Source organism: Prorops nasuta, unplaced genomic scaffold (assembly GCF_024137725.1).
Source record: "Prorops nasuta isolate Cenicafe-Biocafe unplaced genomic scaffold, Cenicafe_Pnas_1.2 PNAS00107, whole genome shotgun sequence".
NCBI lineage: Eukaryota > Metazoa > Arthropoda > Insecta > Hymenoptera > Bethylidae > Prorops > Prorops nasuta.
In genome coordinates this window covers 75,661-142,760 of record NW_027116904.1, presented here as the reverse complement: position 1 = coordinate 142,760, position 67,100 = coordinate 75,661, and the positions used below count along the sequence as shown (strand labels likewise).

Genomic DNA, 67,100 nt, shown 5'->3' with positions numbered 1-67,100 from the left:
CAGAAGAAGATGGCAATGTTGACGATGTATGAGGCTGATAATGAACGGATGAAAAAGATGTTTGAGATGATTGAGGGGGAAGAAAATGTGTCGTTTAATGCATTGCTTGCGATGGTAATATGAGCAATTGCTCCTGTCTCATTCGAAACATCAAGCAATCGATCTCGTGCATAGCAAGCTCGCGCTTATTTTGGTCTAATGCTCTCAGTTTTCGGCATAGTAGTTCTGAGAATAATGAGCATTCGTCTTCCTCTGGCTTTTCTTGGATACTTTTTAATACTGCGTAAGCTTCGTCCATCCGTTTCTCTCTTTCTGCGCTTTTTGAAAGCTTACGCTTCTTAGACGAAGGATTATTCCGATTTTGCTGTTGAGAATTGGAAATGCTTGGACTATTCTCATGCATTATAGGATTAGGTTCGTCTATGAACTCACTATCATCCTCTTCAAGCTGACCTTCATTATCCTGTAATAATGACATAACGTCAGTTTCATAAATTAATCTCAAACCTATACACAACAATTTAATGACACTGAAGTTAGCCACAAGTTGGTCAAAAATCGAAGATGCAGCAAATTGAGTAAACCAATTTGTTTTGTTAATTATAAACTAATGCAAACAACTGTCACTACTATAGTAAACATTTATTTAACCGAATAATCACAAAAAAAACAAATTAAAACCAGGAAGTCAAATACCAACTCTTATACAAAATTTTTAACATACCAGTGAATTTTTCTAATTTTTTTTTACTACGCAGCTTTAAAAGCAATTAAATTCTGAAGAGAATAATGCAAATTTCATGAGGGAGCAAGATCCGCTTAATGATTTCTATAAAGAACATTGGCAGAAATGCATCTGCGAACCCACGTTTTTCACCGACATCGTTAAGATTTAATAAACATTTAGGGGATCTTGCTCCCTCATGAAATTAATACTATTCTAGTCAGAATTTTATTGCTTTTGAAGCTTTGTGGTTGAAAGAAATTAGAAAAATTCACTAGTATGTTAAAAATTTGTTATAAGAGTAGGTATTTAACTTCCTTCTTTAATTTTTTTTGTGTGATTATTTGGATTAATAAATATTTATTATAGTAACGGCAGGTGTTTACACTGGTTGATAATTAATAAAACATTTTTTTTACTCAATTTGCTTAATTTTCGATTTTTTTCCCAACTTGTGGCTGCAACTTTTGGCTAACTTGAGGGGCATTGTGCACGATTTGGTCGAAGATAATGGAAATTCCCGTATGTAACATTTATTTTGTTTCAGTTACCTACACGAGCAAACGAGTGGATGAATACGGCAAATGATTTCCAAAACAAATGGAACTACCCACATTGTCTTGGTGCCATAGATGGGAAGCATATAGTAATTAAAAGTCCAGACCATAGCGGATCAGAATTCTACAATTATAAAGGAACTTTTAGTATCGTACTATTAGCTGTAGTAGATGCTAATTATTCTTTTATTTATGTAGATGTAGGATGTCAAGGACGAATAAGTGACGGAGGTGTATTTAGGAATTCGTCGTTTTTTAAAAAATTGTTTAAAATGAGTTGCATCTTCCGTCAGATAATACGTTACCAAACAAGGATGAGCCTATTCCTTATGTTTTTGTTGGAGATGACGCGTTTCCCTTATCAAATAATCTTATGAAACCTTATTCTGGGATTCATAATAAGGGAAGTAAGGAGAGAATTTTTAACTACCGGCTATCTCGTGCTCGTCGGATTGTGGAAAATGCTTTCGGCATTCTATCAAGCGTTTTCAGAGTTTTAAGAAAACCTATTCTCTTATCGCCACACAAGACCACAAATATTGTTATGTGCTGCACATTGCTACACAATTTTTTAAAAAGAAGTGAAACTTCAAGATATTTTTATGCACCAAATGGAACATTCGACTCTGAGGAAAATGGTGAATTACAATCTGGATCGTGGCGTAATAATGATAACGAATCCACCTCAATGCTACCATTTAGAAGAGTAGCTAGAAGACCAGGTGTCGAGGCCTCCAATATTAGAGATAGGTTTGCAAACTACTTTAAAACAATTGACGTGTTACCCTGGCAGAACGAATGCTAATTTCTTATCATTATTTATTTATTTTGTTAGTTCATGTATTTCATTAAATGACGAGGCCTCTACAGGGTTAGCCAGATAAAACGGCTGAGACCATGGACATAAAATGCTGTTTAACTTTGTAACTATAAGAGATAGCAATTTTTGCTATAAAACCTTTTTGAAGCGTCTTTTGATTAGCGTTCAAAAAGGTCTGATAAGAAAAATTGCAATCTCTTATAGTTACGAAGTTAAACAGCATTTCATATCCATGATCTCTGAGCCGTTTTATCTGGCTAACCCTGTATACAGTCGATAAATAACTTATTCTTGTATTTTATTAATTGACGAGGCCCTTATACAGCCGATAAATAACTTATTCTTGTATTTTTTTAATTGACGAGGCCCTTATACAGCCGATAAATAACTTATTCTTGTATTTTATTAATTGACGAGACCCTTATACAGCCGATAAATAACTTATTATTATATTTTATTAATTGACGAGGCCTCTATACAGCCAATTAATTGCATGTTAATGTATCATAAAAATTGGATTAATATTTATGGATATTCACTATATTGTATAAAAATTGATTAGACTCCTAGATCGCCGATAAACAAATGATTATTATTGTTAAAAATGTAACCATAATAATGAATTAAAACAGTATTTAAAGAATGTGGAAAAATACTTTCAATTAGTATAAGAAATTGTAAGACAACTACTGCGACTAGTTTTTACAAATGAAGGTGATGTTGCGAAAAATCATGGACAATTTTTAAATCTATCAATAAATGAAATCCATAAGCTTCAAAATACTTCTGTACTGTCGATAATGTAGATTTCTGTAAGGTCGGTAATTTTCTTATAAATATTTAAAATACATTTATTTTATACATATAAGGAAAAAGGAAATTATTTAGAATGAATGTCCAAATTTATATCCGTCTTTCTTCAATAGGGAAATCCTCCAAAATTATAAATGTACGATTTACGATAATGAGTGATATTATTTACCTCTGAACTTATCGTTGTTCTAGGACAATATACGGAATGCAAAAATTTTGCCATTTGCTCATATGCAAACCAATCTGGCTTAAAAGTCTCTGCAGTTCCACTTCCCGTCTTAGTGCTTTCTTTCACTTTCGCATGCAGTTTCCGGAACGTACCCATCAACGCCTCCTTTTTCTTTTTTAGCTCTGTGACGGAGCAATTCAGGCTGAAATTTTGCTTGATCCTCAGCCAAGCATCGTAGACCAAATTACGATTTTTATGGTCCTCGTTTCTTGGATCCCAAATAACTGGTTCTTGCTCATAAAGATTTAGAAACTCGGTAATTAAATCGTTGGACCACGACATGTTGACGGGTAAACTGTTTACACAAAACTAATTGAATTAATCCTTACATTGTCTGATTGTTTATCTAAATTAATATACCTCAAGCAGGATGGTTAAATGTACAGATTATAACATCAATATCAAAATACAGGTATCGCGTCTGTATTCTGACAGCACTAATAAAAGTGTAGCAAAGAGCATATACAGGTGAAGAGCAATACATAAACAAAAGATTTATGATTCCTATTACCCATACATATACCCATTTTAATCTAAAATGTGGTAACCGAAATCACTGTGTACAAAGTATAGTCCAGCTGTTAGCTCTGGGAACACATATGCGCGAAATTAACAATTATGAGGACCTGAACCAAACAATTGAAATCTACCGTCATTCTGATATTTTGGGCAACATTTTAAAGATACTCGTGTAAAATTTTTGAGGATCGCAATAAGATTTGCGAGTCCCTCACGACATCTTGGAGGCAGTATCGCAGGATGGGGTCGCGTTTGTTAAAACTCAATACTTCGCGAGCCTTTTATACGATAATATTATTTTAAAATGCAAAAAAAGAACAATTTATTTTTCTTTATTTATTTACTTACATATATTATTTATTATAATTATCGACTTATATTTATTAATAAATTTTAGTGAATAAAAGTTTCTTCTGCGATGGGACTCGAACCTGGAACCGATGTTAATCTCATGCGCAGCCCCCTCACATTTGGTCGATTCGGCTAACCTAGAAGTTGTTTGACACAGGCTTGTTTATTTAACCTGAATTATACGATATATTTTTTTCTATTGCTTCTGCATACGCGAAAACAATATTCAATAAAAATGTAAGTTTAGCTTAATGGACTAAATGCCGGACAGCTGTAAGTAAGATTAAAATCGGTTCCAGGTTCGAGTCCTACCGCGGAACAAATTTTTCATGCACTAAAATTAGTTAATAAATATAAGTCGATATTTATAATTGATAATATATGAAAATAAATAAATAACTAAATAAATTGTGATCGATTTTTTGCATTTTACAATAATAGTATCGCAAAATAGGCTCGCAAAACTTTTAGCGACACTCAACATTTTTATGCGGGATATTATAAAATTTGTTAGTTTATTTTTAAGCACATTTTCTTGTGACACAATAAATTACGAAATTAACATTGTAGTCTTCATGAGGGTTCGTGACAATTTTTCTTTTAGTGACGAGGAAATGCCTCGTGCATACCTATCCGATGAATGCCTTTACAAAGTCAAAACTTCGAGAAGATCCTTATGAAACTTCCATATTTTTGTCTTATCTTTTTCATCTTTGTAAATTACATGTCCTTTAGGTGAAGTTTCCTGATTGGTTCTCACTCGTTGTCCTCTACTGGCCAAACGGTGACCTTGAGGAAAGAGATCATTTGACATTAATTACTCCTTGTTCCAAGGTCTATACGCCTGTACGTTATTGTAGTATAACTCCGAAATCCTTCGGAAAAAGAGGGGGCGGGGGGGTAAGGGTAAGTAGGTTTTTGCATCATCTAAAGTATCCCCCATGGTCCTAGTTGTAAACATTTTTTTTTGGCCTTTCCAATGTTGATTTCCGATTTTCTCAATCCAGTAGGACGCTATTTAAAGTCACATCCTGTAGGGGGTGTAAAACCATTCAAAACCCCCCCCCCCCCCTCGATCATCCCTGTATCTTTTTTAGTTTTTTTGCAGTGGCCTTTTAAAGTTTGTGATATCTCATATCTCTCTCCGTTTAGTATCACATGTTTCTTTTTCAGTGAACTTGGTCTCATTATTATTATAATTCGTATTTGTGTATGTCCTGTCTATTTTTTTCGCTTGACCTATGAACTCAGCTCCATTTCTTCCACTGGTCTAACGTAAAATTCCATATTTTTAGTGAGACAAAACCTTTAGCCTAATATATAGTGTTTTTCAAGTTTTTATGTAAAAGGATCGGAAAAAATGAAAACAAGCAATGCAAATATGAAAAAGATTAGCTAAATAATGATTACAATTCCTTCAAGTAAATGTAGCAAATTTCTGGGCTCCTATAAAAAAGTAAATAATACTATTCTTATGCAGAGTAATTATAATATTTAAAAAATAGATTTATATGGTGCAAGGAAAAATTAATACGTATATGATTATTTGAATTTAATTATGTAGGGTAGGATGCGTGACTGGCAGCTGATTCTGAATTAATAGTATTTTATGCATCAATAATCTTCAATTCTTAAATCTTTCTACGTGTAAAAAGTGATGCATACGTTACACTAAAATTATTATAATTATCAAGATAATCCATATTTACTGTAACTTGAATATTAGATAGGACCAAAATATGAATTAAATGTATAGCGCGCAGGTACCATTAAGAAACAAACCACATTAGCACACAGTTTTATAACTTTTCCTATTTCACAATTCAGTTTATTGTGAATTAAAATATTTTCTTTAGTAATAATTACTATAATTTTATAGTTGAAGAAAATAATAGAATATAATTAAATAGAATAACAATTTTATTGTTATATCCATTTAAAAATGTAGGAGCTATAACTGTATATAAATAACCTCCTATACGAGAAAATTAAGTTGTTTCTATAATAAAAAAATAATTTAGAACACCTCACTTCAATAGTATCAAAATATAGTAACAATAGAAAGGTTATCCTTAGCTCATTATCGTAGTGCTTGAAACCTCTCATTATATACTTATCAGGACTACTACATCGCTTTTATAGATAATATACTTTATGTTATAATTTACTGGTATATAACTAGGGAAATTCCTCAACTTCAGCTCATTCCCATTTTTTGTTTACTAAAAAAAATTGATGAATACATGTTTTAAAGGGAAAAAGTCAACGGCATAAAAAACCCTTTTTATTAATTCTGTTTCCATTACATACAGTTGAGCTATCATCACATAATTCATGTTACATGATTCGTCGCGCGACTACGGATTCGCATAATCACCTTCACTCGTTTAATTTGTATTCACCTCGATTCGTATCTTTTCGTTACAATTGTCCCTTTGGCGACTGTTCAATTTCAGTGGTGACCATTTACTTCACTCCGTAATTGTTTCTCTTTCGACTGACCAAGGATCAGTGGGAACTACAAATCCTTACTCCGTTTCGTTAATAGTATCAATTTTCTCTCCGTCCATACACGTCTGCCTTCTTTGAGATTTTGTAACCAACTGTCTCTCTGTCGTAAATTGACTTCCTAAAATATTTTGAAATAAGACTCACGATTATACATTAGTTGATTTGCTTAGCTGCATTACTAATACTAATAAATCACATCGATTTATTTACCTCCTTCTCTTCACCTTAACATACTTTTGTGTCTTTACTTCATTTTTATAGTTCTAAATACTATTTGTTATTTTCCTGTGTTAGTTTCGATCCTACTGATTACTTCAGGAAAATTTCTGAGGATGTTGTAAGGACCTTAAATAAAATATGTGTTCTTCTATTATCCATAACACCTTTTAATCAGAACGGTCAATCACACTGCTATTTATTATTCTCTCAATAACCAAACTCTGACCTATCGCCAGCACGGTCGCGAATAATCCTTTCTTGCCTAACTACAACTTCCCCTCAAACCGTCGCTATCAGCCACTCACACCCAATAATTACCACGTGTCTTCTTCATCTCATTAGCTCCCCTTCTTTTCTGTCTTTTCGCCAACGTTGCCATATCCGCGCCATCTTTATAATCGACGCGTGCGCTATCGGAGAGACTACACTCATTGCTGGTGATTTCAAATCATTAACTCTTACAATGTCTTCCAATTTACGATCCCATGCACATCCCTCTCGTCGCAGTGGAGTCACTTCACCTGATCCCCGGGATTGGGGAATTGGTGTGACATGTTATATACCGCGTCCGTTGCCCCGCTGGTTGACAGAGAGCACAAGTATTTTGGATCCCAGATTGGAAGAAGTTGATCCCGATCCAGATTTGCTATCTCTTTTGCGCCAATTTTTCGAGCGATATTATAATTTTAGGTCGGGATTCACTATCCGGTGGGACCCGGTGATGGCGCACCAATTGGCGGTCACCAATTCTTTGAGGAGGACGATTACTCTATCCTCTCTTCTACACCGAGGGGGTGATAGTAACGGTGTCCGGTATCCCCGTAAACCCCGAAGCCACACTATTAGGTCCGTGCTGCACGAAATTATTCATTGCTGGCTCTTTTATACCGGGAACTCCGAAGATGGGGGGTCGAGTCACCAAGCGGACTTCTGGTTCGAAATTGAGAAATTTAGGATTTTATATGGCATCGATATCGAGCCTGGCCAAAATTACTGGCGCAATATATACAATTAATGCTTTTTGTTTTTTTATTTATTTTTCTCAATTTCGAACAGTTTTCTGACATTCATTTTCTTTTATTTTTTCGCTGATTACAACCCCCCCTCTAAAGTAAAATTTATTTTAAAATTATACAAAATTTATTTCATTTGTTTTCTCCATTTTGATTTTTGTGCCTGTCGCACCCTTCATAGCGTAACTCAGTACTTATTATTTTGCTTTGGGCTATATATATAGTGCAAAACGGTGGCCAGTGTTCCGTAGGCAAACCAATGTGGTTTGAAAACGTCAGTAATTTTCAAGTTTTCTGTTAATATCCTTAAAAGCGATAAAAAATGATATGATATCGCGAATCCTCTTGAATATATGCTATTATTTTTATAATGTAATGGCCTGCAAAATGAAATAGAGAAAAACAAATGAAATAAATTTTGTATAATTTTAAAATAAATTTTACTTTAGAGGGGGGGTTGTAATCAGCGAAAAAATAAAAGAAAATGAATGTCAGAAAACTGTTCGAAATTGAGAAAAATAAATAAAAAAACAAAAAGCATTAATTGTATATATTGCGCCAGTAATTTTGGCCAGGCTCGATATCGATGCCATATAAAATCCTAAATTTCTCAATTTCGAACCAGAAGTCCGCTTGGTGACTCGACCCCCCATCTTCGGAGTTCCCGGTATAAAAGAGCCAGCAATGAATAATTTCGTGCAGCACGGACCTAATAGTGTGGCTTCGGGGTTTACGGGGATACCGGACCCCGTTACTATCACCCCCTCGGTGTAGAAGAGAGGATAGAGTAATCGTCCTCCTCAAAGAATTGGTGACCGCCAATTGGTGCGCCATCACCGGGTCCCACCGGATAGTGAATCCCGACCTAAAATTATAATATCGCTCGAAAAATTGGCGCAAAAGAGATAGCAAATCTGGATCGGGATCAACTTCTTCCAATCTGGGATCCAAAATACTTGTGCTCTCTGTCAACCAGCGGGGCAACGGACGCGGTATATAACATGTCACACCAATTCCCCAATCCCGGGGATCAGGTGAAGTGACTCCACTGCGACGAGAAGGATGTGCATGGGATCGTAAATTGGAAGACATTGTAAGAGTTAATGATTTGAAATCACCAGCAATGAGTGTAGTCTCTCCGATAGCGCACGCGTCGATTATAAAGATGGCGCGGATATGGCAACGTTGGCGAAAAGACAGAAAAGAAGGGGAGCTAATGAGATGAAGAAGACACGTGGTAATTATTGGGTGTGAGTGGCTGATAGCGACGGTTTGAGGGGAAGTTGTAGTTAGGCAAGAAAGGATTATTCGCGACCGTGCTGGCGATAGGTCAGAGTTTGGTTATTGAGAGAATAATAAATAGCAGTGTGATTGACCGTTCTGATTAAAAGGTGTTATGGATAATAGAAGAACACATATTTTATTTAAGGTCCTTACAACATCCTCAGAAATTTTCCTGAAGTAATCAGTAGGATCGAAACTAACACAGGAAAATAACAAATAGTATTTAGAACTATAAAAATGAAGTAAAGACACAAAAGTATGTTAAGGTGAAGAGAAGGAGGTAAATAAATCGATGTGATTTATTAGTATTAGTAATGCAGCTAAGCAAATCAACTAATGTATAATCGTGAGTCTTATTTCAAAATATTTTAGGAAGTCAATTTACGACAGAGAGACAGTTGGTTACAAAATCTCAAAGAAGGCAGACGTGTATGGACGGAGAGAAAATTGATACTATTAACGAAACGGAGTAAGGATTTGTAGTTCCCACTGATCCTTGGTCAGTCGAAAGAGAAACAATTACGGAGTGAAGTAAATGGTCACCACTGAAATTGAACAGTCGCCAAAGGGACAATTGTAACGAAAAGATACGAATCGAGGTGAATACAAATTAAACGAGTGAAGGTGATTATGCGAATCCGTAGTCGCGCGACGAATCATGTAACATGAATTATGTGATGATAGCTCAACTGTATGTAATGGAAACAGAATTAATAAAAAGGGTTTTTTATGCCGTTGACTTTTTCCCTTTAAAACATGTATTCATCAATTTTTTTTAGTAAACAAAAAATGGGAATGAGCTGAAGTTGAGGAATTTCCCTAGTTATATACCAGTAAATTATAACATAAAGTATATTATCTATAAAAGCGATGTAGTAGTCCTGATAAGTATATAATGAGAGGTTTCAAGCACTACGATAATGAGCTAAGGATAACCTTTCTATTGTTACTATATTTTGATACTATTGAAGTGAGGTGTTCTAAATTATTTTTTTATTATAGAAACAACTTAATTTTCTCGTATAGGAGGTTATTTATATACAGTTATAGCTCCTACATTTTTAAATGGATATAACAATAAAATTGTTATTCTATTTAATTATATTCTATTATTTTCTTCAACTATAAAATTATAGTAATTATTACTAAAGAAAATATTTTAATTCACAATAAACTGAATTGTGAAATAGGAAAAGTTATAAAACTGTGTGCTAATGTGGTTTGTTTCTTAATGGTACCTGCGCGCTATACATTTAATTCATATTTTGGTCCTATCTAATATTCAAGTTACAGTAAATATGGATTATCTTGATAATTATAATAATTTTAGTGTAACGTATGCATCACTTTTTACACGTAGAAAGATTTAAGAATTGAAGATTATTGATGCATAAAATACTATTAATTCAGAATCAGCTGCCAGTCACGCATCCTACCCTACATAATTAAATTCAAATAATCATATACGTATTAATTTTTCCTTGCACCATATAAATCTATTTTTTAAATATTATAATTACTCTGCATAAGAATAGTATTATTTACTTTTTTATAGGAGCCCAGAAATTTGCTACATTTACTTGAAGGAATTGTAATCATTATTTAGCTAATCTTTTTCATATTTGCATTGCTTGTTTTCATTTTTTCCGATCCTTTTACATAAAAACTTGAAAAACACTATATATTAGGCTAAAGGTTTTGTCTCACTAAAAATATGGAATTTTACGTTAGACCAGTGGAAGAAATGGAGCTGAGTTCATAGGTCAAGCGAAAAAAATAGACAGGACATACACAAATACGAATTATAATAATAATGAGACCAAGTTCACTGAAAAAGAAACATGTGATACTAAACGGAGAGAGATATGAGATATCACAAACTTTAAAAGGCCACTGCAAAAAAACTAAAAAAGATACAGGGATGATCGAGGGGGGGGGGGGGGGTTTTGAATGGTTTTACACCCCCTACAGGATGTGACTTTAAATAGCGTCCTACTGGATTGAGAAAATCGGAAATCAACATTGGAAAGGCCAAAAAAAAATGTTTACAACTAGGACCATGGGGGATACTTTAGATGATGCAAAAACCTACTTACCCTTACCCCCCCGCCCCCTCTTTTTCCGAAGGATTTCGGAGTTATACTACAATAACGTACAGGCGTATAGACCTTGGAACAAGGAGTAATTAATGTCAAATGATCTCTTTCCTCAAGGTCACCGTTTGGCCAGTAGAGGACAACGAGTGAGAACCAATCAGGAAACTTCACCTAAAGGACATGTAATTTACAAAGATGAAAAAGATAAGACAAAAATATGGAAGTTTCATAAGGATCTTCTCGAAGTTTTGACTTTGTAAAGGCATTCATCGGATAGGTATGCACGAGGCATTTCCTCGTCACTAAAAGAAAAATTGTCACGAACCCTCATGAAGACTACAATGTTAATTTCGTAATTTATTGTGTCACAAGAAAATGTGCTTAAAAATAAACTAACAAATTTTATAATATCCCGCATAAAAATGTTGAGTGTCGCTAAAAGTTTTGCGAGCCTATTTTGCGATACTATTATTGTAAAATGCAAAAAATCGATCACAATTTATTTAGTTATTTATTTATTTTCATATATTATCAATTATAAATATCGACTTATATTTATTAACTAATTTTAGTGCATGAAAAATTTGTTCCGCGGTAGGACTCGAACCTGGAACCGATTTTAATCTTACTTACAGCTGTCCGGCATTTAGTCCATTAAGCTAAACTTACATTTTTATTGAATATTGTTTTCGCGTATGCAGAAGCAATAGAAAAAAATATATCGTATAATTCAGGTTAAATAAACAAGCCTGTGTCAAACAACTTCTAGGTTAGCCGAATCGACCAAATGTGAGGGGGCTGCGCATGAGATTAACATCGGTTCCAGGTTCGAGTCCCATCGCAGAAGAAACTTTTATTCACTAAAATTTATTAATAAATATAAGTCGATAATTATAATAAATAATATATGTAAGTAAATAAATAAAGAAAAATAAATTGTTCTTTTTTTGCATTTTAAAATAATATTATCGTATAAAAGGCTCGCGAAGTATTGAGTTTTAACAAACGCGACCCCATCCTGCGATACTGCCTCCAAGATGTCGTGAGGGACTCGCAAATCTTATTGCGATCCTCAAAAATTTTACACGAGTATCTTTAAAATGTTGCCCAAAATATCAGAATGACGGTAGATTTCAATTGTTTGGTTCAGGTCCTCATAATTGTTAATTTCGCGCATATGTGTTCCCAGAGCTAACAGCTGGACTATACTTTGTACACAGTGATTTCGGTTACCACATTTTAGATTAAAATGGGTATATGTATGGGTAATAGGAATCATAAATCTTTTGTTTATGTATTGCTCTTCACCTGTATATGCTCTTTGCTACACTTTTATTAGTGCTGTCAGAATACAGACGCGATACCTGTATTTTGATATTGATGTTATAATCTGTACATTTAACCATCCTGCTTGAGGTATATTAATTTAGATAAACAATCAGACAATGTAAGGATTAATTCAATTAGTTTTGTGTAAACAGTTTACCCGTCAACATGTCGTGGTCCAACGATTTAATTACCGAGTTTCTAAATCTTTATGAGCAAGAACCAGTTATTTGGGATCCAAGAAACGAGGACCATAAAAATCGTAATTTGGTCTACGATGCTTGGCTGAGGATCAAGCAAAATTTCAGCCTGAATTGCTCCGTCACAGAGCTAAAAAAGAAAAAGGAGGCGTTGATGGGTACGTTCCGGAAACTGCATGCGAAAGTGAAAGAAAGCACTAAGACGGGAAGTGGAACTGCAGAGACTTTTAAGCCAGATTGGTTTGCATATGAGCAAATGGCAAAATTTTTGCATTCCGTATATTGTCCTAGAACAACGATAAGTTCAGAGGTAAATAATATCACTCATTATCGTAAATCGTACATTTATAATTTTGGAGGATTTCCCTATTGAAGAAAGACGGATATAAATTTGGACATTCATTCTAAATAATTTCCTTTTTCCTTATATGTATAAAATAAATGTATTTTAAATATTTATAAGAAAATTACCGACCTTACAGAAATCTACATTATCGACAGTACAGAAGTATTTTGAAGCTTATGGATTTCATTTATTGATAGATTTAAAAATTGTCCATGATTTTTCGCAACATCACCTTCATTTGTAAAAACTAGTCGCAGTAGTTGTCTTACAATTTCTTATACTAATTGAAAGTATTTTTCCACATTCTTTAAATACTGTTTTAATTCATTATTATGGTTACATTTTTAACAATAATAATCATTTGTTTATCGGCGATCTAGGAGTCTAATCAATTTTTATACAATATAGTGAAAATCCATAAATATTAATCCAATTTTTATGATACATTAACATGCAATTAATTGGCTGTATAGAGGCCTCGTCAATTAATAAAATATAATAATAAGTTATTTATCGGCTGTATAAGGGTCTCGTCAATTAATAAAATACAAGAATAAGTTATTTATCGGCTGTATAAGGGCCTCGTCAATTAAAAAAATACAAGAATAAGTTATTTATCGGCTGTATAAGGGCCTCGTCAATTAATAAAATACAAGAATAAGTTATTTATCGACTGTATACAGGGTTAGCCAGATAAAACGGCTCAGAGATCATGGATATGAAATGCTGTTTAACTTCGTAACTATAAGAGATTGCAATTTTTCTTATCAGACCTTTTTGAACGCTAATCAAAAGACGCTTCAAAAAGGTTTTATAGCAAAAATTGCTATCTCTTATAGTTACAAAGTTAAACAGCATTTTATGTCCATGGTCTCAGCCGTTTTATCTGGCTAACCCTGTAGAGGCCTCGTCATTTAATGAAATACATGAACTAACAAAATAAATAAATAATGATAAGAAATTAGCATTCGTTCTGCCAGGGTAACACGTCAATTGTTTTAAAGTAGTTTGCAAACCTATCTCTAATATTGGAGGCCTCGACACCTGGTCTTCTAGCTACTCTTCTAAATGGTAGCATTGAGGTGGATTCGTTATCATTATTACGCCACGATCCAGATTGTAATTCACCATTTTCCTCAGAGTCGAATGTTCCATTTGGTGCATAAAAATATCTTGAAGTTTCACTTCTTTTTAAAAAATTGTGTAGCAATGTGCAGCACATAACAATATTTGTGGTCTTGTGTGGCGATAAGAGAATAGGTTTTCTTAAAACTCTGAAAACGCTTGATAGAATGCCGAAAGCATTTTCCACAATCCGACGAGCACGAGATAGCCGGTAGTTAAAAATTCTCTCCTTACTTCCCTTATTATGAATCCCAGAATAAGGTTTCATAAGATTATTTGATAAGGGAAACGCGTCATCTCCAACAAAAACATAAGGAATAGGCTCATCCTTGTTTGGTAACGTATTATCTGACGGAAGATGCAACTCATTTTTAAACAATTTTTTAAAAAACGACGAATTCCTAAATACACCTCCGTCACTTATTCGTCCTTGACATCCTACATCTACATAAATAAAAGAATAATTAGCATCTACTACAGCTAATAGTACGATACTAAAAGTTCCTTTATAATTGTAGAATTCTGATCCGCTATGGTCTGGACTTTTAATTACTATATGCTTCCCATCTATGGCACCAAGACAATGTGGGTAGTTCCATTTGTTTTGGAAATCATTTGCCGTATTCATCCACTCGTTTGCTCGTGTAGGTAACTGAAACAAAATAAATGTTACATACGGGAATTTCCATTATCTTCGACCAAATCGTGCACAATGCCCCTCAAGTTAGCCAAAAGTTGCAGCCACAAGTTGGGAAAAAAATCGAAAATTAAGCAAATTGAGTAAAAAAAATGTTTTATTAATTATCAACCAGTGTAAACACCTGCCGTTACTATAATAAATATTTATTAATCCAAATAATCACACAAAAAAAATTAAAGAAGGAAGTTAAATACCTACTCTTATAACAAATTTTTAACATACTAGTGAATTTTTCTAATTTCTTTCAACCACAAAGCTTCAAAAGCAATAAAATTCTGACTAGAATAGTATTAATTTCATGAGGGAGCAAGATCCCCTAAATGTTTATTAAATCTTAACGATGTCGGTGAAAAACGTGGGTTCGCAGATGCATTTCTGCCAATGTTCTTTATAGAAATCATTAAGCGGATCTTGCTCCCTCATGAAATTTGCATTATTCTCTTCAGAATTTAATTGCTTTTAAAGCTGCGTAGTAAAAAAAAATTAGAAAAATTCACTGGTATGTTAAAAATTTTGTATAAGAGTTGGTATTTGACTTCCTGGTTTAATTTGTTTTTTTTGTGATTATTCGGTTAAATAAATGTTTACTATAGTAGTGACAGTTGTTTGCATTAGTTTATAATTAACAAAAAAATTGGTTTACTCAATTTGCTGCATCTTCGATTTTTGACCAACTTGTGGCTAACTTCAGTGTCATTAAATTGTTGTGTATAGGTTTGAGATTAATTTATGAAACTGACGTTATGTCATTATTACAGGATAATGAAGGTCAGCTTGAAGAGGATGATAGTGAGTTCATAGACGAACCTAATCCTATAATGCATGAGAATAGTCCAAGCATTTCCAATTCTCAACAGCAAAATCGGAATAATCCTTCGTCTAAGAAGCGTAAGCTTTCAAAAAGCGCAGAAAGAGAGAAACGGATGGACGAAGCTTACGCAGTATTAAAAAGTATCCAAGAAAAGCCAGAGGAAGACGAATGCTCATTATTCTCAGAACTACTATGCCGAAAACTGAGAGCATTAGACCAAAATAAGCGCGAGCTTGCTATGCACGAGATCGATTGCTTGATGTTTCGAATGAGACAGGAGCAATTGCTCATATTACCATCGCAAGCAATGCATTAAACGACACATTTTCTTCCCCCTCAATCATCTCAAACATCTTTTTCATCCGTTCATTATCAGCCTCATACATCGTCAACATTGCCATCTTCTTCTGCTTTTTATTCACAACATTCACCAGATCCCTCACCTCCTGAACCTCATAGCCACGTATCAACCTCTTATCAGTTTTCTCCTTCATTATCTCCACATTTTCCATCCACTTCTCATCAGGTCTCTCATCTATTGCCTCAACAAACTCAATCATTTTCTCAACCGTTCACTCACCCATTCTCACAACAAACTCCATTTTCTTCTTATCCCAACTTTCAACCCTTATCATCACAGTTTCCATCTTCCTCTAGTCTTTCCTCAGAATCCTTTCCTCCATTAAATCCTACTTCTATTCCAAACCCTCAAACTTCTCCTCAAAATTTCCCAGAACCAAATAATCCTCATAACATATAAACTCTATTTAAAATCATTTTATGCATTCGTTTCTCTTCTTTCTATCTTTTATAATGTTAAAACCTATATTGAAATAACTTTTTGTATCTTTTCAATTTTAATATAAACACATTTAAAGCTTAATTACCTTTATTTCTTCTTTTAAACTATCAATTAGTGCACTGCAAACCTCATCCACGCACTTTGACACGGACTGTGGTGATATTTTAAAAAGGTAAGACAAGCTGGCATAGCTGTCTCCAGTAGCCAAAAATCGTAAAGCTACTGCTAGCCTTTCCTTTACTGGAATACATTTCCTCATGTTAGTATCTTGTTTTGCTATTATATGTCCAATTTTATTAATTAAAAATTCGAAGTCTGTTTCTGACATTCGACAAAAATTGGAAAAAGCACCAGAAGGCTCCCTACTGAAATTTTCCAGCATATTAGTCGCACTGTATCTGCAATAGATCATTAAAACACATAAGAGAAACTCTTCTGAAAAACACATCTGTTTATGAAGTTGAAGCTAGCAGACCAAAGGTAGCAGACCAAACAGCGACAGGATGAGAACCACTGCTATTTCAACATGTCAATAATTTTAGAAAATTTAATTTTTACTGTCTCAAAAAAATTAATGTATTTTGTTCTACTTAAAAAACTTTATCTTTTCATAACAATCTCATCTTTTTAACAAATTTCCCTGATTCCACAATAAACATTTATTCGTGAGAAGGTGTACTTGAGGAGGTATTCGAACATCACAAAAATTGCGCTCTTGTATTTTTTTTCCGCACCGAATGAATTGCTGCTACCTTATGCGGATTAGTTTATTCACTTGGACATCAAAAATCATTCCTTTTGATACAACTTTCATCTGTTTAAAAAATTTTACTGATACTTCAATAGGGATTTATTCGTTGATGTACTTTTAAACCGTTCACTTATATAAATCGTAATCGAATGAGCTCCAACAAATTGACGTTCGTACAATATGATGTAATTATTTACATTTTTATCTCACATTTTAAGTTTAAGTAGGTTGTAGCACAGTAATTCATACTGTTCTCCTGAGATACTCATTCAATTCAAATAACAACAGAATGCTGTTGTACAATGAATAATTAATTATGAAACATTTAAGAAATAGTTGAAAGACAATAAAATGTACAATATTTAATAAGAATATGTTGAATTAATTGCAATTATGTAATCTACATTTATATTCTTTCTACCGTTATTTTTAAATTTGTTTAATTTGAATTTTTTGCTTCACTTCATTTTATTAAAGTTATTTTTACTGGTTGAAATGCTCTCCATAAAGCAGGAAATAATAATTTTTTATTTAACTTATAGTAAATAGAAACAGTTTAAACAGTTAACGTATCATTTACTTCTTTCAATTCTTATTTTAATAAAGAAAGAATTAATGAACACAATCAACATAGTTTTATGTCCATTAGGTGAAGTTTCCTGATTGGTTCTCACTCGTTGTCCTCTACTGGCCAAACGGTGACCTTGAGGAAAGAGATCATTTGACATTAATTACTCCTTGATCCAAGGTCTATACGCCTGTACGTTATTGTAGTATAACTCCGAAATCTTTTGGAAAAAGGGGGGGCGGGGGGGGGGGGTAAGAGTAAGTAGCTTTTCGCACCACCTAAAGTATCCCCCATGGTCCTAATTTGTAACATTTTTTTTAGGCCTTTTAAATGTTGATTTTCGGTCTTCTAAATCGATTATTGTTCTTCTTATGTATACACGTTGGAGAACATTTAATACCATTACAAACTACCCCTCGGTTACCCTCCTATCTATTTTACTTTGTTTTCGGTAACCTTTTAACCCGGCAATAGGCGCGTGGTTTTTTTTACATATAGATAGGCGCGTGGGGTGCCACGGACACACCATTTGTTTTTCATTGCTTGACATAAAATATTTATAAATACACATTTATTTTTCAATAAATATCACCTATGCGATGTTCCCTTTGGTATAAAATAGCAATTGCATTTCTTTACGTTATTTGTATTAATTAAACGCTAATATTTGTAAGTGACTGCAAAAATTTTTCGCTACGTTACCGATAGATTTCTATTTTCGGAATGCTCTGGACAACCCGCGCGCCCATTGCCGGGTCAACGTTAATGATCTCTAATATCCCCCTCTGTTTAGTATAAAACGTTTGTTTTAAGGTGGCTTTGGAATTATTATTGTTTTAACTTGTTCCGTCTGCTTTCTTGGTTACCTGAGAACTCAACTCTGTTTTTCATAGTGACCATTAAATGTTAAACATGCTCATTTTAATTCATTGCTTCTTAAAGAGTGTAAAAAATCAGATTATGATGATATTATCATCTGCATATAGAAGCTAAGAGGATTGTCAACCCATTTTGCATTTTGCCTAAATTTGGAAATCTATCTGAGAGGTGAATTTGTATGGGGATTGAGAAGTGGAACTATCAAGAAGCAATTAATTAAAATGAGCATCTTTAGCATCCAGTGGCCACTAGGAAAAATGGAACTGACTTCTGAGGTAACTAATAAGACAGGCAGAATGAGTTAGAATAATAATAATATCAAGGTCACCTTAAAACAAACGTTTTATACTAAACAGAGGGAGATATTAGAGATCATTAACGTTGAGAGGTTACCAAAAACAAACTAAAATAGATAGGAGGGTGATCGAGGGGTGGTTTTTAATGGTTTTAAATGTTCTCCAACATGTATACATAACAAGAACGATAATCAATTTAGAAGACCGAAAATCAACATTTAAAAGGCCTAAAAAAAATGTTAAAAATTAGGACCATGGGGGATACTTTCTGTGGTGCGAAAAGCTACTTACCCTTACCCCCCACCCCCCCCCCCCCCCCCCCGCCCCCCCTTTTTCCGAAAGATTTCGGAGTTATACTACAATAACGTACAGGCGTATAGACCTTGGACAAGGAGTAATTAATGTCAAATGATCTCTTTCCTCAAGGTCACCGTTAGGGCAGTAGAGGACAAAGAGCGAGAACCAATCAGGAAACTTCACCTAATGGGTACGTAATTGACAAAGGAGAACGAAGGAAAACCTAAATTTGAAAGTTATATGGTCCTTATCGGGGTAATATTGCCCATCTAAGGGTAAACGCGAGATAGATAGCATTTCCTCATCAATGAAAAAATAAATAAGGCTGTCACGATCACTCAAGAATATTATTACGCGCTGTTTTCACTATCTAATGGTGTAGAAGATAGTATGGTTGAAATAAATGAAATAAATATTTCTGCCATCCGAAAATTGGTGCCGAAATTTTGAGAATGTCACAAAACCTAGTTTTCTGATGCAAGTTCCCTTCATTGTTTAAAAAAGGGCATTAAGGCTGTCAAGAACATACAGCAGTTTTTCCTTATTGTTGTTACTTTTAATAATAAAAGATGTATATTTTTTGCTTCGTTTAATATTTTTTACAGGAATATGTTTAAATCAATTTCTTTTTAATTATACATTTCTAAATAATCTTATTTCAATTATTCATTTCCTTGTTCGGACTGACATTTCATTCATATTGCCTGAAAGGCTTCAGAAAATTTGTAATATTTTACAAAATTTGCACACAACCTATAATGCTCGCATTTCTCGTCTTTATGGACATAATAAGGTTTTTTTATTTTGTGTAATTATGAAAAATTAAATAGTTTTCACTTAATTGGATAATGTGATTTTATATAATAATCTAGATGTTTTGTTAGTTTTGTGAGGCAAAGGATAGCCTAGAAGAAGCGCGAGAAAGAGGTCCGATAATAATATATCGCTCCTTCTCGCTCTTAGTATACCGAAGCTGACCGCATTCTGCCAAAGGAGGCCGACCGCACCGCACATACGTTCTAATATTCGGGGAGAATTAGCATTTGAATTTCCACTTCATGCCATAGAGAATTATATTTTTCTAATCTGTAGTTTAGAATGATCTTGACGAGCTCCTAAAGTCTCTAATACGAAGGAGGTCGGGAAGGTCATTATTATTGCAAAAAAGATTGAAAATCGCGTTTCTTCCTAGTTTCTCTTAAATAACTCAATTACTATTGATCAAATCAAAAAATGTTTCAAATGAAAGTTGTTCCCAATTAAATTTCGAATAAGATAGGTGGGTTTTTAAAAATAAATTTTTTTTTTGTTATTTCTAAAATTGTTAGTGAAGTGCAGGAAGTGGAAAAAAGTTTAAACTGTGAAAATGTATACAAAAAATGGTTGATCGCTACTGAATGTTCACTAAAAGGTGTCTTTTACTTAGTAGAATATACTGTCTAGGCCATTTTTTCAAATCTCAAAATGGCGGCCTATTGCAAAATTGTTTATGTCAAAACTTCAAGTAGCTGCCAATTTTTTCCTGGCGGTCATAAATTAATGAAACCAATTGCAATCGATTGGTATTAACGTTATTAACAAACAGTAAAAAGGGCATATTTTTAAATAATAAAAAAAACATTTTTTAACTGAAAAAAACCGTGGCTACGGTCTGTATTTGAGTAAATATTGAATTTTAACGGTTGCAATAAAATCTATTGCAATGTTTATAAAAAACCATGAATTTTGAAAGAAAAATCATGACGGTCGGACCAATAGCAGCCGAGATCATTAACTTTTAATGAATCAATTATTACGTAAAAGCTATTTGACTTCTGAACGTGAAATTTGGCACAGTTGTAGTAAACATATCACCCTATCACTTAAATTTTGTTCTGCATCTACGGACAATTTGATATGGTTTGAGACTAAAAAGAATCTGTTGAAAATTGCGCGCCTGGCGTTGGCAATCTGCTCGCTGCGTAGCGCGGTGGTGGGGGTAGTGGATCGGCAGTGCAAAGAGGCGCGCTGGAGACAGAAAATACTCTTAATTGTAAAAATGATTTCTAGACAACCAAAGGTCGTACGACGATGAAATTCTTTTTCATTTTACGTGATTAAATTTATAGATTATATTCTTGCATTAGAAAACAATAAGTTTTAATTTTTCGGTTAGTTATGCAGTTTAAGCGATTGATTGAGTACTCTTATTAAATTCTTATGTCAATAATTATAAAGTTAAGAGGAAATGACGTAAAATAAAAAAAAAAATTCATCGTCGCGCAACCATTGGTTGTCTAAAAATTATTTTTATAATTAAGAGTAATCTGTCGCCAGCACGCCTCTTTCCACTGCTGCTCCGCTACCCCCACCACAGCGCCTCGCAGCGAGCAGATCGCCAATGCCGGGCGCGCAATTTTCAACAGATTGTTTTTAGTCTCAAACCATATCAAATTGTCCGTAGATGCAGAAAAAAATTTAGGTGATAGGGTGATATGTTTACTACAACTGTGCCAAATTTCACGTTCAAAAGTCAAATAGCTTTCACGTAATAATTGATTCATTAAAAGTTAATGATCTCGGCTGCTATTGGTCCGATCGTCATGATTTTTCTTTTAAAATTCATGGTTTTTTATAAACAATGCAATAGATTTTATTGCAATCGTTAAAATTCAATATTTACTCAAATACAGACCGTAGCAACGGGTTTTTCAGTTAAAAAAAGTTTTGTTTATTATTTCAAAATATGCCCTTTTTACTGTTTGTTAATAACGTTAATACCAATCGATTGCAATTGGTTTCATTAATTTATGATCGCCAGGAAAAAATTGTCAGCTACTTGAAGTTTTGACATAAACAATTTTGCAATAGGCCGCCATTTTGAGATTTGAAGAAATGGCCTATACAATATATTCTACTAACTAAAAGACACCTTTTAGTGAACTTTTAGTAGCGATCAACCATTTTTTGTATACATTCTCACAGTTTAAACTTTTTTCCACTTCCTGCACTTCACTAACGATTTTACTAATAACAAAATACAATTGATTTTTTAAAACTCACCTATCTTATTCGAAATTTAATTGGGAAACAACTTTCATTTGAAATATTTTTTGATTTGATCAATAGTAATCGAGTTATTTAACCCATTAACGTCCAAAATGTCAAAAATTTCTTGCACGTTTTCAAAGTGATTTTTTGCTATGTAATTGGCGTTGAAAAAATTCTTGAACCACATATTCTGATGTAAAATTGCATGCTCTTTCAGAATCCGTTGCCAGAATCATGATAAACCTCACAGGAAAAGAGATATGCTCGATTGAAACATAAAAAACACCTAAATTTTCGAAAAAAAAAATTTTTAGGATTTTTTATCGAAGTGTTACGGTGAAGATATCACCTTGCGACCGTGATCAAAGGTGATCATGGGAGTTGAAGTTTAACAGGGAATTTTTTTGTTGACCTTGAACCATCGCTTCTTTACAAAATGGCGGAAAAAACGAATTTTTTTTTTCCAATCTTCATCAACTTTTTTCTCGAAATCTATGGTCTTTAGAAAAAAATTCATAAAAACAAAAATGCCTTAGAATCGCTCGAGGAACATTCTCCAATTTTTTCAGAATTTTTTGAGACTTTTTTGAAAATTCCATTTCACAAGTTTCCCGGAAAATCAAAAATTGTCTCAAAAAATTCTGAAATAATTTGAGAATGTTCCTCGAGCGATTCTAAGGCATTTTTGTTTTTATGAATTTTTTTCTAAAGACCATAGATTTCGAGAAAAAAGTTGATGAAGATTGGAAAAAAAAAATTCGTTTTTTCCGCCATTTTGTAAAGAAGCGATGGTTCAAGGTCAACAAAAAAATTCCCTGTTAAACTTCAACTCCCATGATCACCTTTGATCACGGTCGCAAGGTGATATCTTCACCGTAACACTTCGATAAAAAATCCTAAAAATTTTTTTTCGAAAATTTAGGTGTTTTTTATGTTTCAATCGAGCATATCTCTTTTCCTGTGAGTTTTATCATGAGTCTGGCAACGGATTCTGAAAGAGCATGCAATTTTACAACAGAATATGTGGTTCAAGAATTTTTTCAACGCCAATTACATAGGAAAAAATCACTTTGAAAACGTGCAAGAAATTTTGACATTTTGGACGTTAATGGGTTAAGAGAAACTAGGAAGAAACGCGATTTTCAATCTTTTTTTGCAATAATAATGACCTTCCCGACCTCCTTCGTATTAGAGACTTTAGGAGCTCATGAAGGTCGTTCTAAACTACAGTTTAAAAAAATAAAATTCTCTATTGCACGAAGTGGAAAAAGTGCAATATTTTTGTGCCCTGACTCCCCGACTTTAAAGCAATGGTACGCACGATCAACGAGTAGGGACAAGAGTGGGGGCCTCACAGATACGCGACGGTTTAGTGAGAGTTTCGAAGTGGTATAGAGTTCGGTAGGGATAGGAATTTCCTTTGAATTACCATCTCTGCCGGGTTCTCATTCTGTCGCTGTTTGATCTACTAGTTTCAGCTTTATAGAAAAATAGGGGTAGTAGGAAATTGAATAAAAAGCTGTTATCGGTCGATCCGTACTTATTACAATTTCAATTTTTCACCTACATTACGGCCAAGTCATTTGAATTCGGAGTGATAAATATAAAAATAAATTTCAAATTTTAAACGTTACGTTGTGCGAGTTTTGTTGTGCGATGATATCCACCAACGTTTTCTTTTTTTCTCCGGAACTTCATCTTCGGCATCGGCAGTAAACAAAACGTAACATGCTGCTGCTACTCCTGTGTCACGTTCTCGTCGTTTGGACATTTTTCTTTCTATTTAAAATTAACAAAGGATTCTCTGATCGGAGTCAACGGAGACGCGTGACATATAATATACTTTTGCGGTATGAAACCGGCCAGTAGAGATGTCAGAAATCAAACTATAACCAAACACAATCATAATTTCATGTAGATGTGTTCACTGGACTATCAGCTGGTTATAGCTTGTATACAATGATATCAGTTATGAGATTTTAGACCAAAACAGGTGTATGTGTGGGTAGTGGAATCATAAATCTTTTGTTTATGTATTCTCCTTCACCTAACTATGTTCTTTGCTACACTTTTATTTCTGTTGTTAGAATACAGACGCTCAAATCCCCAAGTATGGTCCCCTAACCTATACAACAGTATGGGTTAAAATACAGTAGAGGACTCTAAACATTTGCATTATGGCATTAAACATAAAAGTCATTTCGGCTAGTTTAAATACCATTTAAATAGGCACGCCGCGTGAAAATCGCCGCGCGTGTGATTGGTATGGCGTGGCAATATTCACGCCGCGCGACACTCCACACTCCACACGCCGTGTAATGGCACCTTCACAGCGTGTGGCGCGTCACGCCACACGCCGGGCGTGTCACTCCGCACGCCGTGTAATGGCACCTTAACCCATACAGCACACTTGACTAAAATTGGTCTTATAGACATCTTTTAGTCATACAATTGACTAAAAGACACCTAAAATATGTCTTTAAGTCACTAGGTGCTCTATGGGAAGTTTCTATTTGTAGAATCGAATTCATAATTACTAACTTTGAATACCCTAAACAGCGATTTCAATTAAAATTGATTTATTTTTAATATTTCTAACGCGTTATTAGAGCCGTCATATTTAAGCTTGAAATAGTCAAATAAAATTGCAATTAAATTCAACGGATTTAAACGAGCATAATATCCTTGACATCTAAAGTGTTCTACAAATATAAAAAATTTGTTTCGCATAAAAATGCAAAATAAGAAGATATTCGCTAAATTCAATGTCGGGTGGTGGGAGGGGGAGGAAAACGGCAGCTGAGCTGCTGGAGCAGTTTCATGAGCTTCCAGATCATACCGCGAGATGAGAGTATCGCTGGTGGTCAACCACCAATTGAAATCACCAATCGCCATTGAGATCAAATCAATTTCGTTGAAGTTGACCGCCACTGCATCTATTGCACGATCGCTCCCTATGTCCTATTGGTTCTCTATGCGTTTCCCGTTTTAAATGTTTTGTCGTGAAGGTTATTCCCTATTGTCTATTTTAACCCATTAACGCCCAAAACGGCAAGAATCAAAGGTTTACTTTGCGATCAGATTTAAAGTGCTAAATCTTGTTGCACATATCGCAAAATACCTTTACTTATGTTTTCGAGGTCGCTCTACAAGATGGTATAATTTAAATTATGATTTGGTTGCGTGAAAAAAAGATATAGTGACTTTTTCCTCAAAAAGTGCTAAAAATTTTGCGACAAAAATTTTAAAAGTTAAATTTTCTACTAAAATTTGATGTTCCTCTTCATTAAAAATGGGCACAAGTTGGCACAAACATTCCAAAGTTTCAAAATATCGTCCGTAGGAAATGAAAAATTTTTGATAGTCGAAGCAAAATGGCGGCAAACACGATTTTTTGTTACAAAATTTCACAAGCTTTTTTCTCATCAATTACGAACTTTATTGAAAATTTCCCAACGATAAAAATGTCTTATAATTAATTGAAGAATATTCTAAATTTTTTTAAAATTTTTTATAAACAATTTTTTAAATTTCAGTCTCGTAATATTAGGAAAAATAAAAAATTGTTTATAAACAATTTGAAAAAAATTTAGAATATTCTTCAATTAATTATAAGACATTTTTATCCTTGGGAAATTTTCAATAAAGTTAATAGTTTTTTAGAAAAAAATATTAATCTCGTTTACAAGCTGAAATTGGAATATTTTAGCATTTTTTAGGGTCACAAGTCATTGATATTTAGTAGGTTACTTATCTTATACCCACATTTTTCCTATTTTCAATACTCTTTCTTAATGTTTGTTAGGAAAGCATGTTTTGCAAACATATGCGTTGCATCCTTTACAGAATTTGTATGTATTTATGGGACATGATGAGCATTTGCTCTGCTTTTCTACACGTTTGGATACATGAGTTTGTGTAATTTCTTTTTCTCGATTTGCTAAATAATGCTTAGCAATATCTAACGCAAACTCTTTTGTAGACTTTTTATTCCCGGTACTAGCAGTATTATATATAACAACCGAGTTCGTAATAGATGCCTGAATCAAACGTGTAAAAACTACCCAAGTCCATTTTTTACTTCTGATGCTGGGCAATAAATTGTTACAGTGAGCATCATGAGTATCAACTCCTCCCATATATTTGTTATAAATATGAAAAGCGTGTGGAAATTGGATTTCTTTCTTTTCATGTTCTTTAGAACTATAACGCTTTATTGGAAGAGTTGGATTTACACCTGCCGCCGTAGATGCTATGGACACCGGCTTTGAATCCATTACAGTGATGTAATTTATTTGACTGTTTTTGTCATTTTTTACAGCAAATGTTCCTCTCTCTGCCTTCTTACATATTTCGTTTTTAATTTTAACTCTATCATTCCTAATAGTACCTGTGACTCGTAATCCTATATTTCGTAAGTGTAAAATCAAATCAAAACTTGTGAAATAATTATCAAAATAGACATGGTAAAGATTTATCTTTCGAGGAGTTGTATTATGAAGGAAATCTTTTAGTAAATTCATTACTACTCTGCTACCTAATGCACATTTCATCAGCACATTCGTTTCTATTTGATTCTTACCACAGTACAAATCCCAACCTAAGAGATAACCATTACTAGTACACAGTCCCCACATTTTTAATCCAAATCTTATTGGTTTTCCTCTAATAAATTGTTTCAAGCTCGTTTTGGCATATGATTTTATCATCATTTCATCAAATGACATTGCAGTTTGGAAATATCCAAATTGAAGAATGTTTTTTTGGAATAAGTTTATCAAAGAACGTACTCGCCATCCTTTATCATTTGGATTATTGTCTGATGCTTTAGAATATTTTATATGAGCTTTTATACTTTCGAATCGATTACGAGACATTACTGACGAAACGACGTTAGCAGACAAAAAGGGATCAGTTGACCAATAGTCGCGTTGTGATTTTCTTTTGTTAAAGCATGAAAAAATTAAAATTCCTATAAATATATCTAAATCAGATCGAGAAAGTTCAAAATTATTTTCCTTTGTTGCTGCACTAATATAATTTTTGATTTCATCAGAAAAAAAGGATTCGAATAATTGAACTGGTGTACTTTGCACAATCATTTTTTTCTGGCTGTCAGATAACAGTGTCTCATTTTCAATTTGATCTTTACAATTTTTTTCACCGTCAACCCAGTTATACTCATGTTCTGCTTCTAATTTAGTTAAATTTGCAGAATAACCATGGTATACTTTTTTATATGACGTACAAGGAAAATCATTATAATTTTCATCGTCTGAACCAGAATCATTATCGCCAGAATAATTAGGATCGGGAATCAAAATTATTTGACTAGATTCTTCATGTGAACTATCATCATCAGATTCAATTTCTGACATTCGAACTTGTCGTTTTCTCTTCGACATTTTTCAATTATCAAATATTTAAGAATATAAAAACTTTAGATAAAGACTATATAAAACGTTACATGTGATGTAAGAAAAATAATTGATATAAAAAAAGAAATATAATAAAGAATGAAGAAAAACTTGTAGTAGACCGTTGATGATAGATTTCACTTCAATCAAAAAAAGTAAGCGCTAAAAATCTATTGCATACCGTCAGTGAATCTTTTTAAAGCTTTAAGTATTGTGCAGCTCTTATAAGAGAAGTCTGTTCACCTTATTAATATGAAATTCATTTTTTCTAAAAAACTATTAACTTTATCGAAAATTTCCTAAGGATAAAAATGTCTTATAATTAACTGAAGAATATTCTACATTTTTTTCAAATTTTTTATAAACAATTTTTTATTTTTCCTAATATTACGAGACTGAAATTTAAAAAATTGTTTATAACAAATTTGAAAAAATTTTAGAATATTCTTCAATTAATTATAAGACATTTTTATCGTTGGGAAATTTTCAATAAAGTTAGTAATTGATGAGAAAAAAGCTTGTGAAATTTTGTAACAAAAAATCGTGTTTGCCGCCATTTTGCTTCGACCATCAAGAATTTTTCATTTCCTACGGACGATATTTTGAAACTTTGGAATGTTTGTGCCAACTTGTGCCCATTTTTAATAAAGAGGAACATCAAATTTTAGTAGAAAATTTAACTTTTAAAATTTTTGTCGCAAAATTTGTAGCACTTTTTGAGGAAAAAGTCACTATATCTTTTTTTCACGCAACCAAATCATAATTTAAATTATACCATCTTGTAGAGCGACCTCGAAAACATAAGTAAAGGTATTTTGCGATATGTACAACAAGATTTAGCACTTTAAATCTGATCGCAAAGTAAACCTTTGATTCTTGCCGTTTTGGGCGTTAATGGGTTAATAAGGTATAAATATCTACTACGTCATTTCATAAAAGTAATTTACTAGAAAGATATTCTACTTTTGTAAGTATAAAATATGAAATTATATCTTTCCAACGTAAATTTTTGAATTCGTATGGGCTGTACTATAATGTAGCGACATCTATATGCTCCAATTTTTTGAATTCGACAATGCAGCTATTTTTGCTTGTCAGTAATTGAATTGCATTTTCCATAGGTAGCTACCATTACTGAGGTTAAGAATTTTAATAATTATATTCCGTCAAATAATCTAGTAAGTTTAGAAACCAGTTTTCAACCTCATGAGTCAATTCCTACAATTACACATACTAATGATTCGGTGGAGTGGACATCTTCTTCCAGTGGCTCTAATAATGAGAACTCGAATAATTCTCATACAGTAATTTAAAGACTATAGTCTCCTCTATTATATACCTCCAAAATTTTAATTGGTAATAATAGGCTTCAACTACTTATAATGATTTTTTTGTAGCTACTGCATAAATTATTAGAGAAGACTAGTGATGGATTAGCTGTAGTAAAAGCTAAGCGTACTGAAGCAGGGTTTTTAACAGAGCATTCAAGAAACAGGTTGGTTAGATATATCATAAAACTAGAAATAGAAAAAGAACTTGAAAGGACAGGTGAAAAGCAATTAGTCCAATTTAAGTAAGTAAAAGCATTTATTGTTAGTGGATTATCCCTTTAACATATCCCATTAGCAAAATTTGCAATTTTGAAATCTTTACGTTTCCATAATTGCAACCAATTTTGCTCCTGGGGCAAATATCCCAAGAATGTTCCCTAAAAGCTTTGAATATATTCATATGTCCATTGTGGATATTTGAGAGGATTTCCTCTACAGTTATTCTTTATAAGGGATATCCAAATAATTTGTATTATGTGTATTAGTTACCAGCTTCATTATTGCAGACTGACTTCAAGTAGATTAATGAAATGGGATGAAGAAATAGTACAAACTTTTCCTGGTGAAAGCATAGAAACTTATTTTGTACCGTATACTAACTCTATCCATGGTGCTATAAATAGTCATGGCAAATTGTATAACCAATATGAATACAAAAAGTCAGAGTTGAGTGAGAACCAGATTCTTATATCATCAAATACTACAACTGTGTGGACTTGAAGTTAAATGCTTCTGTGATATATAATTTAGAAGAGCTACGGAATTAGTTGGAACCATGGGAAGATGTTATCAATTTATGGGAGTCAACTTACGAAGCAAGGAAAAGTCTTCTTAAGCATGAAAAAATCACTATTAGCTCTTATTTTGAACGTTTTATATGCCTTCGTGTTCAAGGAGCATTGCAGTTAGTAAGTACATTCTTAATTAAATATTGTACTGAAAGAATATTAATGTATAAAAGCTATTGTGTACCCGCAGTGCTGGTAACATATGTTTACACTCCATGTACTTGGACTGCGAAGTAACTCTACACAATAAGAAATTCTGTTTGTGCATTGTTGCATTAAAAACATTATTTTATTTTATACAAATATTAAATTGCTTCTCTTGCAGATAGCAAATGATTTCAATATTCAATTTCCCAATCATAAAATTGACTTGAAAAGTAAGTGGCCAAATTTAAATGGTTATTTGTATAAAAAATTGGTCAATGTAAATATTAAAAATCCTAATCATAATGGACTTCTAAATATGTATCCAGTAGTGAGTGATGGTATATAAATCATTTCAATAGAATTTCATTAAATAAAGTGACAATTATTATCTATATAGTACATTTGATAGAAAGTCATTTTATAGACATCCCTTAATCATCTAATTGATTAAAAGATGACTAAAAAAATGTCTTGAAGGCACTTGTTGCTTTTACCATAGGTTTGTCTTATCTGTGACAATACTAAAACTACTGTATTTACTTTCAGAAGTAAAAGATATAATACTTTTATATTTACTGCCATATATAATTGATGGTGGTGGGACACCAGCTCGCAAAAGAAAAAGAACTGTAAATACTAAAGAAAATATAAATAGTACTGAGATACTATTGGCAAAAACGCCATCGTTTCAAGAACGTCAAGATGCGTTTATTGTACATGTTGAGGTATAAATAAATACTTTTTATAAATCATTATATAATATCCCCCTTCAAAGTGTAAATTCAAAATATGGTATACACCTTCCACAGAATGCCATAGATGTAGAAGAAGTATTGCATAATGTTAACAAAAGATCAGAAACAGCAACAGTACTAAATAAACAGCCTATTCCTGTACTACTGGGACCAATATTAAAACCAGTTAAATCATACATCGTTATTAATGATAAAACGTATGAAACCAAATCTATTCTGGAGGCCATAGATTTAGCATTCAAAGCCTGTTGGGCATTAGACTGTAATTACCCTTCAAACGCAAAATCAATTTGGCTTTTTCTACAGAAAACTATTTATAATTTAAGTTATGCCGGGGACAAGATCCCATTAAAGTTAGCTACTATTATTGGTGAAGCAAGAGAAATCCTTAAATAGAGGCAAATAGTTTTGCTATTATACTCATTGTTCATTGCATATCTTGGCATTAGATACTTAAATCAAAATGTATTCATGCTATTTTTGTAATACTATGTTTAATACGAACCAGGATCTGTTAAAGCATACGAAAATAATTCACCAAGATGAAAGAATATTTAAATGTGATGAGTCTAATTGTCCTCGAAGTTTTTCTGTATTTGGTTCATTTAAAAGTCACAGATATAATGCACATAATTCAAATAGAGGAAATAGCGTTACACAAATTCAAGAAAAATCGGACAATTCAGTAATATCTCCATTCTCAAGTACTGATGTTACAAATAGTATTGTTTCGATTAATCTTAATGACACTGCACATTGTATATATGAAGGGGAAATTTTTCTGATATGGATGATACAGAAGTGAATAGTGAACATATTTCAGATGAAACTGTAAACAATGATTTAAAAGCATTTCGAGAAAAATTACTTAACTTTCTTGCACAACTTTTTAATTATGATCAAATACCCCGAAATAAAATCAAGAAAATAATTGTTAGCTTTTTTTCAATATTTAAATTAGCATTAACGGTAATAGAAGAGAAAATTGAAAATTGTGTAAGAACAGATACTACTGTTGAAGATAAATTATATGCAATTAATGTGCTATTTACAAATTTTGTTAAAGACTTTGAAGAATTAAATACAGAAAGGCAAAGACTTAATGCGTTTAAAAATTCTAATTCCTTCATTGCACCAGACCAAATTACTGTTGGTGAAAGAGAAGAGTTTCGAGAAGAAAAGGGTTTCATTGTATATAAATATATCCCAGTTTCTATAGAATTTATTCCGCTTAGAAAGTCTTTAGAATTATTTTTTGAATTACCATATGTATTCGAAGAAACAATGGATTATATAAAGCAACTTCAACAGCCAACGAATTTAATCTCAAATTATATTCAAGCAAGTTCGTGGAAGGAGAAGAATGTGAATTTCGAAAAAAAGATTGTTTTTCCACTATTCTTATATTATGACGATTATGAAACCAATAATCCTCTGGGTAGTCACAGAGGGATTGCAAAAGTAGGAGCAGTATATGACAGCGTTCCATGTTTACCGCCACATCTTCAATCAAAACTTGATAACATATTTTTAGTAATGCTTTTCAATACAATTGATCGTCAAGTTTTAGGAAACCATTGTATTTTTTCAAAATTAATTGCGGAAATAAATTATCTAGAAACTGAGGGTATTACTGTTAGAGTTAAGGGAGAAATTAAAAAAATGTATATTTCGTTAGAACTTCTTACAGGCGATAATTTAGGTCTTCACTCTATGTTAGGATTTAACGAAAGTTTTAGATCTCACTACTCCTGTAGATTTTGTTTAATACACAAATCAAATCTAGATAAAGTGTTTCATGAGAACCAATGCATTTTACGTAACGTTGAGAATTATAACAAAAACGTCACAAATATTGATCCTGCTTCTAGTGGCATTAAAGACCCTTGTGTTTTTCATAATGTAAATGGTTTCCATTTACTTAAAAATTCAAATGTTGACATAATACATGATCTATTGGAAGAAGTGTGCCAGTATGATCTAGGATATGTATTAAACCATTTTATTTATGTCTATGAGAACATAGATTTATCATTACATAAATTGAATAACTTTTTACAAGGTTTCTCATACGACGTTAATTACACAAATAGACCGGTAGAGATATTAGAACGTCATTTAAGAAAACATTGTATAATAATTTCTGCTGCAGAAATGCATTGCTAAGTCAACATTTTAAGTGTACTGATAGGGCATTTGGTAAATATAGAAAATCCCTATTGGAAATTATATCTATGTCTGAAAACAATAGTTGTATTTGCAACAAGTAAAGTCATTCATTGTAATGATAGTAATTTGTTACAAACTGCGATCGAGGAATATTTAATGATGCGTCATAAATTGTTTAATTCTAGTCACTGCAATAGCGTTAAGCATCACTTCTTATTGCATTATGGACAAATTATCAAGAAGGTAGGGCCACTGTTAAATACTTCATCAATGCGATTTGAAAGCAAGCATAAAGAAGGGAAAGCAGCTGCTCGTTCTTGTGTATCACGTGTAAATATATGCCACAGTATAGCGCTTAGACAACAATTAAAATTTAATTATAAAATATTAAACAAATGTACAAACAGCATTATTGAAGCTGGACCAAAGATTTATAATGAAAATATCTGTGGGTTAAAAAATAATGAAGAATTTTCATTTAAGTGGATCAAGTTTAATGGTTACTTCATTAGAAAGGGAACAATTTTAATGATGCCAGCAGAAGATGGTCCTGAATTTTACATTGTTGAAGAAATCATTTCTATTTGGAAAATAGAAAAAAACATGAGATTAGTTTGCAAACAAATTTATAATTGCTGTTATGATCCACAATATGATGCATTTAAAACAGCAGTTAAGGAACTAAGTATATCTAATATACTTTTCACTTTACGTGAAATGAATTTTATTTATGTAACATATAAAGCTATTATAAGTGAAACTGTTTTCATAATAAAAACTTGGATTTAATATATGCATTTTCTTTTCATTACTGTTGGTAGAAATAAATGCAAGACATTGCACCGAATATGAAGAGGAGTCCCTTGAAAATTCGCATACGACTTCCATCGGTTAGTCAGTTTGAGGTTTTATATGGAACACCCTATATATTTTTATATACTCTTTTAGCTGATTTCAAGGCCTTTAGAAAAATTATATGAATGTACCATTTCTTCTAGTGATTCACTAGACATTTCAACTTGAAATTGTATATAGGAGTAGACTTGGCTATAAAGCAGTGTATGCTACAGCTACTTACATATCTCGCCCTATAATCGCTCGTCTACGTTCAATTTCAAATCGAAATATTTAGTGAACAAATAGTTGAAGTAATTCATTTGTATTCTGTTTTCCAAAGCTCTTGAAATCAGCTATAAGAATATATAATAATACATATGGTATTCCATTTAAAAAACTCAAATTGACCTTTGTGTAACCTTCAAAAAATCATTCAAGGTTAAGCCAATAGCGTAATTTTTTTGTTCCCTTGAAACTACAAAACTTTTATTTGAAAGATTTTTTTACAAAATCAAAAATAAAAATGTTGGTAGGTGTGGGACATTAAACTGATTTACGATATATAACATATTATATCATGATATATATACATGCAAAAAATGAAACAACTTAGCAGTTATTCATTTAGAGTTATTTTAAAGATACTATAAAATTTTCGGAGCGATAAACACTTTTTCAGATTTTTGTTCTTTCTCGCTAGTGGTCTTTTACTATCCAGTTACTATATAAGGACGAGCCAGAGGTATCACGTTATGTATTGTGACGATACTGGCTGTCCTTGGATAGTATAGAAGGGGAGGGAGGAGTGATCCCTCACCGATCGCGTTCGAGTCCCAATAGGCGACTCCCTATAAGACCCGGGCGCCTTCGATGTAATTATGTTATAATTCCCGAATATTTATTGAGACAGAGGGGGTTTTAACCCTCGTACGCGAATATAGGAGATGGGGTGCTAATACAAGAAATCTGCAACTTCGGTTAAACTCTCTTTATTATAACTACGGTACTCAATACAATACCCGGTTCTCTTTACACGGTATTGACGGGTTACGCGAAGTCCTAATGTGTGGACGCGGCCTAAGTAGTGCGGACGCGGCTGAAGTCCCAATGACGTACTTAGCTAACTTCGCGCTCGAGCCACTAGTGGCGTTCGCGGCGGTCCCACCGAGTCGCGCGGTACTCGGGCGCCACCGGCGGACTCCTAAGTTAACTACTACGCGACGCTACGCGGATAAGTCCCTCTTCCCGCGCGTGCGCGTCTCGCGACAGTTATTCGCACTCACTCCGTTCCCGCGTACTCGAACACAACAACGACCCGGGTTGTTTACTTTCGGACGCCTAAGGTCGCGAGTCCTCACGATAATTATCCTAAGTCCGCGGCCTTGAAATGACTGAAGGGAACGTCCCTGTTAACGGTCGAGAACTCACAACGAGTCAATGTAATCGCGAACACTCTGGCTAATTCGCGATTCTACACAATATGACATGCGTTACAGGTCCGACGGAATGACGACTCCGCTAAGTTGCCCGCTTACCCGTGACAGGTGAGCAGGGCCAGCGGTTCCCTATAAAACCGTTCGGTGCTACGAGCCCTAAAGCCCTAGCACACCCCGGGACGTCACAGGACTTTAACACTAAACGAGTAATCACCCTTACTTCTGCTTCACGGGCTGGCTCTCTTCTCTATCTCTCTCGTCTCTTTCTCGCTCTTTCCTTTCTCTCTCTCTCTCTCTTCGCTCTCGACAATGGCCCAAAGGGCTGGTAGGCTCCGCTGTCCGGTATGGGTTGGCGGTAGGGTGGCAGTCGTCGCACTTAACCGCACGTTTTCTCCGTTTTCACTTACGCGGTGGCTGCTGCTCTGTCGCCGGGTCACTCTCGGCGGCGGGGAAAATCCTGGGCACTATGTGCCACCTTTGACATCTAAACTACGTGTGTCGGGGCAGTTCGCGGGAGCAGTTAAGGCCTTGCGCTTGTCCCGCCGCTGCCCCGCTACACCCATCGCGCGACACTACGAAGCCGACAAGTTATCGATCCTAGATCAATACTTATCGGTTGATAACTCCCTAGTTCGCACGCGACCCGCCTATCTAGCGCTTGAGATTAGCAAAGCGCTAGATGGCAGCTATTGTAACGCTGCGGGAACGCAACGTTACAGTATTAACTGCGCAAACTTACCAATGTATCTATGCGTTTTATAAATGTATGCGTCCCCCTCCCCCCCAGTCATAACAAATATTCGTAGGTTCTTTGAGATTTGTAAGGTTTAATTGTATGTGTATTCATTAATACGATGTGCAGAAGCTAATTAAGTATGAGTAAGAAAACTGGTGCTGCGGTTCTTCTAATTCTACTAAATTTTCCCATTTCGTTTTAAATAATTTAATGTGAAAAAACAGTAAAATCATTTAATATTTATCATTGACATAATTTAAAATTTCGTGGTCCAACACAGGAAAAATTCAAGTAGTACTATACCAACATATCAAATGCAGCCACTTCAAAAATTAAGTAACTGTTACTACTACTTTTACTGTCGGGACCACAGTAAAATTTCAGATGCTATGTTGCAAAAATCAATTATATATACAGTAATAAAGTAGATATTCATGATGTCGTAATTTTTACTTTGTACACTTTAAAATGTACTGTAATGCAGACTTATGTCAACCATACTTTAAAATACAGCAAAACTGATTGTGTTTTTCACTTAATTGTACTGTAATATTCTCTCCGTGTAGACACGGTCATTCTTTTTAGGACTCCCCGAGGCCGCTTCTCCTTATCTCAGGTAGCCTGGGTTGTTTGGCATGGCCCTGCCTTACTTCTCAGGGTAACCTGGACATCGTTTACTGGAGCGCCGGTCTTTTCATCCGGGCCTCTGCCTGTCAACGGGGTCTATCCTTGACGTTAGCTATAATCCTCTCGTGAGCCTATCTCATGAGTCGGTAACGTAGGGATTAATAATATCCACTGTTCAGTAGCTTTTATACTTTTTATTCGGTATCTCGTTTACGTAACGGGGAACTTCGTTACATTCTATACATGTCCAAATATGTTGTTCTTCAAAATATAATGCATGTCAGAAAAATGTACTTGTTCGAGATTGTGAGGAGCAAAATGCTGAGAAGTAGATTCCACATTACTGCTATATCTCCCTTTCTCTCTTGCGCTGACAGTAGACGTCTAGACCGACAGCGTCTAGCCGCTCTATCTGTCTTTATCTCTCCGCGGCGCGCTTGCGCGTCTTCAGGCCCTAGCGCGTCGCGGCCGCGATAGCGACACTACTTGCACGCTTGGCCACTAGGTGGCCAGCGCCCGCAGCAGCTCTCTCGCTGGCAAGATTAGTGTCGCGTAATTACTTAGATGGGTCCTTGATAAGGACCCATCGCAACCCAACACTTGCTCGACAGCAGCGTAGCAGCAGTAACAGCAGCAGGTTTTGACGCCTCCACGGCCTACAAACGAGCGCCTCCACCGGCGAACTCTTCTGGTGAATCACTTTGGTAAGTATCACCAACCACCCACCGCCTACCAAGAGGGGACTTCCCCTCTGCGGCAATCTCCTCCCTCCTAAGGGAGATTTCTCCGGGGACTTACAGGGAGGAATTAAACCCTCTCCTTCCCCTCCACACTGCCTCCGAGGACTACCTTGGACCCAGTGTTCCGACCCTCAATCCAGGGCTTTCGAAAGAGTCGGGTAGTGGGAGGGGTAGACTCACCCTAGGGGTTGGGGTGGCTCGGAGCCACTAGAGCTCTTGGAGAAGGCGGCTGAGGGGTAAGGGGACTTCCCCTTCCCTAAACCACTTCTCCACATCTGCTTCCTCCCGAGGCTGGGGATTTTACTGGGGAGTACCCCAGGGAAAATTGTCCAGTCCGGGAATTTTACTGGGGAGTACCCCAGGGAAAATTGTCCAGTCCGGGAATTTTTAAGTTCGCGTTCCATTCTGGGGAATTTTAATTTCTAGGGTTCTTGGGAATCTTCGTCAACCGAAATTCCCTAGAATTTGACGACAACAAATTCCGTAGGAAGTCTTTAATTAAGTATAGCGGCTTTATTGTATATATTTTTGTACCTTATTATTTATTGAATAAATCTCCTATTTTCCATTAACCTGTGTTTTGACAATTTTATTTCAAGAACAAACAGCCTTCCCTTCTGACCACAGGTTCGGAGCCGACTTGGGACATTGTTTCGCACAATACTTGTTTTTAATTTTGTCATTTCATAAAAACTAATTGTGTACTTAGTAACGTACTTTCCTTATCATCAACTGGTAATGGGTCATCTATCTCCTCCTCATTATTATTGTTTTCATACTCGTTAAAACTATTGCTGTTAATATGAAATATTTCACAAGTTTCTGAAAATTGATGCTTCAAATTAATTTATAAGATAATTCACATGCAGTTATTAGAATTAATATACTTACCACTATTTTGTGACTCGTATTTTTTAGCTTAGTCTAGTAACTAATATGCATAAGTTGGGCCTATTAGTGAGAAATAAATTAACATTATACAGATCAATAGAGCGAACATGTGAACACATTACAAAAATAAAGTTAAATTTTTTCATAAATTAATCAAGTAATATATTTACCATTTCTCGCCTTTTCAGCATTTTCACCCTTCAGTATTATATTATAGCATTTATTTGTCTCTGAATCAATTAACTGTATATTTTGGTCCGCCATGTTAACTTTTGAACAATTCGATTTAATTTTAAAAATATACTCGTCCTACTGGCCTTACACTACCTTCTGAGTCGCAGTAACAAAAGCAGGAAATGACGTATAAAAGTATTATGAATTATGACATCATATGACGTCATATGTATTATATTAGTACTGAGAAAGTTTACTGTGATAGATTGCCGAACAGCTTTCTAGTACTGTCAGTACTGCCAGTACATTCCCGAACGCAACCTTAAATTGCATATAGATAAAAATTAATGGTTCATTTACTTATTCATATTTTAGGTCAAGCTTGTATTTAAACACAACAAGTACTTTGTTGAGTCTCCCTATACAGAGGTACTTTTAAGGTTATTGAAAGGCTCTGTTACTCAAGAATACAGATTAAGAATGAATGTAGATGAAACAGAGAAGAGAATGACGTTGTTACAACCACTCATAATAATCATAAATATTTTTAAGTAAGTACATTGTAAATAAAATTTATTTAATTAAAACAAAGCTATATATAAGGCATTATTTTATGGTTTATAGTTTGGTGCCAAATGCTTCAACAGTTTTCCTGAAAATATGCAAGCACCAGAAGATACTACTGAATGAGCAGAGGAACCAGTTACAGTTCCAGAGAATGTTACCACTTTTCATAGTAAAATATATAAAGAAGATGCGAAAATCAAAACTGTTAGTTTTGAAATACATCAAGAGAAAATTGAAGTAATCCAAAAAAGAGATGTATAGAATTGGAGCATCTTTTACTAGCAGAGTATGATTTTCAAAATGATACTGTTAATCCTGACATCAATATTAATTCAAAACCATCTGTTATGTACATAGAATAAACATACATAACTCATTGCTACAATAAGCATTATATAATTAATATTATTAATATTATTATCATTTGAAGACATAATTAATAAATCTAAATCTATCATAGTTATACTAAAATACCAATAGCCTCATTGTAAAGGAGAAATACTCCTAATAGCGACAAATTCCTGAGTGTAATACGAAGCGCCAGACGCAGCTCGTTCACACTGTCGCCAAGGCTAAGTCCCGACACGTGGCAAATACACTTCGACGGCAGTCGAATGTTCTAGAACAATTACGCATTTGACCATTGGGACCCGCAAATGTTACCATATAAGGTAATATTTGACGCTGCACTTTGAGGGTAAGAGCCCCAAACGTGCAGCCCCAAAGTTCAGTTCGAGTCTACAGCTAAGAGGAACCAGTCGAATCTTTTAGGACCTTCAGTCCTCCTGCCTCTTAGACTTCTCTAGGCAATCCTTTGCCTCTAAAGTACACTATTAACTAGCTCATAGCTCTGGTTATCAACTTGTATAAAGAAGAAACATTGTAAACAAATCTCAATAAACCTTATTATACAAAAGAATTCAAGTTTGTCGTGAATCAGCGATTCAACCACAACACATCAACAGTTTTAAGGCCTTATCAGGAGAGAAGTTTGAGAAAGGTATGTGAAAATGGTCTAGCAAGGTCTGGTGTAATAGTGATATCATGTAGTGAAGGAAAAAGTTTAGTAAGAGTCGTAGCTTGCTGTACAGTCAGAAAAAGAGCTTTGGTTTTATGCAACTCTGGAGTATCGATTGACCAGTGGAAACAGAAATTTGAATTGTGATCAACTGCTGATGAAACAATGATATGTTGTTTTAATAGCAAAGCAAAAGATAAGCCAATGGGCTGTGGTATTTTAGTTACAACATATTCCATGATCACACATACACAAAAATGTTTTTGGGAGGCTGAACAAACAATGCAATGGTTGCAGGAACAACAATGGGGTATTATGGTCTTGGATGAAGTGCATACGATTCCTGTACAAATGCTCCATTGAGTACTAAAACTTGTCCAACCCCATTCTTAATTAGGTTTAATGGTTACATTATTAAGAGAACGTGATAAAATTATGGATCTTAACTTTCGAATCGGACTTAAACTTTATGAAGCCTATTGGTTGAAATTACAAAAAGGAGGTTTTATTGCAAGGGTACAGAGTGCAGAAATTTGGTGCCCTATGACACTCGAATTTTATAGTGAGTATCTGAATAAAGGAAAGATGAGCAAAAAACTACTGCACTATGTAATGAATCAAAATAAATTTCGATGCTGTGAATATTTGATACGATATCATAAAAGAAGGGGAGATAAATCAATTGTTTTTTGAGAATGTCTTTGCCTTAAAGCATTATGCAATAAAGTTAAATAAACCTTATATTTATGGTCCTATTAGTCAAAGTAAAAGAATACAAATTTTACAGAATTATAAATTTAATACTAAAGTTAATAGTATATTTTTAAGAAAAGTAGTAGGTACGTCTTTTTATTTACTAGAAGCCAATGTTTTCATACAAATATCATTGTATGGTGAATCCCCCAAAAAAACACTTTCGTGTAAAAAAAAGACGGCAAGTAATTGAAAGTGATTCCACTGAACAAAATAACCTATAAGACCAAACATTTTTTAAACTCAAATGTTACTTTAAAAATTTCTAGGTAAATATATTTCCACACATCAAACATCAATACTTTTACAATAAAAAATAATACATTAAAAACGAAATATTGCAGAAAAAGAATTTTAGACAAAAATATCTGAAAAAATACTTTACAGTTAAATATTTCAGAAAAGGAAGTAGTTCTTCTGGTTGCTTAATAAATATATCTGGCAACATAAAGCATGAAAATCAAATAAATTAGGCAAGTAAGTCAATCAATCGGCAACATAAAGTATTGAGATCACATAAATTCAGGCAAGTAAATGAATGAATAATTAATTATTATATAATTTTTGTATACTTACACAGTGGGAAGTTGAATCGTGTGTGGTTTCAACTACAGTGTATTATATCATTTTCCAAGTTAAATTACAGAGTAAAGCTAGCTGAACCACCCACGATTCAATTTCCTACTGTGTACTACTTGCCCGAACGGGCCAAATGTGTACTATAGATGATAGTTCAAAGTGCAACTGATGAAGACTCAAATATACTTTACACTTTTCGGCCCGTCCGGACAAGTAGTACACAGTAGGAAATTGAATCGTGAGTGGTTCAGCTAGCTTTACTCTGTAATTTAACTTGGAAAATGATATACTACACTGTAGTTGAAACCACACACGATTCAACTTCCCACTGTGTACGTATACAAAAATTATATAATAATTAATTATTCATTCATTTACTTGCCTGAATTTATGTGATCTCAATACTTTTTGTTGCCGATTGATTGACTTACTTGCCTAATTTATTTGATTTTCATGCTTTATGTTGCCAGATATATTTATTAAGCAACCAGAAGAACTACTTCCTTTTCTGAAATATTTAACTGTAAAGTATTTTTTCAGATATTTTTGTCTAAAATTCTTTTTCTGCAATATTTCGTTTTTAATGTATTATTTTTTATTGTAAAAGTATTGATGTTTGATGTGTGGAAATATATTTACCTAGAAATTTTTAAAGTAACATTTGAGTTTAAAAAATGTTTGGTCTTATAGGTTATTTTGTTCAGTGGAATCACTTTCAATTACTTGCCGTCTTTTTTTTACACGAAAGTGTTTTTTTGGGGGATCTTAGAACTTTTTGTATTGTGACAAAGATACATCTTAAGAATTTCTTTATGCAAATAATACAAAATGTAGTGAAACTCTTAAAGAAAGAATGTGTATTCTAATAATTAAATTTTATTGGACGGGAATATAAATTGAAATATATAAATAATTATATTGTTAACAATAATCAATTTTATTTAACAATATTAAAAAAGGAAAAGTACAACATTTTAAATAATATATTGAAAAATTACTTATCAACTCGTTATAAATAGTTTTGATGAAGAAAGATACAATTATTTTCTACACAAAAAATATGTATTACGAGATTTTATTTGAAACTGCGCGATATTCAGTGAGAAAATAATTTAATAATGATAGAAATTCATTGTGGAAATCATATATTTTTAAATAGTTTACTCACTAGATACAGGGCGTTTTTCTAACGGCGGCATATAGGAGATTCGTGTTAGTTGACTATAGCGCTCAGGATGATGGTTTCTGAGAGCGCTGATTGGTCAATATCATATAGTGCCAACATGAAATGGTCCGTTACCAATAGATGAATCAGAAAAATGAGACCTATCCGCCATTTTGGAGTGGAGAAGTGTTTACATACTAGTTGTAGCAGAAAGTGGTGTGAAATGGAATATTCTTACTTTCCATTCATTATTTTCCATTTTTACTTTAGTAACCTCACTATTTGACATTTTTCCATTTCACACCTCTTTCTGCTACAACTAGCATGTAAACACTTCTCCACTCCAAAATGGCGAATGGGTCTCATATTTCGTATTCATCTATTGGTAACGGACCATTTCATGTTGGCACTACATGATATTGACCAATCACCGTTCTCAGAAACCATCATCCTGAGCGCTATAGTCAACTAACACGAATCTCCTATATGCCGCCGTTAGAAAAACGCCCTGTATATTGCAGCCGAAGGCGCTATAATTGCGGCCAATATTTAGTGAAATGGCGTTTTAAACGCAGCCGTGGTGCTAATATTGTTGAACATGTTAAGATGTTTTTACCCATGATAACAACTTTCAACATTTATAAAAGCAGCCGTTAGAGATACGAATAACGTAATATTGAATTAATTAAATTTCCTCAAAGAATATGACAAACGTACTTTTTGAATTTCTGGGCCATGTTTTCTTTTGAACGATATGATCGTTCGCATATATCCATAATTTATCCTTGCGTATCATAGACGTATAATGACCAGTTACAGCATCCTTGCCGTCATGGAAAATCGCACAATTTGCTTTATAAACTTTATCACCCTTTTCTAATTTCTCAATAGGTATACCTTTAATGTTTCAGTTTTTAAGAACAATCCAATCTTTAACGTTTTCTATATTTTCAGTTTTGGTATTATATAATGATAATTTAATAATCAGAACTTTGATAGTAACTGTACTAGCAATTTTTTGCTGAAGTTCTAAAGAACTCATGCAATTACTGCACAAAGAATTCAACAGTTTTTTTCCACTTAGAGAAGTTGCTCTGAATTATTTCTTTCATGTGCTCCAAGAATTACTTTTGCATAATTTTTTGGGAATTGTAACGTAAGGGTCTGTTCCCTGTATTTCCAACCCCAGTATAGGTTATTTTAGTAATAAGTAGAATAGCTAGAAATAAGAAATTATAAGAAAAGTGTTGAATTGGCTGTTTCGACACCGGGACTTCCGGTCACTTAGCGGAGCACGAAGCTCGAGATCGTTGCTAAATGCTGATACCCGAAATTCCCAGCTGGGTGCGTCAATGCTCGGACTACGATCAACGACCCGACCTAGTGAGACGCAGGCTGGAAGGTGTTGCGAGACACAGGAGGTCTTGCACCACCTCCCCCAAAATTTTCGCATTTATAATCCGCACCGACCTACCAAATTTCAGTTATCCTGTGCATCTCACTGCCGCGAGTCGCGTCCGAGCCCTACGGAGCAGATAGCTCAACACTTCTCTTTGCCCGGCCAACGAAGTGCTGGTTATTTTAAGAATTAGATTAATTATAACCCGTGTCAACGCGACTTTATAAATAAACATCTACGATTTAAACCGACAATCTTTTACGAGGACCATTGCAACCACACAACCAGCCCCATCTTACAACGATCACTGCCGTCCAGAAATTTGCCAACATCTTACGACCACCACAGCGAACCACACAACCAATTGAACCGTAAGATAAACTAGAAATCCAATTGCTAGTCACACATCTGAACTCTAATGAAGAGGCATTTTCTCTTCTATTTTAAATACCACGAATCCTGCTGACCTTGTCGATCTTTCGCCGCTCGAAGACCGACATTTCGATTGTATCGTCGGCTCTGTTAACGCAATTCAGCAGTGTCTCTCCTGATCCAATTATATTTGGAAGCCATTTGAGCCACGCTGCTTTGCTGACGCAGCGCCTAACGTAACAGAATTAACAAACTCTTCATACCATCAAATAGCGTAAGTAATAAAATATTATTATAAAATTGGGTAATATCTGTATGACAACATGAAGTACTACATTTGTCCGTTTTTGTTAGATAATGTTGCACAACGCGATTCAAGCAACTTAATTTATCACACAGAGCAGTGATTAAATCACCAGCATCATACTGCCGCTTTCCAACAAATTAGATTTCAGCATATTGTCTAATATCAATATTCTCTAAAGATTTATCAAAAGTTTCTGTAAGCAAAAATAAAAGATATTAGAGCATTGTCTGCTCCTATACGAAATAGTACACTTCTAATTGAATATCAATTTACAATGCATTGTATAACTGCATTTGCGTATGAAGAAATATAATCACGTTTCATTATTCCTCTTATGTATTAATCAATATCATTTACATATACAGCAATTAATGACAAATTTAGATGATGAAAGTTCTACTTATTACTACAACCTTCTATCCTCATTAAAATTAGTCACAAAAAATTTTCGTAAGTTATAATGTTTCATCTGCATATCTTCACGCAAATATGTGACACCTTAGTCAATTTTCCACCATTGTAGATGCCCCTTCTTCTTTCTATGATAACCTGTAAATAAGATAAATTTATAATATAAAAAAATGCTATTTAAGAGAAAATTGGTTTGAATTAAAATTGGATACGTATAATACAATTTTCCTTTCAATTGTTACTTTGCTACTGAAACTTCATCTCAAACATAATAGTACCCAAGCTGACTATTTAAATATACATACACAACAATTAATGACAATTTTAAATGATGAAAGATCTATTTATTACTGAAACCTTGTATCTTCAATAATTATAGGCACCAACAGTTTACGTATGTTAAAATTTTTTTCTGCATACCTTTATGCAAATATTTGAGAGTTTACCCAATTTTCCACTATTCTAGATGCTCCTTCTTCTTTCCGACATATCCTGTAAATAAGACAAATTTATTATATAAATAATGCTACTTAAGAGAAAATTGGTTTGAATTAAAATTGGATATGTACGTATGAAACAATATAAGTTTCCTTTTAATTGTTGCTTTGCTTCATAAAGCTCATCTCAAACATAATATAATTGAATAATTTTATAATATCCACAAATGGCTCATACTCAACATACAGCTACTGGATATAAATTATTTCTACTCTTTTTTTCCATTCGGATGATTGTTGTTGCATTATTTAAGAATATATTGCCTGGTAATCATTTTATAAGAATATAATAACAATACAAGAGGCTATGAACCGAAAATGTGATAATATTTAAATTTCCACTACCTGCAGGTCACAAATTAAATTGAAATAAGTATCTCAATATTATTGTATTAGAGTTTATTGATAAGCATCATGTATCACCATATACCAAACAGAATTCTCCAACATAATCTGAAATTAATACAAAAAAATATATCTGTAAAAACATGAATATGTATTTATAAATTTTAATATTTTTGTCTTACAATTTTATAGATCTTACGCACTGTAAAATACCAGGCCTCTTTTTAGTCGAAATCCAAATTTATCATCCTCCGTAGCATTGTCGAATTGAATGATTTTCTAATATCCATAAATGGCTCATACTTTACATAATCACCCCGGTAGCAAAATTGGCTCAAATGATGTAAAAATGACTGGATTTCTGGTCATAATGACGTCATCTCGACCAATCTTGCTACTGGGGCAGCTCTTGGATACAATTTGATAACTTCTATTTTATTTTTTCATTCCGATACTTGTTGTTGCATTTTTGAAGAATATATTACCTGCCAATCATTTTATAAGAATATAATAACAATAGTTTAAAATATTAATGGTATATGACTGCATATAAGTATATAAAAGTACTTATATAGATTTTCAATTTTTAAACATACGTACAAACCAAGTTATGGCCAATTTAGATGATGAAAGAAGATTTATTTTGTTAATACCACCTTCTAACCTCATTGAAATTAGTCACAAACAGTTACTGTATGTCAAATTATTCTTTCTGTCTACCTTTATATATATATATATATATATATATATATATATATCATTCTCATCGATCTTCGATTATTCCAACTATTTCTTGCATATTTCCAAAACAATCTGCTATTTAGGAAACAATAATAATATTCACTAACATATATAACAGAAAGACTAAGACTGAATTAAATCTAAATATTAATTGTTAAATGTTATTTACCTTCTAATTTGTCCATCGTAATCCATTATATCTGATTTAAATAACCTGAGTAAGCTTGAAGTATATGCTGGTATATAACTGCGTATATAAATATATAAAAATATCTAGATTCAATTTTTAAACATACGTACAAACCAAGTTATGGCAAATTTAAATGATGAAAGAACATATATTTATTAATATAACCTTCTAACCTCATTAAAATTATAAGTCACAAAAGATCAATGTATGTTTAATTCTTGTTTCTGCATACCTTTATATATGTAATCTGTTCGATCTGCCATTCGTTCATCTGCTTTCTGCATTTTGCCAACACAATCTGTAATTTTGAAAACACATACTATAATAATAATATTGATAAACACATTTAATATTAAAACTGAGTAAATAAAAATCAGATATTGAAAAATGTTATTTAACTTTTAATTTGTTCTTCAAGATGCATTGAAACTAACCTAAATAATCTGCGTATTAAGGGTTATAGACTATACCACAACTATTTTCCTTGTTTTGGCATCATTTTGTTACCAATTACTTTATTAATTGGAATGTGATGAGCGTTTATAAACGCATGGTTTTCTATTAGTCACTCTATTTCCTGTAACCTATAAAACAAAGAAATCACAAAGTACCATTGCTCAAATATTTAAATATTTGTTTTAAAAAACAATACTTATCTAATTGTTTTCTGGATCACTGCCATATAATTTATGCATCCAAATTTTAACTATGAATTCACGTGGAAAACTCACGTGCGAATCTTACTATCAAAACGAACACTTCGATGGATACTAGATATACGTCGCGCCTGCGTTGTGGCCATATTGAAATCTGTTTCACACCTATAGCACGAACACATTCGGACTATATCGAAAGAGTTGTGGAGAAGGACAGAAGATGCCGTTGATAGGCTTCTAATATGAAAGAGTGAGACTTCCGAGCGAGACAACAATTTTCGGTCGGAAGAAGAAGAAAAGCTGAAACTAAAATAGCTAATCGTAATTGCTCAATCTTGATATCTCAGCATTGAGTGTACCGATTTAGACGTTTGTAGTCTCATTCGAAAGCTTATAATCGATTTATATCATGAAAGTTTCATTAAAATTTTCATTAAATGAACCGATCGGAAAATATATCCATCGGAAGAATCGAGTGGTATAGTTTGGTTCAATCTTCGCGTAAAAGTAAGTAGTGTCGCGCAGCTCGTATTTTTTTAATTACTTGCCGCGTAACACTACCGTGTTACTTGATCCTATAGATAAGAAGCACAGCGTTTGGGAAGAATTTTGCGAGCTAAGAAAGGTTGACACTTAGTTGGTAAAATAAATTAGAAAATTAAAAAATCCTTATTTTTGTTTCGTTTTATAGGAGCAATTGCTGCAGAATACAGTGCATTCTTTTATAAATTGGTATCGCATGATAATATGGAAAAGGAATTTTTCTCGAAAACGTCAAAGTTTTTCATTGAATCAGGATTACGCCTATATAGTTATTACAAAACTAACTGGAATGGATGAGGTATTGTTTTTCATTACGAAGTTTTTAAAATAGTTTTGCCTGGAAAAAAAGTGTTTTTAATTATAATTAATTTTTAGGAGTTAAATTTGATGTATAAGATTAGAGAGGAATAAAGTCATTTACTACAGCAAGTGTTATCAGCAAAGTGACAATGACGCCGACGAAGAACGAATTCCTGGAGAAAGGCTCAGATCGGTATAATAAATGAATTAATAACATTCATTTATTTATCTTATAATATACGATATTTACTTCATATGTTACATTACCATTTATGTATTTTAAATCATATGAAAAGCTGGTTATATGACATCAGTTTCCGGAGCTGATGATACCATTTATTATGAATATAAAAAATCTGCCAGCTTTTCAGTAGCAAAAAAGCATCCAATTTTTAAAAAGTTTAGAGCATAAATTCTACAGTAAGGCAAGCTTACAATAAATTATTTCTACCGAGAGAAAGTTTAGATTCCAGAGTAATAAATTCATAGATAGAAATATACTATTGACATTGTAATATTCTGTTATTTTCCGATATTCTTTGTAAGTTATGAAAACCTCAATATTAAACTGTCAAATGGTGCGGTTAACCTTTATTTTTGAATCGTAAACAAAAATAATATTTTCGGAAAACGATTGCGGATAAGACGGAAGGATTATAATAAATAAAAGATGTAAAGAATGGATCAATAGTTATATATAAAGTTTGTAAAGGGTGTAACGTGACAGAATCCAGAAGGGATTTTGGTCACGTTAAGAATCTTGAATTCTCGCGCCTAGCGAGCGATTGGTCATATCGCGAGAGCTTTCGAGCCGACTGTAGCGCCGTCGCAAGCACGCGGCGAGAAAGGAACTACCTAAAAAACCGGCAAGAAAAAGAGACGTAGGCGTGAGACACTGCCTGGTGGACCGTCACCGTTGCGAGACGCAGAAGACGAAGGAGAGACGTAGGTGCGAAGGGACTGCCGAAGGATTGCCTACCGAACCGTGCAGAAAAGGAAAAAGGCGCTAGAGCTTTTGATAACAGACGTACGGCGAGTATCCGAAAAAGAAAAGCGCTAGGAGGGAAAGCGAAAAGAGGCACCGAAGGCGAGACAAAAGAACAGGAATTGCCTGGTAATAATTAAGGTAGGCGATCTGTTTCATTAGCGCGGATCTGTCTCCTGCTCGGTGTGTGTCACTGCCGGGAAGAGACTCGTAATTTTAAGAAGTGCGGTCCCGACGCGATATAGAAGGAAATCGGCTAGCAGAGGGTTCAGCACTCGGGCGACCCTGGAAACAGAGCTTAGAATCACGGGAAAGCCGGGGAAAAGCGGCGGAAAGTGCTCTGCGCATACAGAAGGCCATTCGGTTGGCCCATGGTGGGCCTGGCGCCCTAAGAAATAGAATTGTAGAAAGAAATTTGAATAAACCGAATACGCCAAAAAGCACTAGTAGCAGCGCCGCTTAGAATTAATAGAATTTTTGTGAATTTCCGCGACACGATGGCCTATTGTGTTATTTCCCGCACAGGCTGTCTGGAGAGGCCCTGGCGATAGAAGCCAGTGTAAATAGTTTCCTGTAAAAGTTGTAAATAAGCACCCAGAGAAGATTGAATTATATGCGACAATTTTATTAAGATCATTTACTGTGCTTATTTTATTGAGAAAAACCTCTCCCTGAAGTTGCGCGTTATAAGGGGTAGAGCGGAGGGAGAGAGAGATGACGTTAAGTAAAGTTGGTGGAGGTGGACGCTCGTGTATTGGCGAAACCCTTACAGCGCAAGGTCGTAAAAAACGATCCTGTGGCTCCTGGCCCCCAGTTAAGGGCGACTTGTCACCCTGAGGCTGTTCTTTGGTCCCAGAGAGGGTTTGGCTCTGTTCGCTTTGGCATCCCACGTTGCACGAGGAGGCCTAACGGCAGGTCGTGGCACGTCCCTGGCCTGAGAGTAAAGCTATCGCGCCGCGTCCCCTTTGGCTGTACAGGATCCAAAAGATTGCGTATGATTATCTCCCTTCGTGTCCCTTCGGATATCCTCGGCGGCGGCTTGGGCGGCGACAGAGTGGAGAGGCAGGATTCATCCTGATCGAGGATCAATAGATATGCAGTTGCACCTAGATAAACGTTGCGAATGGTTACCGAAATTAGATGGCTATTTATCAAAACGAAATAAGTTGCTTTTGTGAAATTATACTTTTAAACAATATGTATCGAAATAATAAAGCATTGTTCACAATTTGTGGTTGCTTATTGAATGCTGAAGACTTCCCTCATTTTACCCGTACAACAGAGAAGGAAAAATATATCAGATAAGTATTAATTAATATTAAAACATGAAAATTATAGTACATTTTTAAGGAAATATGCTTTGTGATTATTTTATTTTTGTTACAGTTGAAATCCTGTTTCTGATGAGTTTCAATTAAGGAAAAAAGTACTTATAGACCGATAATTGAAATAGTATTAATATACACTGCAGGCCAAAAGTTTAGGACCACCTGACAAAATTGTCAGAATGACATGCTCTTCTTTATTTGCGAGTGGTTTAGCAGCCCTAGGAGTTAAAAGAAATTTAAGAATACCGTTGGAAAGCTTATAAAATTCCGCATCCAACCATAATGATTTGATCTAAAAAAATCCAATAGATGCCCATATGATGGAATAGAGATATCATACAATTTTTTATGTCTCTTTATATATGGATACTCAATTTCAATGACTTGCATCAGGTATAGTAATAGTCTTACAGAGTTGAAACTTAAGTATGTGAAAGCTTGAAACTTAAGCTTTCATTTAAAACCAAAAACATATATAAATTGTTATTTGGTCCGCAGTTATTTGATAATTAATGAAGCAGTGTTCGGCCAGCATTTTTTCCGTAAAATATTTTCTCGCTAGCTCTCGAAGCAAATTCAGGTCTGTATAAATTATAGGTGCCAAACGGGTACCACTTAAAATTTTTTTATTTTGATTATTAATAATACTAGGTGTTCCAATTCAATCAATAAAAGTATAAATATGTGTTATCTGTACTAAAGCATTGCATTAATTTATTTGAAACCGTAGAAAAGTTGTTAATCAAATGAAAGGAAAATTAAACGTGGTTCCCCCTTTTTGCACCCATAATTTATACAGACCTGAATTTACTTCAAGAGCTCAGCGAGCAGATGTTTTACGGGAAAAATGCTGGCCGAACACTGCTTCATTAATGATGTAATAATTGCGGACCTAATAAGAATTTATAAACGTTTCTGGACTTGCATGAAAGCTAAAGATTCAAGCTTTCACCTACTTGAATTTCAAATGCCTCAGACAATTATTATGAGCGGTGCAAGGAATTGAAAATTTATATCAATAATTAAAGAGACGTCGAAAATCTTGTCATGTTCCTCTCCTTGAATACAGATACCCATTAGATTTTCTTAGGTCAAATTAATGCAGTAGGATGCGGAATGTAATAAGCTTCACGACGATATCCTTAAATTTGTTCTGTCTCTTAGGGTTGCCAAACTACACGCACTTAAAGGAGAGCCTGTCTTTTTCACAATTTTACCAAGTGGTCCTAAACATTTGGCCTGCAGTGTATGAAGCATTTCTGTGTGGCTCAGTCATTTAAATAATTGTGACATAATGTTACCCACAAAAAACAAGCTTCGCTTGTAAAAAAAGGACAGCAAGTACATAAGTCGTATCTAGCATGATTAACATATAATAATATAAAATATTGTAATTAAAAAAAATAGTGAAATCCAAATGTTAAGCAAGTATAAATTTTTTCCATGCCGAAAATTGAAATTTGGAAAAAAGTAAATAGTAATACGAAAATTACTTGCCGGGCCCGTAATATTCATGTGTAAGTCCTTATCTTGCTATATAAGCGTTGCTTCTCGTAAGTTATAAATGTGGCTATTTAATACGACTGCATACAACAGGCCCTGCAAGTAATTTTTGTATTACTATTTACTTTTTCCCAAATTTCAATTTTCGCCATGGTAAAAATTTATACTGGCCTAACATTTGGATTTCACTATTTTTTTTAATTAAAATATTTTATATTATTATATATTAATCATGATAGATATGACTTATGTACTTGCTGTCCTTTTTTCACAAGCGAAGCTTGTTTTTTGTGGGATCTTATAACGTTTTGTGAGATAAAGGAATTAAACCTAAAAAATTGTTTTAACTAATTCAATCTACAAAACATTTTCCAATGTTGTCATCGTTCGATAATGTAACTTTTCAATTCGAGTTATTAATTTATTAATCTATTAAATAAAATACAAAATATTACAATGATGAGATCTTATCATAATTACACTTTTGGATGCATTTAACATAGGATTCAATGACCGTTTGAATTATATTTTCAACATCTTATACCCAAAATCACCTTAAAGCCTTTCGATTTCAAAAATTTGTTTCTAAATTTACCTTTAATGTCACCTTTTTCTTAGTTGTTACTCTCATTATCACCTTTGCATTGTGGCTATTTCCCTGATAAACGAGTGACATTTATATATTCTTTTCATTAATATAAACTGTAAAATATATACCAGTTAATGCAATGGTAGCCTATGTTTTTTAGGTATACAGCTTTCAGTTTCCCGAAGTAACACATCTTATGCTCTATTACATGCGAAATATTGAAATCATGAAAGTAGAGGAGTAATGCGGTTCCGATGACAGGGAGTGGGGGAAGCTGTTTTGTGGTGTGGAAGGAGGATGGGTGGGGATAAGACCCTCTTAGTATGGTAGTGGTGGGGATGAGGAAGGAAAGGGTCTTATAGTGGGACCGAGTTTGGTTAGAGAGGGGTTATTTTTCACCCTATATCACAGTTGGAAGGTCTTATAGTGGGACCGAGTTTGGTTAGGGAGGGGGTATTTTTCACCCTATGTCACAGTTGGAAGGTCTTATAGTGGGACCGAGTTTGGTTAGGGAGGGGGTATTTTCACCCTATGGTACCGTTGGTTAGTTATCCTACGGGGCCCTAGTTGAGGGAAGGTTGTTTCAACCTTCGAAATCGATGGTTAGTTACCTTACGTAGCCTAACTATTTCCGACAGGATAGTAGGAGGGATGAAGAACAATTAGTTTGAAGAGAGGAGGAAATTTTCATGAAACATGCATATTTAAATAGAATTATTTTAGTATTAAAAACGTAGGCATAATGGCACCAACGTTCGTTGATTTTCAAGGATTCCATTTGACGGATAAGTCATTTTAATCAAAGAATTTGCTTTTGTACAAGAACAAAAAGTGTTCCATATTTTATTTTCGCCTCCCTATTCATATGCATGGCTAAGTGAAGAGGAGCGAAAGCGGACAGAGTAAGTATATGAAAAAGAAAAAATATATATTATTTTTGTTTAATATAATGTTTCTTTTTAGCTGGTTCTTTCTAAATTATCACGGCTTAAATTGGGCGGATGGCTACTCACCCTACTATAAATATAAAGATATTATAAGGAAGTATATCTATGATGATGAGGATGAGATTTTTGTGAAAGGAATTGAAAATACAAATTGGTTAAGAGATATTTGTAATTTAGAAATAACTAATGTAGATAATTTTATGTGGGGGGATTTTGATTTAGAAGATAGCTTGCATAATTCACATCTTCCAGCATGTTTGAATCATGAAGGTGTATGTGCCTTAAAAAATGTCTATTATATGAAATATATGTATGAGCAAAAATCTGGAATATATGTATAACTGAAAAACGCTTGCATCTATTTTCTAACATGTCGTTACCTGTCCTCAATGTTCTCTTACCCCCTGAAGTGTTTCAGAGATCCTTTATCTGAAGAGAGCTCAGTTTCCCACCCACTTTTGCTCAGTTCCTGATTAGTCCTCTCAAAGAAAAGAACAAAAGATGTCTCTACGAAATAGAGTTTTGAAAAGGTAAGAAGAATATCGCGAGTGGGTACGCGGTGGTGTGAATATATTCATAAACTCAGAATCTCTAATCGCAACGCACCTATAGGCACGCTGCAGAAAAATGTTGCAGAAATTGCACAAATACAGTGTCTTTTACTTAGAGCAGCTAAGGATAAGAGTTATTGTTTGAATCATGTTCTCAAGAATCCTGATTTAGGAAATCAGCATAATTATCATGAGTGGGTACGCAAGTGTCGTGATTATATTCGAAGTTTAAGAGATGCTAATAGATCTGCAGCTCCCGATACAGTACACAAAAATCTGACTGAAATAACAACTATCCAGCGTCTACTTCTGCATGCGGCAAAAAATAAGAAATCAATTGGAGTGAGAAAGCTTATTTGGAAAGATCTCGAGTCTTCATTTAAATCTCGAATATGTAGCGGAATGGTTGTAAATTATAATTATATAGAACCACGTGATTTTCTAACAGGTGCAAAAGACTTAGTACAGACCTACACAGAAAAAGTGTTTAATAACGTGAACGCAGTTAAGATAAATTGCATCTTTAACGGACAATTTATTTGTAAAGAGATAAGTGATATTAAACATATCTCAAACCGCAATGCAGTTTTATACAAAACTGATAGTTTTAGTGATTGGTACAATACAAATATAATGGACAAAATTCTAAAAGAATTGAGTGAGTTTCAAGAGCGTGATAGTGGATGGGCGTTGGAAAAAATTCTGAATTTATTTATAAATATAAATTATTATAACCCGCTGCATATAGGTTGAGCAATCAAGCTTCCAGAATCTATTAAGAATAAACAGGCTGTGATAAACATACACAGTGATGATAATACATGTTTTGCATGGGCTGTAACGGCTGCACTCTATCCGGCAAAACCGAATACTCATCCACAACGAAAATCTTCATATCCTCATTTTACAACGGTTTTCGACGTTAGAAGTATAACGTTTCCGACTACATTAAAACAGATTCCGAAATTTGAGGAAGATAATGATGTCTCTATTAATATTTTTACTATGGTGGAAGAGACTGAGATGAATGAGAATACAATCATAGCACCTCTAAAATTAACAAAATGCAAGAGGACCAGACACGCTAATCTTCTTCTTCTTCTCGAGAATCAAGGAGCAGCAGCACATTTTATATGCATCAGGAACCTTTCCAGACTGCTAAATGGACAGCTTACTAGAGGAAAACGCTCTCATCTTATTTGTGATCGGTATGTTTTACTGTATATATATACACGGTGTCACAGCGACACTAGTCAAAAATTGAAGGGGTGATAAAGGAGTCAATAAGGAACGATTATTATTAATATATGTGTTATCTCAAACCTTTCAGCTCTTCTCTGCAGCCCTTCAAAGTTCCTACGTCGGTGAACGCTTGAGTTAATAGTAGTGTCAGGCGTCAGCTGACCGGTACAGTCCGACCAGGGCTGTAGTTGTTGCGGCAGACTCCTAGCTCCTGCTCCACTCTGTTCATAAAAGGAACTTATAATAACTGTTCAATGTGTCTTTCGTTATTGGAGACACAAAGTTCATATGGCCTTCGTAAGGAATCGCGCACACGACCAAAAATTCCAGGCGTTTCGCGAACGGTCACAGGCAGCCACAATTCGTGCGGGCAGTTCTTCCTTGGTGTGAACGGGAGTTTGGTACACAAGAGCCTTTAAATGACCCCATAAGAAGAAATCTAATGGGGTAAGGTCTGGAGATCGTGGCGGCCAGGCAAACTCACTACCTCTGCCGATCCAACTGCGTGGAAATTTTTGCAACACGAATTGTACTGCACTTCGCGTAAAGTGAGCCGGTGCTCCGTCGCTTTGGAACCACATTATCTTTCGGATAGATAATGGGACGTTTTCCAAAAGCGTTGGTAACGACTCGCGTAAAAATGCTTCGTAATTCGCACCTGTTAATCGCGACGGTAATACGTATGGCCCGATTATGTCGTCACCAACTATACCTGCCCAAACATTAACGGAAAACCGATTTTGTACGTGTACGACAGCAGTAGCATGAGGGTTTTCCGAATTCCACACATGACTATTCCTTAAATTAAAGAAGCCGCTGCGAATAAAGCACGCTTCATCTGTGAAAAATACGTAGCGCGAAAAGTCTGGATCTATCGTACATTTTCTTAAAAATCGGGCACAAAATTGTTTACGCTTCACAAAGTCACTGCCACTTAAAAGTTGAACTTTTCTTAAATGATACGGGTGCAAGCCTTCTTCATTTAAGACACGCCAAACACTCATTCTGTCCGATTGTAGTTCGTACGCAAGAGCTCTAGTGCTGATTTCTGGCTCCTCGTTGACACGTTCGAGCACTGCTTCCTCAAATTCAACAGATCGCGTTGTACGATTAGAGGTTTCTGGAGCCCTTCGCTTCACCGATCCTGTTTCGCGTAATCTTTGTGCGATAGACAAAAATATTCTTCGATCTGGGTGCTTTCGGTTTGGGTAACGTTCTCGATAGATACGCGCGGCCTCCATCGAATTACCACAAGCCATCCCGTACACGAAATGCATATCAGCAAGTTCGGCAAATGAATAATCACCATCCATTTTTAATTCGCAATGGACGCTAGATTTTAGTTCAATGTTCTCGAAACGAAGACACGAATAATAATAGTGCTAGATTTTTAGCTTCTGCGTTAAAACAAAAGCCGTGCATTGCTATGTTTACATTTTTTTAGTGGCCAAATTAGTAAGAACTCTATCTATGCATTTTGTTGAAAAAATGTAAACATAGCAATGCACGGCTTTTGTTTTAACGCAGAAGCTAAAAATCTAGCACTATTATTATTCGTGTCTTCGTTTCGAGAACATTGAACTAAAATTTAGCGTCCATTGCGAATTAAAAATGGATGGTGAATATTCATTTGCCGAACTTGCTGATATGCATTTCGTGTACGGGATGGCTTGTGGTAATTCAATGGAGGCCGCGCGTATCTATCGAGAACGTTACCCAAACCGAAAGCACCCAGATCGAAGAATATTTTTGTCTATCGCACAAAGATTACGCGAAACAGGATCGATGAAGCGAAGAGCTCCAGAAACCTCTAATCGTACAACGCGATCTGTTGAATTTGAGGAAGCAGTGCTCGAACGTGTCAACGAGGAGCCAGAAATCAGCACTAGAGCTCTTGCGTACGAACTACAATCGGACAGAATGAGTGTTTGGCGTGTCTTAAATGAAGAAGGCTTGCACCCGTATCATTTAAGAAAAGTTCAGCTTTTAAGTGGCAGTGACTTTGTGAAGCGTAAACAATTTTGTGCCCGATTTTTAAGAAAATGTGCGACAGATCCAGACTTTTAGCGCTACGTACTTTTCACAGATGAAGCGTGCTTTACTCGCAACGGCTTCTTTAATTTAACCCATTAACGTCCAAAATGTCAAAATTTCTTGCACGCTTTCAAAGTGATTTTTTCCTATGTAATTGGCGTTGAAAAAATTCTTGAACCACATATTCTGATGTAAAATTGCATGCTCTTTCAGAATCCGTTGCCAGAATCATGATAAAACTCACAGCAAAAGAGATATGCTCGATTGAAACATAAAAAACACCTAAATTTTCGAAAAAAAATTTTTAGGATTTTTTTTCGAAGTGTTACGGTGAAGATATCACCTTGCGACCGTGATCAAAGGTGATCATGGGAGTTGAAGTTTAACAGGGAATTTTTTTGTTGACCTTGAACCATCGCTTCTTTACAAAATGGCGGAAAAAACGAATTTTTTTTTTCAATCTTCATCAACTTTTTTCTTGAAATCTATGGTCTTTAGAAAATAATTCATAAAAACAAAAATGCCTTAGAATCGCTCGAGGAACATTCTCAAATTTTTTCAGAATTTTTTGAGACAATTTTTGATTTTCCGGGAAACTTGTGAAATGGAATTTTCAAAAAAGTCTCCAAAAATTCTGAAAAAATGTTAGGATGTTTCTCGAGTGCTTCTAAGACATTTTTGTTCTTATGAATTTTTTTCTAAAGTCCATAGATTTCGAGAAAAAAATTGATAAAGTTGAAAAAATAAAAATTCGTTTCGGCCGCTATGTTCTAAAAACCTATTGGTAAAAAACGATTTCTGTGCAAATTTTAGGAAGATTTTTTTACTCTTAGCGTTATCCAGAGAATACGGCGTGGACGTGGTAAAATTCTGTCTCCTTTAGGGTGCTTTTTTCCCGTGAGTCCCCTTGCCTCTCACTTATTCATACTTTTAGGTGTGCCTTTTTAGCCAACATTTATTGCAAATATTTAAATTACATGTTTTGCAGAAAATTCTTGTTCTTATTGGACAGTTTTCATTCGAACAAATCCTCAATTTGTCACTATTAGATCGTCCATGTGCTTTACTTTTGCGACTACTTTTTTGTAAGTAGTATTTGGCAATCGAAATAGTGAACTCTTTTATTCCAACTTTTTTCTTTCCATCGTTAGCAGCATTGAAAATTACAAGAGAATTAGTAATAGACGCCTGTATAAGTCTCATAAAAACTACTCATGTCCATTTTTTTGATCGTATACTTGGGAGTATGTCATTGCAATGTCCGTCATGCAGGTCAATACCTCCCATGAATTTGTTATATAGGTGAAAAGCTTGCGGAAAAGGTATTTCAATTTTAGATTTAGCCTCTGCGCTGTATCTTTTTGAAATAGATAGAGGATTGACACCTGCTGCAGTTGAAGCTATTGAGACGGGCTTCGAATCCATGATAGTAATGAAATTTATGCCACTGTTTACGTCGTGCTTCACCACATATGTCCCTCTTGGAGCTTTCTTATCAAGCACATTTTTTTCTTTGACTCGATTATCTCTGATAGTACCAGTGCATTTCAAACGCAATTTCTTCAAATGTAATACCAAATCCATGTTCGTGAAGAAGTTGTCAAAGTACAGATGAAATTGAGAAATTTTGTTATAACTTATTATTTGAAAAAATGGTTGTAATAAATATAATACTACTCGTGAACCTAAAGCACATTTAGATAACTTATCTCCAATTTGAGAATTCTTGCCGCAATAAAGATCCAAATTCAGTAGATAGCCGTCCGAAGTACACAAGCCCCAAAATTTCAAACCAAATCTTATCGGTTTTCCTCGAATAAATTGTTTCAAAACAGTTTTTGCATAGGATTTGGCCATCATCTCATCAACGGATAGAGCAGTTCTCCATATTCCGAATTTCATGATGTTATTTTGAAAAAGTTTCAGTAGAGAACGAACGCGCCATCCTCGATCATTTGAATCTTTGTCTTTGTTTTTTGAAAACTTCAATTTAGATTTTGTGATTTCAAATTGTTGGCGAGACATTGCAGAAGAAACTACTTCATTAGATAAATACGGATCAGATGACCAGTAATCTCTCTGTGATTTTCTGGGATTGAATGTAGAAAAAATAACTATTCCAATAAAAGTATCAAGATCTTTCAATTTCAGATCATAACCATTGTCTTTACACGCATCAATAATATATTTTTTCATTTCAATAGAAAAAAAGGTTTCAAACAATTGAAAAGGTTCGCTCCTACGTATTTTCTTTTTTTGCGATTCGGACAATAATACTTTATCTTCACAAGAATCAGGGTGTAACTTTTCACCCTCAATCCAAGTGAATTCATGACCTTTTTCAAGTTTATTTTGTTTTTCAGAATAATTTGCACGAGCTTTATTGTAAGTGATATTGGGTATTTCATGTTCGCAATCTGAATCAAAATCGGAACCAGAATCATCGGAACCTGAATAGTCAGGATCCGGAATCAATACGTTGCGTTCTGAATCACTATCTGAAGAATCTGATTCATATTCAGAAGATCTTACACGTTTCCGCGATATAATGTATGAAATTAATGATTTCGTTTATTTATCACTCATCCGTATGTACAAAAATACGAAAGAAGAGAACAAAAAAAGACGAATATTCATGAATACATGAGACCAAAAATTACGCTTATCTGCCGAAATGAAATGGAAATAAAGGATGAAATTTTTGTCGGAATCTATAAGTCTTTGAAAAAAGAATGAAAATAAGTTAGAATCATTCGAGCAATATTGTAAAATTTTTTCCGAGTTTTCGTAGACAGAACGTTTTTTTACCAATAGGTTTTCAAAACATCGGCCGAAACGAATTTTTATTTTTTCAACTTTATCAATTTTTTTCTCGAAATCTATGGACTTTAGAAAAAAATTCATAAGAACAAAAATGTCTTAGAAGCACTCGAGAAACATCCTAACATTTTTTCAGAATTTTTGGAGACATTTTTGAACATTCCATTTCATAAGTTTCCCGGAAAATCAAAAATTGTCTCAAAAAATTCTGAAAAAATTTGAGAATGTTCCTCGAGCGATTCTAAGGCATTTTTGTTTTTATGAATTTTTTTCTAAAGACCATAGATTTCGAGAAAAATGTTGATGAAGATTGAAAAAAAAAATTCGTTTTTTCCGCCATTTTGTAAAGAAGCGATGGTTCAAGGTCAACAAAAAAATTCCCTGTTAAGCTTCAACTCCCATGATCACCTTTGATCACGGTCGCAAGGTGATATCTTGACCGTAACACTTCGAAAAAAAATCCTAAAAATTGTTTTTTCGAATATTTAGGTGTTTTTTATGTTTCAATCGAGCATATCTCTTTTCCTGTGAGTTTTATCATGATTCTGACAACGGATTCTGAAAGAGCATGCAATTTTACATCAGAATATGTGGTTCAAGAATTTTTTCAACGCCAATTACATAGGAAAAAATCACTTTGAAAACGTGCAAGAAATTTTGACATTTTGAACGTTAAAGGGTTAAGGAATAGTCATGTGTGGAATTCGGAAAACCCTCATGCTACGGCTGTCGTACACGTACAAAATCGGTTTTCCATTAATGTTTGGGCAGGTATAGTTGGTGACGACATAATCGGGCCGTACGTATTACCGTCGCAATTAACAGGTGCGAATTACGAAGCATTTTTACGCGAGTCGTTACCAACGCTTTTGGAAAACGTCCCATTATCTATCCGAAAGATAATGTGGTTCCAAAGCGACGGAGCACCGGCTCACTTTACGCGAAGTGCAGTACAATTCGTGTTGCAAAAATTTCCACGCAGTTGGATCGGCAGAGGTAGTGAGTTTGCCTGGCCGCCACGATCTCCAGACCTTACCCCATTAGATTTCTTCTTATGGGGTCATTTAAAGGCTCTTGTGTACCAAACTCCCGTTCACACCAAGGAAGAACTGCTCGCACGAATTGTGGCTGCCTGTGAAACCGTTCGCGAAACGCCTGGAATTTTTGGTCGTGTGCGCGATTCCTTACGAAGGCGATATGAACTTTGTGTCTCCAATAACGGAAGACACATTGAACAATTATTATAAGTTCCTTTTATGAACAGAGAGGAGCAGGAGCTAGGAGTCTGCCGCAACAACTACAGCCCTGGTCGGACTGTACCGGTCAGCTGACGCCTGATACTACTATTAACTCAAGCGCTCACCGACGTAGGAACTTTGAAGGGCTGCAGAGAAGAGCTGAAAGGTTTGAGATAACACATATATTAATAATAATCGTTCCTTATTGCCTCCTTTATCACCCCTTCAATTTTTGACTAGTGTCGCTGTGACACCGTGTATATATATAATAACTGCTTCTATATTCTAATATTACTTTTTCCCTCCTATAGTTGCTTACACTATTTCCACAATGAAGAGAAACTAAAATCGCATGAACGTGGTTGTGCGCAACTCAATAAAAACATCAGAAATGTGCTACCTGACAAGGACCGTTGGGTTTCCTTCAATAACATGAAGCACAGCGAGAGGGTGCCATTTGTAATATACGCTGACATTGAGTGCTTGCTTGAAAAAGTTGAGCAAACGGATGACGATATTGGTATTTATCAAAAACACATACCATTTAGTATAGGTTATTATTTTAAAAGCGTTCGTGATTCAACGCTTTCTAATTATAAATCATATCGAGGACTTGATTGTATTGAATGGTTTGTACATGAGCTTGATAAAATGGCTAGTATAGCGAGTGAAAAACTGAAAACAGTAATACCTATGCATAAATTAAGTATTAGTGAAAATTCAAGGCATTATACTGAACCCAACTGTCATATATGTAAAAAGCCGTTTCATCCAGATCAAATAAGTGTTCGCGATCATGATCATTTAACTGGTAAATATAGGGGACCTGCTCATAATAATTGTAATTTAAACTATAAAGATTCACATGTAATACCAGTAATTTTTCATAATTTATCAGGTTATGATGCACATTTTATTTTCGGTACAATCGCTAACTTGTATGAAGGTTCAGTACACTTGTTACCTGTACATAAGGAGAAGTATATTTCATTCACTAAATTCATCCGTAAATATAATATACAACTAAGGTTTATCGATTCTTTCAAATTTATGGCATCTAGTTTAGACAAATTGAGTTCATATTTAACGAGATCACAGTTAAAAAATTTAGAGTCAGAATTCTCATATTTAAACATAGAACAATTTAACCTTCTGACAAGGAAAGGTATTTTTCCTTACGATTACATAGATAGTCTGAGCCGTCTGGAAGAAACTGCTTTACCTCCACGCGAGATATTCTATAATAGATTATCCGATAGTGAAATTAGTGAGGGTGCGTATAATCACGCTAAGGAGGTATGGACCAAATTACAAATACGAACACTTGGGGAGTATAGCGATCTCTATTTGAAAACTGATGTACTATTGTTGGCTGACGTTTTCGAAAATTTTCGTGATAGCTGCATGCAAACTTATAATTTGGATCCTGCTCATTATTATACACTCCCAGGCTTCACTTGGGATGTAATGCTCAAACATTCAGGAATAAGATTAGAACTTTTCACTGACGTAGAAATGCTGCTTTACGTAGAACGGGGCATACGTGGTGGTTTAAGCCAATGCTCGCACCGCTATGAAAAGGCTAACAATCGGTACATGCAAAAACTACAATCCCGAGGAACCTTCTAAGTATTTAATGTACTACGATGTAAATAATTTGTATGGGTGGGCAATGTCTCAACCGCTACCTACTCACGGATTTCGCTGGATTGAAAATGTTAATGATTTGGATATCTCTAATATACCGATAGATTCACCCGAGGGTTATATTTTAGAAGTTGACTTAGAGTATCCAAGCAGGCTTCACGATAAACATTCCTACCTTCCATTTTGTCCCGTACGTGGTGCACCACCGGGTACACGTCAGAAGAAGCTACTTGCAACTTTAGAAAATAAGGAGCGCTATGTTATACACTATCGTGCTTTACAGCAATGTATGCGTAATGGTGTTGTCTTAAAACACATTCATCGCGTTTTTGGATTTCAGCAATCCACCTGGTTACGTAAATATATCGATCTGAACACTAGTTTGCGTGCAGCATCTAAAAATGAGTTTGAGAAAAATCTTTTCAAATTAATGAACAATGCGGTGTTCGGTAAGACTATGGAGAATGTTAGAAATAGAGTTGATGTGAGACTCGTGAGTAGGTGGGAGGGAAGATCTGGTGCTGAAGCAATGATTGCTAAGCCTAATTTTCACAGTCGCACTATATTCAGTGAGAATTTGGTCACGATTGAATTAACAAAATTAGCAGCTAAATTCGATAAGCCTATATACGTAGGTATGAGCATTCTTGATATTTCGAAAACATGTTTGTATGATTTTCATTATGATTATATGCTTCCTACGTTCGGTAGCAAATGTAAAGCTTTATATACCGATACGCGGATAATCTAATATACAGCATTGAGTGTGATGATATTTACACTATTATGAGGGAGAATCTTGCTAGATTCGATACAAGCGATTATTCTCCCAACAATCAGTACAATTTACCTCTAGTAAATAAAAAAGTCCCTGGGCTGATGAAAGATGAGAATAATGGGCAGATAATGACAGAGTTTATTGGACTGAGATCAAAAATGTACACATTTAAAGTACAAAATAAAATTATCAAAAAAGCTAAATGTATTAAGACTTACGTTGTTGCTAGAAACATAACCTTCGAGGACTATAAGGACTGTTTAACAAATTTTACTGTACTAGTCCGCAATCAAAATTTAATTTGCTCAAAATTGCATAATGTTTATTCGAATCCGCAACGGAAAGTAGCTCTCAGCCCATACGATGATAAGCGTTATATCGTGCACGGAACTGTATCGACTCTGCCATGGGATCATTATAGAATAAATTAATTATATTTAAATTGAATAATTTTATTAATAAATATTGTTTTTACGAAATATTATCTTTATTTATCCATAAATAATGTTTATTATCGAATCCTAACCACTTCACAAAGACCTTATCACCCTTCTTACGTAATACCTTCTCCACTAGATATACATTAGGATTAGCAGTTTTTAAAAGTTCATATTCGTAGAATCCTCCGTATATATCAGTACCACTAGAGTCTCTAAGTAAATATGTAACAGGATTGGTTTTCTGCACTTTTATAATTTCAAATATTTCAGTTGTCCAATTTGGTGTGTATCCCTTTGCGAATACATTCTTGTATTTACTGATTCGTACAAAATCACCTACTTTGAACTTGGCACGGCCAACAATCTTTATATTATTGTATAATGTAGTCAGGAGCATATTAGCATGATCTGGCGTCACATCAACTGGTCGCATTCCTATAGTACGATGTTTTCTTGCGTTGTAGTCTTCAACTAGTCGCTGCAGTATGCCTCGCCACTTATAATTTCCATTCAACGTAAATCGTTTCCACATTTCAGTCTTCAGCGTGCGATTCCAGCGCTCAACTATCGTAGCTTTCAATACGATGTATGTTGAGTAATGATTTATTCTACGTTTTTTTATAATCGATTTGCAATCACTATTATAAAACTCCTTGCCATCATCTGTCTGCAAATTTTTGGGACATCTCCCACTTTTCAGAATCTTCGTAAATGCGTCTGTCACTTTCTTGCCAGTTTGGTTTTTAGTGCTACTGCCCATCCAAATTTCGACAATGAATCAATAACTGTGAGAATATAGTGGTAACCTCCGTCAGTATAATTCTTCATATCAACCAGATCTGCTTGCCAGAGGTCATCGAAGCCTCGTATTATAACTCTTCTACGTTGAAAATTCCGTCTTGCAGGTACATGTAGTTCTTCGACCAATTTTTTCTTTTTTTCACTATCCATAACTCTTCAGGTATGTGTTGGGTTTACAAAGGTACAACGAGCACTGATGGTAGTAAAAGTTTCTTTTTCCTAATAAAACTCTTTGTCGAATTATTTCAAGAAGAATTCTCCTTAGCATTATTCCCCCCATGAAAAATAGCACTTTTTTTTTAATTTCGCATTATCTTCATTATATGTTTCTTTGATTCAGCATCCTCTTTAGTCTGATTCTCCATGAAAATTGATGCATATTTCTTTAAATCTGCATTATCTTCAGCATGTTTCTGCATGAAATTACTCAATTTCACTTAAAAATCATTCAGCCTTAACTCGGTTTCATCCAGTCTTAACGCAATACTTCGTAAAATATCACTGTTTTCTTGCATTTCATTTTTAAGGTTCTCACGTACAACATTCATATTATCCAGCAGAACACGGATATTCACAGCACATTTCTCATCAGTAGCACCAAATCCTAAATTTGAAATAATATTCCCCTTAGCATTAAATGCATTCATACGTTTATCAAATTTTAATGTTTCATCTTCAGTTTTGCAGAAATATTTTCTCACATTACTGGCAGTGGAAATACCTCCAAATTTATTTATCGACATTGTGAAGTAACACAATCAACTGGGAAATTATGGAAAGTGTAATCTCTTTTATAGGATAATACGTTCTTCATGAAGCTCCTCAATTATTGATTGTATCTCATTATGATGATTCGTATGTTCTGCAGCAGATGATGCTATCAAAAGTCTCAAACGTTCAACTAATTCGTTCGGATCATTTCAATGTACATAGTTCACTGGTTTATCATTAACACACATATAACCGCTGCCTTTTACAAGATTCTTTGGAGGAAATAATGGGCTAATTATTTTCTTCTATTTATGACCCTAATTCCCACGAAGCTTTCCCTCGCTACTGTAATCCGCTCTGTGTACATTAGTTTGAGAAAGAATATTCTTATATGTTTTTAAATCATCTTCAGTATAATCATGTGGCTCTTTCATGAAGATCAATTCAAATAGACCAATAGTACCTTGATAATACTCATCATCAATAATAATAAAATCTTTAGGATTTTCTTTAAAAGAACATTTTCCAAGTCTCATTTTGTTAAGTCTTGCATCTCGTGCAACTCCAAAATTATCATCAATTAAATCCTTATTTTTACGCATAAACATCTCTTTATATTTACGTCCAATTGGTGCATATTCTGACAAAGAACTATTTAAATCTAAGGATCTTTGCAATGGCGATGATGGCGTTTCTGCTTGCATTGGTGATGGTATTGCTAAATCATTAACATCCTTTTCCACTTTCACTTACTCCTCCTCCTCCTCCTCCTCATCCCCATTTTCTTCCAGAGAAAGGTATAATGTTTCATTAGGTCGTGAATTTCCTTGCTCATCATCATCATCATCATCAGATGAATGGGTTGGAATTTTAATTTTAGAGTTGTCTGCGAAATATTGACGTTGTGGAGTCGATGAGAAATAAGTCCTTTTACGTTTCGATGCAATAATCAAAGAATTATCGCTTACAGTATTCTTCTGTAGCGGTTCCTGTTAATACTCATATTTCGGGGACACGAAGGTCATCTCATTATGTTCAGTGAAGTTCTTCAATGTCTCAACAATTGGTTTAAAAGTTTCATTTAAATTGGTTTCCATAATTTCTCTTCCTGATTTGAGTGCACGATATTTTTCACGAATTACTTTACTTTTCGCGGCAATCTTCTTAAGCAGCATCTTTTCTTCCATTTTCCTGCTTTCCACGTTCAATCTACGTTTCCACGTTTAAACTAGGTTTATTCCAAGCTCATTTGATGTGTGTGTTTTGATGGACACTTAGCTCTAAACTGAACAATCTTAAGCAAACGGTATACTATTTAATCTTAGCAT

At 34.3% G+C, this 67,100-nt stretch overlaps 3 protein-coding genes and 1 pseudogene across 3 annotated transcripts; 2 read left to right on the top strand and 2 right to left on the bottom strand.

Moving 5' to 3' along the window:
* Positions 1 to 13,969: 13,969 nt before the first annotated feature.
* LOC136784960 (uncharacterized) lies at positions 13,970 to 16,774 on the bottom strand. The gene is made up of 3 exons (XM_066745920.1): positions 16,532 to 16,774; positions 15,941 to 16,195; positions 13,970 to 14,785 (listed from the first exon to the last, which is right to left on the bottom strand). The coding sequence occupies exons 1-3, from the start codon at positions 16,772 to 16,774 to the stop codon at positions 13,970 to 13,972; spliced, it is 1,314 nt and encodes a 437-aa protein (XP_066602017.1).
* Positions 16,775 to 26,058: 9,284 nt separating this feature from the next.
* On the bottom strand, positions 26,059 to 27,672 carry LOC136784959 (piggyBac transposable element-derived protein 3-like). Its single transcript, XM_066745919.1, has one exon. The coding sequence runs from the start codon at positions 27,670 to 27,672 to the stop codon at positions 26,059 to 26,061; it is 1,614 nt and encodes a 537-aa protein (XP_066602016.1).
* Positions 27,673 to 31,491: 3,819 nt separating this feature from the next.
* Positions 31,492 to 32,871, top strand: LOC136784958 (uncharacterized). Its single transcript, XM_066745918.1, has one exon. The coding sequence runs from the start codon at positions 31,492 to 31,494 to the stop codon at positions 32,869 to 32,871; it is 1,380 nt and encodes a 459-aa protein (XP_066602015.1).
* A 5,671-nt stretch (positions 32,872 to 38,542) lies between these two features.
* LOC136784957 (general transcription and DNA repair factor IIH helicase/translocase subunit XPB-like) lies at positions 38,543 to 48,570 on the top strand (annotated as a pseudogene).
* The last annotated feature ends 18,530 nt before the right edge of the window (positions 48,571 to 67,100 follow it).

What these genes read in the sequence shown, in the direction of transcription:
- LOC136784960 (XM_066745920.1), bottom strand. Translation starts at nt 16,774, where the DNA reads ATGTCAGAAACAGACTTCGAATTTTTAATTAATAAAATTGGACATATA. An exon ending in GTTTAAAAGAAGAAATAAAG is followed by an intron (nt 16,196 to 16,531) that starts GTAATTAAGCTT and finishes AAAATGATTGAG; the next exon opens with TTTGTTGAGGCAATAGATGA. An exon ending in TTAATGCATTGCTTGCGATG is followed by an intron (nt 14,786 to 15,940) that starts GTAATATGAGCA and finishes ATTTTGTTTCAG; the next exon opens with TTACCTACACGAGCAAACGA.
- LOC136784959 (XM_066745919.1), bottom strand. Translation starts at nt 27,672, where the DNA reads ATGTCGAAGAGAAAACGACAAGTTCGAATGTCAGAAATTGAATCTGAT.
- LOC136784958 (XM_066745918.1), top strand. Translation starts at nt 31,492, where the DNA reads ATGGATGATACAGAAGTGAATAGTGAACATATTTCAGATGAAACTGTA.